This window comes from Mobula hypostoma, chromosome 1 (assembly GCF_963921235.1).
Source record: "Mobula hypostoma chromosome 1, sMobHyp1.1, whole genome shotgun sequence".
NCBI lineage: Eukaryota > Metazoa > Chordata > Chondrichthyes > Myliobatiformes > Myliobatidae > Mobula > Mobula hypostoma.
In genome coordinates, this window is record NC_086097.1 from 10,731,148 (window position 1) to 10,803,236 (window position 72,089).

Consider the following 72,089-nt stretch of genomic DNA (forward strand, 5'->3'; position numbering starts at 1 on the left):
AGATCCTGGTTTACATAGTTCCTTAAGGTTGTTATAGCTGGGGGTGGTAATGGGGATAAGTTTTCACTACCTATTAAATGCTCCCAAAGGCGTGTGTCTCAAATAGCCTCTGACAACCAAGTCCAGATCCCGGCCTTCACACGTGGCTTTACTGCTAGGCCCAGCAGAACCATTTCTACTGACAGAAGAAAGGGCAAAGGTGGGTTACTGGTGCCTTAAAACCAGTCACTTTGAGTAGATGGGGCTTGTCAATCATAGTTGGCAGCTCATCGAGGAGAGGAAAGACTCTGATCTCAAACCTCCACTGCCTTACTGCTATACCCAATCATGGGAAAGACTATGGGAGTAAGCCCAGAGCTGGAGTCCCTAAGGTAGTCCTGTGTTGAGTTCAACATAGACTGGCAACCCCTGCGACTCTGTTGATGCCAAACTGTGTCAGTCTCTGCCATTCCTTTGGGTTCATCAGCTGTGAGGAGAGGGGGAGACTGCAGCATGGTCTCCATATCATACTGTCCTGGCTTGCGTAATGTCTGGTGCATCACGTAGACAGCTAGGATGCAACATCCTTGATCGAACTCAACCAACAAAGGGCCTTCTCCTGGCATCCTCCTCCTCCCTAGTGTATGCAATGATGTTCGTGTGCTTGCTTTCATTCCCACAATCGCTTCCCACCTGCTGCTAATCTTTAGGTGTGTTGATTTTTTTAGTCTGATAAAAATTGAACCTGCAATTAGCTATCTGCCTAGTTGACACTTCAGTGGATGGCTGATACCAGAACCCAGCATCCTTACCCTCCCTCAATGCTCACAACCACTGATGTTCTCAATCCCGTTAATCCACAATACTATTGAGCACTCTAGTGCATTCCTGGCCTTCGACTTGGTTCTAAGGTACAGTGGAAATTCACAGCTATGAAACTATATACAGCACTCACACAGATTCCCCTTAATATCACCATTTTGATGCAGCTGTAGTAGTGTCCCACTAATGGCTACAGCATTCTGGCCCTTGTGATCCATCCAGAAAGTGACAACTGGGTTGTTGGGAGTAGGCAGTAGGTCAATGGAAGCAGACATTTTAAATGGTTTGGCATGGACTAGATGGGCCAATGGGCTTGTTTCTCTGCTGTACTTTTCTATAATTCTATGGGTTCCAACTAAAGTAGCGCCATTTTTTCCTCCAACTCACCTTTCATAGTGCCTCACATTGTTTATATAACTATATATTTATAATAAAACAGCTTTAGTTTTACAACATATTTTAGTCAGAACATTTGTCTCAACCTGAAATAAATCCTTTTTTTTTTATTGTACTCATAAACAGAGAGTCTCCTTTGAGTAGGAAGTGTAAACATTTATTGCTGTGGAGCATTTTAGTGCATTCAGTATGTAATCCCATTGGAGAGTTTGGTCTTTTAAGTACCAAACTTATTTGTAGAATAGCATTTGTATTGTCTATATAGGCTCTGAAAAACTTATAAAAGCTATTACTAGCCAAATGTACAAAAATTCATCTGGGAAATATTACAAAATCAGGACATTTCTCCTTTGGTTCAGTAGTTCTTATGAAATTGCTTTAAGATTATAAATTAAAGATTTATGTTTATTTTCCTCCAGAATCATTGTCTTGGGTAACATTGTGTACATATTCTTTAAGATTACAGATGATTTTGGCAACCTCTGTTATTTTCAGAGGTGATTTCTATAGTTCTGTATTTTCAGAATTTGTCAGAAATATATTAATGTTACAGATAACAAAAAATATGCATTCCTTTGGACATTTTAACATTTACAACATAGGTATTCATGGGATAAATGTACACAGGGTTCTACATCTCTTACTAAACTTTGACAGAAACCTCTTAGGAAAAGACAAATTTTCAACATTTATGCAATTTCTCTGATCTTGTGCTGCAGTCTGGCAAATAATCTGGAGAATCCCCACTGAACTAACAAGCAATCTTATATTCCATTTTAACTGGAACAGCATTTTTGAGGTTGGGAACTTGAAAGGACTCATGAGAAATCTTGAAATTAAACCGTGCGACGTTATTGGTACAACACATTTATGTGAGTTTTTGTACATGCTAATTAAAAATAAGCAAGCCAACATTTCTATTTGAAATTGTTTACAAAGAATTCATCAAAGAATTTATCAAGCATTCATAATAATAGCACTGCAGAGCATTACATTAAGGAATTTACTGCAGTTTACTATTGGGTAAATTCAATATATAGTCAAGATTAAAGTGTCGAGGATCAAAAGTGGAAAATAACCCTGTGTTCATACCACTTCTCCATGCCAGCCAAGATCCCCTACCTGAGCCCATCCTGTCTGCATTTGGCTGGTTTTCCTCCCTTCTCACTACTACCATTGGACGAGAGGTAAAGGAGTCCTGGGTCCAATACCTTCAGTTTCAGGAGCAGCGTAGCCCTGCAGCCAATGGGCTGATGGACCGGATTCACTCGCCTCAGCACCCAACTCTCTCCGCAACCTGTAGACTTACTACTGGGAACTCGGCAGTTCATGTTATAATATATTATTTATTTACATTTTTATTATTTGCACAGTTTGTTCTTTTTGAACATTGGATGTTTGTTATTCTTTGGTGTGTGTGGTTTGTTGTTGATTCCATTGCATTTTTTTGTTTTGTGGCTGCCTGCAAGAAGGTGAATTTCAAGTTTGTATATTGTATAAATATATTGATTATAAATGAACTCTCCAATGAGTTTTAAATTCAATGATATAGTCTTATTTGCACTGTTAATTTCATTGAATTGTTACCATTAGTTCTTAACAAAACTTATACTATTTGGGCTTGTGCTTCATATCATAGATTTAAAACTCAAAGACTAAATTTTATTCTGGTGTAACTTTATATTTACTGTGAATTCTCACAGAATACATGGATGGGATTTTTAACCAACCCCGGCCGGCTAAGCTGTTCGATCAATTAAATATAACGTGTACCCTTATTCTTGATGTGAATCTTGTGTTTATCGGAGTTATGCTACAACTGTGAAAGGATAATTTGGAATGATGATACAAGAAGTGGCCCTAATGCTGTAGATGCCAGTTCACCTGAAACTGATATTAGTATTTCAAATTGATTCCAAATTAAGTCAGTCCAGCAAAGAGGCATTTTCTCTACCTCAGTTTTACCTCAAGCCAGTTTTCAGAGTCGACTGCTTTCAGTCCGTGAAAATTGACTTTATTTCTAACATGTGGAAGTTAAATACCTGTAGCATAATTTTCTCTCATGTCCCAGACCCTTGGAAATACACTCTAACATTCCAATATCCTTTAAATTATTTTCTCTGTGCCTGCCTACTGATTTCTAATCATTCATGAATATGGATCTCTAATTCTTTCTTTCACCTTCCACGCTTCACAGTCTCTCAGCATTTGGAAAGCACTCCCAAGTGAAATACACAAATTCCTTATTGTCCATGAGGTATAGGGGCAAGGAACTTCCCAGATTGAGAAAAAGCACAAAAATTATGCTGAAGTGCTTCTCATTGGAATCAAATATATTCCTAATAAACAAAATTAAGTTCAAATTTATTGTCAATCAACCATACACATGTATACCTCCAAATGAAACATTGTTCCTTCGGACCAAGATGCGCAACAGAGGACATATAACTCATACACGTAACATGAAGTAATATTATCACACTTATGTTAACAAATAATAAGGTGCATTTACCACAGGAGAGCAGCCAACATAATTAAATACCCACATTTCTGTTCTAAAGGGAAGTCCTTCTATCCTGAGGAGGTGCCCACTGATCCTAGACTCTCCCACAATTAGAAACACCTACCCCACACACACTCTATCTAGGCCTTTCAATATTCAGTGGGTTTTAATGAGATCTTCCCCCCCCCCGCCCCCATTCTTCTTAACTCCATCAATTCAGTTCATTCACAAAATAATTATCATAAACCTTCTCTGGCCCCTCTGCAATACCAACACATCCCTATTTAGATAAGGGGCCCAAAGCGGCGCACAATACTCCAAATGTGGTCTGACCAATGCCTTATAAAGTCTCAGCTATTTCATTATCTTTCTCCAATAAAATCTATGTATTCAATAAATTTTCTTGGCTATAGGCTGTATCTTTATTTCATCAGTAATGCAGACCAGTTCCTTGAAGTCACTCAGCTTCAGTTCATAATGTTCTCCAACTTTCTTCTCAAACAATTTAATTATCGTTGTCTTTCTTTTAATCAATTATTGCTGTTTCTTTCCTTGGCAATTTGTGAGTTTCTGCCACACTTATGAAATCAATTTCTTCTTCTATTTGGCCAAGCTTTCATATCCCCTAATCTTTCCCAACTGCCATGGTCTGGTCTTTTAATCAATTTCTCCCATCGTTTTGCAAATAGTAGAGGCAAGGGGTTGTCTAAGAGTATATTGGAAGAGTTATTGCAGTATTTGTCTCAGTTATTGCCATCATATGGGAATAATATTTAATTCATGAGGTTTATAAAAATCATGCAGCATAGAGGGAAGGCAATTAACCTCCCTTGCCTGTATCGACTCTTTGAAAGATCTAACCAATTAATCTCAGTGTCCAGTTCTTGGCTCACAGTTCTGTTAGTTCTTTTTCATTCCAAGACCAATTGTTATTCACCTTGAAAAGTTGCTGTTAAGTTTGTTATCTTGATAGTTTATTGTCAAGATAGCTGAGTTATCTTGACTATATCTCTTCCCACCCCGTCTCCTGTAAAAATTTCTCCTTTTCTCAATTTCTTAGTCTCCATTTCATCTGTTCCCAGTATGAGGCTTTCCTTTCCAGAACATCAGAGATGTCTTCCTTCTTCAAAGAATGAGACGTTCCTTCCTCCACCATTAGTGCTGTGCTCACCCGCATCTCCGCCATTTCCTGGACATCCATGGTCACTCCATCTTTCCGTCACCTTTACATTGATAGAGTTTCTCTTGCCTTACCTACCTCTCCATGAGCCTCTGCATTTTACGCATCATTCTGCACAACTTCTGCCATCTCCAAAGGGATCCTACCACCAAACATATCTTCCCACCTTCCACAGGGATTGCTGTCTCAGTGACTCCCTTATCCAGTCGTCCCTCCCCGCTAATCTCTCTCCTGGCACATCCCTGCAAGCAGCCAAAATGCTACACCTGGCCATTCACCTCCTACTTCACCTCCGTTCAGAGCTCCAAACAGTCCTTCCAGGTGAGATGCACCTGTAAATCTTCTGAGGTCATCTATTGCATATGATGCCCCTGATGCGGCTACCTCTATATTGGTGAGAACAGTTGTAAATTGGGGGAGCCTTTTGTTGAGCATCTCCACTCCATTTGCCAAAAGCGGAACTTCCTTGTGCCTAAACATTTTAATTCCAATTCCTATTTCTGTTCTGAATGTTGGTCCATGGCCTCCTCATGCCCCTCAGGATGGGTAGTGTTTGGGTAGCTCCAATCTTTTGGAATAAATATTGATTTCTCCTTCTGGGAAATTTTTCCCTCCCCCTCCTCTCTTCTGTTCCCCATTCGGACCTTACCTTACCTTTTCTCACCTGCCTATCACCTCTCACCTCTCACTGGGTCCCCTCCTTCTTCCTTTCCTTCTATGGTCTACTCTCCTCTCCTATCAGATTCCTTCCCCTCCAGCCCTTGAACTTTCCCAACCAACTGGCTTCATCTATTCCATTCTTCTTCCCCTCTCTCACCCCCTCCACCTGCTTATTCTGGCATCTTCCCCTCTTGCTTTCCAGTCCTGAAAAAGGGTCTCAGCCCGAAACATCAACTGTTTGTTCATTTCCAGGGATGCGGACTGACCTGCTGAGCTCCTCCAGCATTTTGTGTATGTTGCTGTTGAGATCATTGTTACTTTTAGTTAGTGTATACCACATCTGTCCTAGAGGCTCTTTGACCTCCTGCCATCAGGCAGAAGGTATCACAGCATAGGAACAAGGACTGCTAGGCTGAGTAATGGCTCCTTCCCCCAGGCTGTGAGACTTTTGAACATCCTGCTACCACTAGTACACATTATTTATGACAGTGCCAGTAGCAGCAATACAGTTGTATATTTAACTATATGTTATATATGCACTCTATGTCAAATTGTACACCTACAGATGTTTTAGAAAATTAATTACCCGTTAATGTTATTGTGTTAATATTATTTCTTAAAACCAATTACTTCAGGCGGATGGGGCTCATCAGCTGTGGTTGGCAGCTCATCTAAGAGAAGGAAAACTGTTCTCAAACTTCCGCTGCCTTGTGGTTACACCCACTCATGGAGAGGACTTCAGGAGTAAACTCTGAGGCAAAATCCAGAGCTGGAGTCCCTAAGGCAGTCCTACATTGAGTTCAACGCTGACTGGCAACTCCTGCAATGCCACTGGTTCAAACTGTATCGGTCTCCACTATTCCTTTGGATTCATCAGCTGTGTGGAGCTGTGTGCTACACGGGCAACAGCTTGTGCTCCAGATTGTACTGCCCTGGCGAGTATGGCAAGGATGCAATATCCAAGGTCAACCACGACCAACGGAGGGCCTCAATATTATTTAATTTGCTGTATGTGAGACACGTATTGTGTTTTATACCTTGGTCCCTGAGGAACGCTGTTTCGTCTATCTGTATACATGTGTATAGTTGAATGACAGTAAACTTGAATGTGAACTTGGCTATTTGCTGAGACAGAAAGAGTGGGTTTAGCATCTCATCAGTTTAGCTCGCAATATGCGATAATAGATTGATATAGGTTTTATTTATTGTCCTTTTATTAGGATTTTAAATTCTGTTTGTTTGTCTATTTACTTATTTGAGATACAGCGCAGAATAAGCCCTTTCGGTCCTTTGAGCCACACTGCCCAGCAACCCCCGATTTAACTCTAGCCTAACCACAGTACAATTTACAATGACCAATTAACCTACCAAATGCTACGTCTTTGGACAGTGGGAGGAAACCAGAGCACCTGGAGGAAACCCAACTAGTCACGGGGTGAACTTACAGGTCCCTTACAGACAGATTTGTTCTTTTATTGGATTTCAAATCTCAATCTTCAGATCAAAAATCAAAGGAATTTTTATTCTGAAGAAGGTGGTCATATGTTTATATATTATTGGTTCTGGTGGTACAAGTGGGAAAGGAAGGTGGGGAGATCAATTTGCTGGCTTAAGGAAAAATAAAAAAGAACACTTACTTGATGGAAACGCATTAAAATGAATCATTTTATTACCCAAAGCTAGTGTCTGACATCCAACTAGACTGCAGCCCAATCTCTTGCTAAGGTTTGAGATACGGGCAACTCTGCAGTCAGCAAATATCCATCTTAGACTGGCTTGTTAAAACTTCTCCATAGGACAATTTTAAAGATGGATATTTGCTGACTGCAGAGTTGCCCGTATCTCAAACCTTAGCAAGAGATTGGGCTGCAGTCTAGTTGGATGTCAGACACTAGCTTTGGGTAATAAAACTTTATGGGTATTAGGATGTCAAATACAACTACATCTAAAATATTAATTCAACAAAAATGAAACTAATGAAGAAAACCCCTTTTCTTTATCTAAATTCCAATGGAAGTAACAATTTTGAAAGTAGATGTTGTCATAAGAATAGAAACCAAAAGCAGACAATAAGATCATCGGAACCTGGGTGCCACTGTAATGTAACGGTTAGGGTACCAATATTACAGCTCACCGTGTCAGGGTTCAGAGTTCAATCATGCTGTCCTCTGTAAGGACTTTGTATGTCCTCCCCATGGAACGTGTGGGCTTCCTCCGGGTGCTCTGCTTTCCTTCCGCAGTCCAAAGAAATATTGGTTAGTAGGTGAAGTGGTCATTGTAAATTGTCCCGTGATTAGGTTAACTCGTTGGGTTGGTTGCTGGGTGGCGTGGCTCAAAGTGCCAGAAGAGTATATTCCATGCTGAATCTCTAAAAAATATAAATATTTTCAAATCATGTGAAGAAAACTTAATAAATAAACAACTAGCTTCTCTCTAACATAACCATTCTTGTCTAAGTAATTGAAATACTTTGGTGGATTGGATAATAACTAAGGTTAAAGTACAAAAATAAAATTACAGTCAGAAAAGTCCCACTGCATTTAATTGAATTTTTATTCCTTTCAAGAACATAAAATCCCAGCAGGACTCATCAACTCTACAGCTTTATTAGGAACGGAGATCAAGAAGGTGAATTGAATTAGAGCTATCCTCTAATACCCATGATCTCTATTCCAGTCTGAGCAAGGCTAATCGAAGAATTAGCTCCTTTCTGAGCTATTTGCTTTTAACTCCGGAGTGAGTTAGATCAGCTGGACAATTAAGATAGTTTCTTAATTGACAGCCAGATTTAGAGAAGAGAAAAGGACACATTAAGTAGGATTGGAAAGGTTGAACATGGAGAATATTTTCTGAACTGGGGTAAGAAAGCCATTTGACTTATTGTCAGTTCTTTATTGTTATGAATACAACTCCTTTAAATTAGCACAGCTTCTCAATTTAATGATCAATTCTTACCCTTTCATTTTCACCAGGACCTTTGCTCAAATGGTAGACTGTGCAGACACTAAGTTGCAATTTAAAACTACAGGAGCACAGATCTAACACAAGATGCTGGGGAGCTCAGGAGGCCAGACAGCATCTACGGAAAAAAGTGAACATTCGACATTTCGGGCTGAGACACTTCATCAGGACCGATAAAAGTTCTCAGCCGAAACATCGACTGTACACTCTTTTCCATGGATGCTGCCTGGCCTGTGAGCTCCTCCAGCATTTTCTGTGTGTTGCTTTGGATTTCCAGTACCTGCAGATTTTCTCATGTTTGTGAATAAAGATAAAGATTAGCTTTATTTCTCAGATTTACATCAAAACATACAGTGAAATGTGTCGCTTGTGTCAACTAATGCAGTCTGAGGATGGGCTGGGAGCATTGTGCAATTGTTGCCATGATCCCTGCATCAACACAGCATGTCAGTAACTTATTAACAATAACCTGCACACCTTTGAAATGTGGGAGAAACTGGAGCACCGGGGGAAACCTACATGGCCATGGGGAGAACGCACAAACTCCTTACAGACAGTGGCAGGAATTGAACCCCAATCACTGATCGCTGGCACTGTAATACATTGCTCTAACCACTGTAGTATTACTTAAAATTAACTTCTGGGCTGTGGACTATGCTGGCAAGTGGATCCTGCACCTGCTTTCTTCTGGTGACAAAACTCATTTATTTTCAGAATCAGAATTAGATTTATTATCACTGGTTTAGGTGATGTGAAATTTGTTGTTTTGCTGCAGCAGTATAGTGCAAAGACATAAAATTATGATAATTTACAAACATAAATAAAGCATGCAAAGGAAAAGTACGATGAGATAATGTTCATGGGTTCGACCTTAAGATTGTAAGATGTAGCAGAAGTAGGCCATTTGGCCCATAGAGTCTGGGCCCACCAATTCATCATGGCTGATCCATTTCTCCCTCAGCCCCAATCTCCTGCCTTCATCCCCGTGATGTCCTGACTAATCAAAAATCCAATGACTTGGCCTCCACAAATTCACCAATCTCTGGCTAAAGTAATCCCCCCTCATCTCTGTTCCAAAAGGACGTCTCTCTATTCTGAGGCTGTGTCCTCTGGTCTACAACTCCACCACCATCGGAAACTTCCTCGCCACATCCACTCTATCAAGGCCTTTCAACGTTCAATAGGTTTCAATGAGATCCCTCCTTATTATTCTGAATTTCGGTAAGTACAGGCCTAGAGCCATCAAATGCTCCTCATATGATAAACCTATCAATCCCAGATTCATTTCTGTGAATGTCCTTTGAACCCTCTCCAAACTCTGCACATCCTTTCTCAGAGAAGGGGCCTAAAATTGCTCACAATACTCCAAAGGAGGCCTCACTAGTGTTTTATCAAGCCTCAACATAATAGCCTTGCATTTATATTCTTGTCAATGAACAATTCATGGGCTGTTCTGAAATCTGATGGCAGAGGGAAAGAAGCTGTTCCTGAATCACTAAATTGGGATTATGAGGCTCCTGTACTTGATAGTAATAATATGAGGAATAGTGAGAGTCCATAGTCCCTAATGGTGAAGCAGTGGAAAGGGCCTCCAGTTTCATGTTTTTGGGGATGAACATCACCAAGGAGCTCTCTTGGTCTGTCCATGTAACCTCGATACTAGGGAAAGCACAACAGTTACTATACTACCGGAGGTGCCTAAGGAGAGCTAATCTGCCTCAAAAATTGCTGGCCAGCTTTTAGTGGTGTGCAATAGAATGCATACTGACATACGGAATGACAGTGTGGTACTCTAGCTGCAGCAAGACAGATCACAAAGCATTCCAACGGGTGATTAGGACAGCTCAGCACATCACTGAGACTCAACGACCAGACCTGGAGACAATCTACAACTCTTGATGCCTACTGCACGCTCGTAAAATCATTAAAGATCCATCCCATCTCAGACATTGCCTGTACAATCTCCTGCCATCTGGTAGGAGATGCAGGAACATCTTAGCCAAGAGAGTAAAACTGAAAAAAACAGCTTCTTCCAGAGGGTAGTTGTGCAGCTGAATAATGCTACTCCAGCCTGCTCGTAGCTTTTGAGTGTTAAGAACTATCAAAGTCACTTATTGAATATAAATATGGGAGTTTTTTAAATTAAGCTATTCCACATGCTGTGTAAATATCTGTTTTGCACGGATTGGAATAGCTTCACAATCTCGTTGTCTTGAGCAATCACAATAAAGTTCTAATCTATTCTATTCTAATGGTGATGGTCCTTAGTGGTGGATGCTGCCTTCTTGAGATGCCTTTTGAGGATGGCCTACAATTCTTGAGATGGACTAAACCAGAAATATATAGGTAATTATGTCTACCTCTTCTGTTGCTTCGTTACAGCTTTTCCTGTTTCTGTTTCAGATTACCAGATTTCCTTTTCCATTTTATTGTTTGTCCATGACAAACTGTGCAAAGAATAGAAGATTCTGCTTTTCCTAATTTTATTTGTTATATGTTTATTTAGAGATACAATGGGAATCTGGTCTTCTGGCCCAATGAGCCTCATCACCCAGCGACCCACCTAATTAACCCCAGCTTAATGACAGGACCGTTAGACCATAAGACTATAAGATATGGGAGCAGAAGTAGGCCATTCGGCCCCTTGAGTCTGCTCTGCCATACAATCATGGGATGATCCAATTCCTCTTGTCATACCCACTCTCCTACCTTCTCCCCATACCCTTTGATGCCCTGGCTACTCAAGAACCTATCTATATCTGCCTTAAATGCATCTAATGACTTGGCCTCTAAAGCCTCTCGTGGCAACAAATTCCACAGATTTACCACCCTCTGACTAAAATAATTTCTCCACATCTCTATTCTAAATGGACATCCTTCAATCCTGAAGTCATGCCCTCTTGTCCTAGACTCCCCTACCATGGGAAATAACTTTGCCATATCTAATCTGTTCAGGCCTTTTAACATTCAGAATGTTTCTATTACATCCCCCCTCATTCTCCTGAACTCCAGGGAATACAGACCAAGAGCTGCCAGATGTTCCTCATATGGTAACCCTTTCATTCCTGGAATCGTTCTCCTGAATCTTCACTGAACCCTCTCCAATATCAGTTTATCCTTTCTAAAATAAGGAGCCCAAAACTGCACACAATACTCCGTGTGATCTTACGAGTGCCATATACAGCCTCAACATCACATCCCTCTAGAAATGAATGCCAACATTTAATTCACCTTCTTCACCATCGACTCAACCTGGAAGTTAACTTTTTAGGGTATCCTGCACAAGGACTCCCAAGTCCCTTTGCATCTCTGCATTTTGAATTCTCTCCCCATCTAAATAATAGTCTGCCACTTATTTCTTCCATCAAAGTGCATGACCATACTCTTTCCAACATTATATTTCATTTGCCACTTCTTTGCCCATTCTCCTAAACTATCTAACCTTCTCTGTGTTGTGGATGAAATTACCAGAGAGACAAAGTCACTCACTGGTAGATACAAAGCAGCTTCTTTATTCGACACAACAAGGTACAGCAGGCATCTTAACGGATGGAGACGCTTTTTGCAGAAAGGTCTGCTAGCTAAATGTGGGCTCAATATTTATATGCTAAACACAAAGGCAATCGGTACTTAAAAAGTTACAAACAATGCATAAACAATGCTTCCTATTGAAGCTACATACAAAATGTCACATCATCCTTTCCTCCCGATGCCAACATGTCTGGGTTGGTATCTACAGCCTTTAGGAATGTAAGTTAAGTCTACGATACATTTATTTGGCATTTCCTGTGCTAACATAGAAGACAATTAATGTTTATAATGTATAGGTGATACTGCCTTCGAAACTACAGTATCAGGTCAAACTACCAGAAGTATCTGGTATTCACACCTTTTAGGAAGCCCACTGTGGTGGACTCAATCCACAGTCCTTTGTCAAACAGTTAAAATAGAAGTCTGGTGGCCAAAGTCATTTAAGTGTAAACAAATCATCTTCCCAAAACGAAATCCACTCTAACAGTTCCTCCTCTTGGCCCTCCTGGACAAATTAAATTTGTATCAGGAAAGGCCAACCTAGGAGGATCTGCTCAAATAGGGCAGCAAAAATGCCCTGTCTCGAAATTCCCCCCCAATTTTATGTACCTCGATATCTATCCTAGCATTACCTACCAAATGTTAAGCAGAGAGGCTGTTCCAAGTCTTTATGAATGCAGCTCCTTTCGTGTACCTGCAGGCTGACTGCATCTTAATCACATTCCTTTGTCTTCAGCCCTTTATCCTCTGGTCGCTGAAACTCTCCTTCCAGGAGCGCCCACAGGCCCTCTCATCGATGCAGAGGAAGGGGTTGGGGTGGCCTCTACGTAAACGTCTGCAAGGACCTCTCCCCGGTGGCACCCCCTTCCAAAGTGTTCCGTTGATCACTGACTCAACCGCTGAAAGGGCCCAGCTCCTCAGACTCGGGGTGACTGCTTTCAGATGCCGAGTGCAGTCTGAAATGCCATCGAAGTGGTGGGACTTCCCGTCTCTGCTTTAACTCAAAAATCCCTCCCCATCTATTTCCCAATAATTTTCTATACTATGCTTATAAAATTAATCATCTACCTTCAGCAACCAGCCTTCTTTACAAAGTACCATCATCATCACACTTTAGCAGGTTAGTCATGGTTTTCCAACATGTTGGTAGTGTCTTCTACCACGCTCTCAGCGTTTTCTGCCTTTGCGTTTTCTCCGGGCATGTTTTCATCAGCTGTGGTCAAGTCTGCCATGGCCGGCTGGTTTTCCTCTCTTAGGTTCTCTGTAATTACATGGTTACTGGGTACACTTGGTTCCCCACTCTGTCTGTGAGAGCAACAAGAGGGTGAGTTGTATGCTTTAACACTGGCTGCCTCGCCGAGTCTGTACACAGACACATGTATCATTCGTTAAGAGTACCATCTGTGGTCCTATCCACCTGCGGGCAAACCCTGGCCTTTCTGGCAGCACCCTCACCATAACTTGGTCGCCGGGCTGTGGAAGAACTATCCCCCTTCCCTCTGGCTGTTTCTGATCAGCGATTCGCTGCTGTTGCTTCGCTCGGCCCTTTAATACTTTAAGCTGACAGTAACTTTTCCCCCTGCTACTCTCGCCTCCCCCCAGCCGCTGCCTCACTTCCCCTTTAAAGAAGCGATATCTTTCTTCATTACTGGCGCTTCCGGTAGTTGCCCATGTACCATCCCGCACCCCCTGGGCCATCCTGTCCCACATATTCCTCGGGCAGTTCGCTTTCACTAACACATGTATATCTTTAGGGTGCATCTGGTGAATTTCAACCATTTCCTCGAGTTTGCGCCAGAATTCTGAATTCCCACAGGCGACTTTAAGTGAGGGCAACTCAGACAAAATGCTCTGTTTCTCTCCTGGGGTGAAGGGCTTATGAATAGTCGTAAACAAGGTCAAGGGCTGGCTCGGATCGTCAGTGTTCTCAACTTGACGTTGCCTGACCTCAACAGGTGCCATTCTGGTAGATCAATCTGGGTAAAACCTCTCCCTGAGATATCTCCATATTAATTCCCAAACTACGCAAAATATAAAACCGTAGAGTATGTATTCCACAATCTGCCACTTTTGAGTACCCGAACTCATGATGCCTACTGTATTCCTTTGCATCACACTTGCACACGCATACACTAAAATGCAGCTCCCCGAACGAGTATACACGCCCCTCTGGCGTCCCGAATCGTACCACTGGTTACCACCTTTCGCAACTGGTGGTCCAACTCTCACAAGTTAACATGCATAGATTCCTCACTTACATAAACACACATGCACACGCACACACTACCTTAATATCTACCAGTTCAGCTCTCCTCGTTCGTGGTACCTCATGTTCCCGTGTGTCCACCGACCGAACAGATCCAAGAGTGAGTGTTATTTTAGAAAAACTTAGACTGCTAGGAACGCTGGCCACACGACGGGTCACGAAGGTATCCCACTCCTGACACCAAATGTTGTAGCGTGGATGAAATTACCGGAGAGACAGAGTCACTGGTAGATACAAAGCAGCTTCTTTATTCGACACAACAAGGTACAGCAGGCATCTTAACGGATGGAGACGCTTTCCGCAGAAAGGTCTGCTAGCTAAATGTGGGCTTGATATTTATATGCTAAACACAAAGGCAATCCCTACTTAAAAAGTTACAGACAATGCATAGACAATGCTTCCTATTGAAGCTACATACAAAATCTCACACCATCCTTCCCTCCCGACGCCAACATGTCTGGGTTGGTATCTACAGCCTTTAGGAATCTAAGTTAAGTCTATGATACATTTTATTTGGCATTTCCCGTGCTAACATAGAAGACAATTAATACAATTAATATTTATAATGTATAGGTGAACCTACCTTTGAAACTACAGTATCAGGTCAAACTACCAGAAGTATCTGGTATTCACACCTTTTAGGAAGCCCATTGTGGTGGACTCAATCCACAGTCCTTTGACAAACAGTTAAAATAGATGTCTGATGGCCAAAGTCATTTAAGTGTAAACAAATCATCCACCCCAAAAAAAAATCCACTATAATAATCTGCAGGCTCTCTGTTTCCTTAGCGTTACCTGCTCCTCAACCTATCTTGTATCATCAGCAAATTTAGCCACAGATCCATTAATCCCACAGTCCAAATCATTGATATACATTGTAAAAAGCAGCGGTCCTAACACCAACCCCCGTGGAACTCCACTGGTAACCGGCAGCCAGCCAGGATAGCATCCCTTTATTCCCACTCTCTGTTTTCTGTCGATCAGCCAATACTCTACCTTTGCTAGTAACTTTCCTGTAATTCCATGGGCTCTTACCTTGCTAAGCAGCCTCATGTGTGGCACCTTGTCAAAGGCCTTCTGAAAATCCAAGTACACCACATCTACCGCATCTCCTTTGTCAATCCTCAAAGAATTGCAATAGGTCAGTCAGGCAGAATTTTCCTTTCAGGAAACCATGCTGGCTTTGGCCTACCTTGTCATGTACCTCCAGGTTTTCCGTAATCTGATCCCTAACAATCGATTCCAACAACTTCCCAACCACTGATGTCAGGCCAACAGATCCATAGTTTCCTTTCTGCTGCCTCCCACCCTTCTTAAATAGCGGAGTAACATTGCTAATTTTCCAGTCATCCAGTACAATGCCAGAATCTATTGATTCTTGGAAGATCATAGTTAATGTTTCCGCAGTCTCTTCAGCTACTTCCTTCAGAACCCAAGGGTGCATTTCATCAGGTCCAGGAGAGTTATCCACCCTCAGACCATTAAGCTTCCTGAGCACCTTCTCAGTCGTAATTTTCACTGCACATACTTCACTTCCCTGACACTCTTGAATGTCAGGACAATTTATAATGGCCAACTAACCTACAAACTGCTACTTGTTCAGACTGTAAGAGGAAACTGGAGCATCGAGATCATACAAACTTCTTACAAATAGTACCAGAACTGAACCCCGAACTGCAGAATGCCCCGGGCTGTAAACAGTGTTACCGTGGCCCACTCTGCCGCCTCATTCTCAAGGCTGAGACTCCAGTGCATTCCTGGTTTCTTTGGAAAGAGATATTAAACTACCTTAGGTTGCATGCAGAAGAAGTCACTGATTCAAAGGAAAATTATCCAGCAGGCCGGGTTACTTCTTCAATGTTAGTAGAATAAATTATCTGCACAATATCACCCTTTCCATCTGTAGCGTTTTGATGGAAGTGAGATAATGTGCAGATAATTACAAAATGGGCCACAATTCAAAAAGTACTTCGCTGGCTGTAAAGGGCTTGGTAATATCTTGACGGAAACATGAATGGCACTGTAGTAATATAAGTCTTCATTTCCTTTCATCGGGTGACAGTTAACGTTTAGTCTCAAGCTCACGGTTACTTTTCAGATAAGAGTCTGAGGATTTGTGGTTATTGAATCACAGAAGATGATTCTGGCTCAGCTTTTCCACAGCTGTTCAATCATTATATCTCAAGGGTTGATGAAGAGCGATTGTGAAGGAAGTGGATACTTATTGTCACTAATCTCACAACTGATACTGTCCACAATAGTGACAGATAGTATCTACCTACTTTGTGGACAGCCCCAGCACAACCTTTTGATCAAGGCTTGATCTTTTGAGGCAATGGAGTTCAGTGTTCGTTCTCAGCGTCCACTGTAAGGAGCCTACATGTCCTCCCCAAGGAATGTGTGGGCTTTCTCTGGGTGCTCCAGTTTCTTCCTACAGTCCAAAGGTGTACCAGTTGGTAGGTTAGTTGGTCGTTGTAAATTCTCCTGTGATTAGGTTAGGGTTAAATTGGAGGTTGTCAGCAGTTGCTGGGCAGTGTTGCTCACTGGGCTAGAAGGGCCTGTTCCATGCTGTAAACCAAATAAATAAAATAAAAATAAATAAATTTAGACTCTCATGACTGATGCCATGGCCACACTTGGTTGTAACCTTTAATATTCTTTAGTAGCAAAGGGAAACAGGAATTAGATCAATATGTGAAGATTTATGAAGCCATGAACATGACCTCACTATTGTGCTTTCTTATTGAACTTATTTATTTCTTATCGTCATAAAATATTTTTATGTATTGCACTGTACTGCTATTGCAAAACACAATTTCAGACATATGTCAGTGATAATAAATTTCCACTTCCCATTTCTATTCCAAAATGGCCTTCTCTGTTACCACGGTGAGGCCACTCTCAAGTTGACAAAGCGAGACCCCATATTCAGTCTGGTGGATGGACTCTAACCTAACAGCATGAACACTGATTTCTCTAACTTCTACTAATTTATTTCCCTCACCCTTCTCTCCTTTCCCATTCTCTATTCTGGCTACCCCTTTACCCCTTCTCTTTTCCTCAGCTGACCAACACCTCCCTATGGGAACTTTTTTTCATATTTATTTCTTATCGTCACATAAAATATTTTTATGTATTGCACTGTACTGCTATTGCAAAACACAATTTCAGACATATGTCAGTGATAATAAATTTCCATTTCCCATTTCTATTCCAAAATGGCCTTCTCTGTTACCACGGTGAGGCATCCATATACAACTCTGAGAGTCATCTTCTCCAGTTAGCCAGGAAACAAAGAGAGAACATGAAAGTCATTCAGAGAGAAACATCAAACCCAACCCCCCCACAATACAAAAAAAGAACGGCATCCTGGTCATCAACCCCCAGACCCCGTTCCCCCACACAAAACGGAACAAAACATCGACACCAAATCCCAGTCCCCTCACACAACAAAACAGAAAGAAAAGGGTGAAAAACAGAATATAAAATCCATAAGCCTGAGGAAGTCCACAGTCCATAAATGCAATAGTCCGATCCTCAAAGCAGAACCACGGTAACATCTTCTTTTGTCAATGAAGAGAGGGATATCTCATGAACGCAGAGGCCTACCCACGTGCCACAGCAAGTCCCACAGCGATAGGCTGCTCACATGCTCCTTCTCAACAGCGATCAAAAGGAAGGTAGTCGGCACTGTAGCTCCAGGAAAGAAGCTTCAGAGATGACGTGTAGTCCTGGTGGTGGTGGACTTGTAGTGTCTCCTGATGACAGTTTTGTGAATAGGTGACTGCTAGTGTGGATGGAGTCTCGACACTTTTTCCAAATCGGGACTGCCAAATCAAAGCCAAGCCTTGATCTTACACCTTATTGGCTATCTGTTCAGCATTTTCTCTGAAGATGTTATATTTTATTCTGCACGGTTATGGTTTTATCTTACTCTACCTCAACGCACTGTGTAATGATCTGCTCTGTGTGAGGCAAGCTGTATCTTGGCACTTGTGACAATAATAAATCAATTCCAATTTAAATTTCAATTCCAATCCCTATCCTATGAAGCAACAATTCACAACCTCAACTTTCCTACAGGGCATAGGCTATGAGTTAGTTATGAACACTGCCATGGTTCTGAATGTCTTCTTTTCTGGTTACACAGATCCCTTGGAATGCCCAATGGCCTAATAAGTTCTTAAGACCCTAATACTTAGGAGTATAATTAGGCCATTTGGCCCATCAAGTCTGATCTGCTATTAAATCATGGCTGATTTATTATTCTTCTCAACCCATTTTCCTGCCTTCTCCCCGTGGCCTTGACATCCTTACTAATTAAGAACCTATCAACTTCTGCTTTGTCAGGAAATTAAATGTATAGGAGGTTTGACTCAAAAGCAGAGTAGCTGAGATGATTTAGCAGTAAATGATACTTTACTAATAAACTGCAAGGTAACAAGCCACGAAGGGCCACAAAACAAGAGAAAACAGGAACTAAGCACAACAAGGTTATTGAAGACTGGGGGCAACTGATTGAGGTTGGCTGTTTCAGTGGGTGAACAAAAGGCTGTGGCTGAGATCTACGTTAAAAGAGGCTGCAGGTGATGAACTGGAAGCAAGTGGCGGGCGACTCCTGTTATCTGAGTGGAGACTGGGAGGTGCCTGCCTGTGCAGGACAGGCAGACTTGACCTCCATGACCATCTGTAGCAATGAATTCCACAGATTCTCCACCCTCTGGTTAAAGAAATTCCTTCTTATCTCTGTTCTAAAGGGATATCCTTATATTCTGAGGCTGAGCCCTTTGGTCTCCGACTCTCCTCGCTATAGGAAACATCCTCTCTACTTCCACTCTATCTAGGCCATTCAATATTTGATAATTTTCAGTGAGATCCCCCTAATTCTTCTAAACTTTAGCGAGTACAGGGCCAGAGCCATCAAGAACTCCTCACACATAAACCTTTTTCTTCCTGGGATCATTCATATGAGCCTCCTCTGGACCCGCTCCAATGCTAGCACATATTTTCTTAGCTAATGGGCCTAACACTGCTCACAATATGCAAAGTGTGGTCTGACCAATGCTTTATAAAGCCTTAGCATTACATCTTTGATTTTATATTCTAGTCCTCTCGAAATAAATACTGTCATTGCTTTTGCTTTTCTTACCGCCAACTCAACCTGCAAGATAATCTTTAGGGAATCCTGCATGAGTCCTTTATACCTCAGATTTTTTAATTTTCTCTCCATTTAGATAATATTCCATGCTTTTATTTTTATTCTTCTTCTCCCAAATAGTAATACAAATATGAACTTTGCACACAGAGTGGTTGAGCCAAATTGTGGAGACTAATAAAGTATATGAGGGGAACCTGATTTTCCCAATATTGCATATTAAACTCCCCCATGACTTCAACATTGTCCTTTTTACATGCCTTTTCTATCTCCCATTGCAATATGTACCCTGCATCCTCGCTACTGTTCGAGGGCCTGTATATTTCACCCATTAGGGTCTTTTTACCCTTGTAGTTTCTCCAACCACAAGGATTCTACATCTTCTGGTCCTATGTCACCTCTTTCTAAGGATTTGATTTCATTTTTTTACCAACAAAGCCACCCCACCTCCTCTGTCAACCTGACTGTCCTTTTGATAGAATGTGTACCCTTGGATGTTAAGCTCCCAACTATGATTCTTTCAGCCACAAAGTCAGGGAGCCATTGCTTTCAGGGTGACTTTGACTGAGCTTGAGTTGACTGTAAACTGTTGGAATTAGAATGCATTAGCAGCAGTAATTAACAGGAAAAACTGCACAAGGAGTATTTATTGCGATACTAATTACACAATCATACTCCCAAATGTATGAGTTTTCTGACACTATACTATGCAGTAAGGTTTAGAGCAGACACAAAGATGACGAGGAACAATTAGACTCTGTGTAAATCCCCATGCTAAAACAAATTAAGTCAAAACCTGAATGTAAATGATCCATTGCATTAAGGTAAACGGTTTTACCATGCTGTCTGAATGCCTCATCAGAACAAAACTAGGTGCATTGGAGAATCTCATTAGTTTTTTCCCAAAAGGAAGTTAATAGCATATTCACTTAGTCCGAGCCAGTGGAAGTTAGAATGTGACAGCATTCTTTAATGTATTAATTCGATAATGACCTGCCTTACACGTGCTATGCTTGGTAGGAGGCATTGTCAGCAGAAAGTAGCTAACACATTTCAGCAATGCTCTGTCTCAGGAACACAAAGGGGTAGCTGTACACTTTGCGTGTCAATGTTAGGTGTTTCAGCCACGTGTCATGTAAATGTGGGGCCTTAAGGCCATAAGACCATATGATAAAGGAGCAGAATTAGGTCATTTGGCCCATCACGTCTGCTCTGCCATTTCATCATGGCTGACCCATTTTCCCTCTCAACCCCAATCTCCGGTCTTCTTCCGTATCCCTTCATGCCCTGACTAATCAACCTCTGCCTTAAATATACCGAATGACTTGGCCTCCACAGCCACTTGTGGCAACAAATTCCACAGATTCACCACCCTCTGGCTAAAGAAATTCCTCCTCATCTCTGTTCTAAATGGGCACCCCTCTATTCTAAGACCTCTGGTTTTGTATCTCCACAGAAGCTGCTTGACCCTACAAGTATTTCGAGCTCGTATTTACTTTTTTTTCATGTTTCAGCTCTTCTTGTGTTCTGCCACTCACAGTTCAAGCATAATCCTTTGCTTATTTCTATTGTCACTTTAGCTACCTTTCCCATCTATGAACTGATGGCATTAAAGGCATCCTCTTCACCTTCACTTATTTGTTTATTTCTTTTCGACTTAAAATGCAAAAAAACCATTCAGGCCTCTTGAACCACATTGCTTTCCATCCCACCTACTTAACACTAGCCTAATTATAGGTGGGGTGGCAGGGTGGAGATATATCTCTGCCAAAGGAGATACAAGGCGCTTTTTCCCTCCTCTAGCCTGCAGGTTACCTTTCAGCAAGGTGTAGTGTCTGCTTAGTTTCCATGGGGGGTGGGGGGGGGGACATACAAACTTCCTTACAGAGGATTCTGGGATTGAACTCTGAACTCCAACACCTCAAGCTATAAAAGCATTGCACTGACCGCTAAGATACCGTGGCACCAAACTCCATCCTGCCCATGCATCACCAACTCTGCGAGTCACTTTTTCATATTTCCAACAATGCTTTAATTTTGTTTTAATTCCCACAGGGGACAAGGCCATATTCCAGAGGTGCAGTCGTAGCACACTACATGCCAGACAACAGCTGGTACTCCCTCACAGTTTTACTCATTGTGAAATTTTGTGCCATGAAATAGACTTCCTAAGTTCAACCCCATCTGCGTTGGCAAAAGATCAATGAACGGGATCAAAGCCAGGAATGTTCAAGTTCAGCTTTAATTGTCATTCCACCATATATGAATACCCAAATGACCAAACGAAACACTGTGACTCTGGGCCAGTGTGCCAAACACGTTACCAAAAGTTGGGCATAAAACAAAGCACATATAGCACATTTAAGACAGTTGTAAATTATAGTCACACAAAAAATATATATAGTCCAAGCTCCAGAGTCCATGAATGATGCAGCAGCCTGCAATCAAACACAATACAGCTTTGTATTTTGCCAAGTGAACACAGGAGGGCAGCTCTGATGCCAGCCTCGATGCTGCACCACATCGCCTCCAAAACTGACTCACCTGGACTGCTGCAAACAGGCGATACATACGGCTTCAGGCCTAGTCCTTACTATGGCCCAGGACACGCAGCTCTCCCACCATCTGTCTCTCCAATAAATCAGTGACTTGCAATATACCACATTACCAATGTCCAAAAGGGTCTTGCAGTCACAAGAAAAGCAACTAAGATAATAGCTTCTGTTAGACTGCACAGTGCCTTCGCACACTGATGCCTCTCTGTAGCAGACAACAGCACGTTGGTGTGCAAAGGTAGTTGATCTATAGATGAGATTGGATGAAATCAAATGGGAGCACAAGCTGTGGGATCAGTAGCCTATTTCTGCTCTTGTGCAATAGGTTAGAGTTAGAGCTAGAGTCAGAGAGCACTACAGCACAGAAACAGGCCCTTCAGCTCATCTCATCCATGCTGAACCTGCTAAATCTCACTGCTTTGCACCCAGACTATAGCATTCCATATAGTAAGTGCTTGTTTTAGAAACATAGAAACATAGAAAATAGGTGCAGGAGTAGGCCATTTGGCCCTTCGAGCCTGCACCGCCATTCAGTATGATCATGGCTAATCATCCAACTCTGTACCCTGTACCTGCCTTCCCTCCATACCCCCTGATCCCTTTAGTCACAAGGGCCACATCTAACTCCCTCTTAAATATAGCCAATGAATGTGCCTCAACTGTTTCCTGTGGCAGAGAATTCCACAGATTCACCACTCTCTGTGTGAAGAAGTTTTTCCTAATCTCGGTCCTAAAAGGCTTCCCCTTTATCCTCAAACTGTGACCCCTCGCTCTGGACTTCCCCAACATCGGGAACAATCTTCCTGCATCCAGCCTGTCCAATCTCTTTAGGATTTTATACGTTTCAATAAGATCCCCCCTCAATCTTCTAAATTTCAACGAGTACAAGCCTAGTTGATCCAGTCTTTCATCATATGAAAGTCCTGCCATCCCAGGAATCAATCTGGTGAACCTTCTTTGTACTCCCTCTATGGCAATGATGTCTTTCTTCAGATTAGGGGACCAAAACTGCACACAATACTCCAGGTGTGGTCTCACCAAGGCCTTGTACAACTGCAGCTGTACCTCCCTGCTCCTGTACTCGAACCCTCTTGCTATGAATGCCAGCATACCATTCGCCTTTTTCACCACCTGCTGCACCTGCATGCCCACTTTCAATGACTGGTGTATAATGACACCCAGGTCTCGTTGCACCTCCCCTTTTCCTAATCGGCCACCATTCAGATAATAATCTGTTTTCCTGTTCTTGCCACCAAAGTGGATAACCTCACATTTATCCACATTAAATTGCATCTGCCATGAATATGCCCACTCACCTAACCTATCCAAGTCACCCTGCATCCTCTTAGCATCCTCTTCACAGCTAACACTGCCGCCCAGCTTCGTGTCATCTGCAAACTTGGAGATGCTGCATTTAGTTCCCTCATCTAAGTCATTAATATATATTGTAAACAACTGGGGTCCCAGCACTGAGCCTTGCGGCACCCCACTAGTCACCGCCTGCCATTCTGAAAAGGTCCCGTTTATTCCCACTCTTTGCTTCCTGTCTGCCAACCAATTCTCTATCCACATCAATACCATACCCCCAATACCGTGTGCTTTAAGTTTGCACACTAATCTCCTGTGTGGGACCTTGACAAAAGTCTTTTGAAAATCCAAACATACCACATCCACTGGTTCTCCCCTATCCACTCTACTAGTTACATCCTCAAAAAATTCTATGAGATTCGTCAGACATGATTTTCCTTTCACAAATCCATGCTGACTCTGTCCAATGATTTCACTGCTTTTCAAATGTGAAATTTTCTAAAAGTTGATGTAATCCATCATCTGTTAAATTCCACTATTTTTTTCTTTCTGGACTTCTCATTATTCCCTCAGGCTTGTTCAGCTGTTGGGCTCCATTTTATTTAGAGATAGAATGCAGAACGTGCCTTTCTGGCCCAATGAGTTGCGCCGCCCAGCAACACTAGCCTGATCACCAGGCAGTTTACAATGACTAATTAACCTACTAACTGGTAAGTCTTTGGACTGTGCTAAGAAACTGGAGCATCCAGAGGAAACCCATGCAGTTAATGGGAACGACAGCAACGGAACTGAACTACGAACTTCAATGCCCTGAGCTGTAATAACGTTATGCTAACAGCTATGTTACCATGACTCCTCTATGGTTTACTGTTGTGGATGCTTTCCCCAAAACTCTCTCACAATTAAAGCAAACGGTAATAGCCCATGGATCAACCATAATTTTACCAGGGTCTGCACAAAGGCTGCCACTTTGAACTATTAAAGGCTCATTCTGATTTCTCTGTCTCTTGCTTTCTTCCTCCCTTTCTCTTTCACTCTCTCTCTGTCTCTCTTGCCCTCTCATTCACCTTTTTTCTCTTGAGAGAGAAGAGATAGATAGAGATCGAGACACTTAAAACCCATTAAAATCCACAATTTTCAGCAAGGAGAAGGGTTTTGCAAGCAGTCAACGATTATGTATAATATCTATCTATCTATCTATATATCTGTTGGTTGTCTGTTGATTTCGACAATGACGATAGGAACCTGTGCTAAAATGGGAAAGTCCTTGCACTGGGGCATTTCCACTCTCTCGATCTCCGAAGCCCTATTCCAATGATACAGGAGATCATCAGAACTGGGGACCTTCTTAGTTGCAGATGATGACTGTGACATCTTCTATGCCTTGCCATGCCCTTTGCTTTCCACAAAGCACTGTAGAACTACAGGTGATCTCATCCACCCAGTCCACCAGAGCTGGCTCCGCATGCTAGGACAAGCATGTCACTATCTCACCTGGGTATGAGGCCTACATGCTACCCTCACCTGGTTTAGCCCACCTATTGAAGCAGCGTACTGGCATGGGTCCCCTGTCACATTCAAAGAGCTACTTGGAACCACAGGGGAGAGCTGAGTGTCTGGTGGGGACCAAAGGTGGATGAACTGTCCCAAGGGGGACACAACAAGCTCCTTCACAGAGGTGTTACCCTCCCTGAACACCCCATACACTGGTACACTATAGTACCATGCACAGGCCTTAGAGACATATATGTATGTAGCTAAGGTGCCTAAGGCTTCTGCACACTACTGGATTTGTCAATGAGAAGGGGAGAGTGAGTTTATAAATCTGGCAGGAGCAAATGATGTTGGGAATGTCGAGGGTAGGCGGCATGGGAGGGTGTGGGACAGGTGGCAGCAAAGGAGCGCCAGAGGCAGGGATGGAGGAGGTGGTGCAGGTGTAGACACACACAGTTCTGAAACACCAGGCAAGGATATTTGATTCCAAACAATTGGTTTATTGATCAATACAGAATGTTTCTCTGGTTCTTCCCACTCCCTCCCCTTTCTCTTCCCCTTTTCCCGACCATGATAACTTCTCCCTGTCCCCTTCCCACTCTCAGTCCACAACAAAGACCCATATCAGAATCAGGTTTGTCATCACTCACGTATGTCATGACATTTGCATTTTTTTTGATGTAGCAGTACAGTGCAATACGTAAAATTACTACAGTACTATGCAAAAGTCTTAGGTACTCCAGCTATATACTGTATACGTACCTAAGACTTTAGCAGAGTACTATTAATATGTGTATATATATAAAATGTGTTAAGAAAATAAAACAAAAATCAAAGCTAACGCAGTTACAAATTATTCAAAACATTAACCTGAGCGTTTGGAATTCACTATGGTAAAGCACATGTCAATTAACCAGTTGATAAAAAGCCCATGGAAAATAAAACAGAATGAATGAAGTAGTAGAGTTTAAAAGGAATTTTATTTACTATGTACAGTGAAACAACCCCCATTAAAATCACTGGATTTGTGAATCTGCAACAAGTTGATCCTGGTGCAGGATATGAGAAGTGATGCTACAGCATAAATCATGGCAAATGTCACCAATACTGCACTCAGCATGAGGCCTATGCTTCTCAACATATGCATTGAAGTCTGAGCTACACTGTTGTTTGAAAGACTATAAATATCAGCCGTTCCAGCATCAGCCAGCAAGTTAGTTACTTACTTAAACCCAATTCCCACTGCAGGGGCGGAGGCCACAAACAGTTGCTCACCAGAGTCCTTTATCCTGGGCCAGTCTTTCAAGTTGTCCACAGGCGTAGCCCATCTTCTTGTTGGCAGATCCTTTCTCTCCCAGGGATGAGGTCTTTGGGGCTTCTGTTAGCAGTTCTGTAGCTCTTTAGTTTTTAATGGGATGGGGTTGTTAACCCCATGTCCAGCCCTCCCCCTTTTGCAACTGGGCTTGGGTCCACCCATTGTGGAGTTAATTAGCCAGCAAGAACAGACTCAAAATAATCAGAAGCAGCTGAGGAAATACTTCTGCGTTAATGAATGAAAATATATTTGTAAATTTAATCATGAAATATACATTTTGGAAATAGGAGTAATTTTAACCATACTTCACTGGAGTTAAAGGAGGAATGGTCCAACATTGCTTTTGTTGTCATGACACAATAAAAGATTTGCAGATTTATCTGTGGATTTCCACTTTGTACCATATAGTCTACTGTACAATATAGGACTACTTTATGTTGTAATAATACATCGTATTAAGCATGCACTATTAGGCACATATTGATCTGTACGTGGTCAGTTCGGGTTCTGTAAGTAAAAAGCCCCGTTAAGCTAGCTCCAGTCTCTAGCATTTTTATTTATAGTTTTGTTGTGTAACCCAGCCACATACACAACAAATTGGTGACGAGGTTAATGAACCTGCATCGAATCGGAACGCCGTGTTTTAATTGATAACGGCACTCAGAAGAGGCAGAGTGAGGCCACGAGTTTGAAAAGAAGCAGGAGTTCAGCCGAAGTCGGGAACGTTGGGAGACTAAAAGACACGGTTGGAGCCGCGGCGCGTCCAGGCGAGACCACAGCCGGCGCTGAACCCCAGGGTTGAGGGTCTGCCTGCCTCAGAAGGGAGATTTAAAAAAAGAGCGACACACGCATCTAGCCAGAGTACGCTCGCGATGTTAGCGGAAAAAAAGGTCTTGTGAGTTGAAAAGAAAACAGGGGACCAGGGTTAAATTAATGAGGGACTGGGGCTAAATTAAACAAGGATAAATTAACACAACAAGGATGGGGTTAATAGGAACCATTACAGCATTTGATAGTGGCATTGAAGACTGGGAAAGAATAGAGTTATATTGTGATGCTAACAATGTTAATGAAGAAAAGAAAGCCAGTGTCATACTTACTGTAATGGGCGCGAAAATATACTGCCTGCTACGGAGCTTGTTAGCCCCTGAAAAGCCAGCTGACAAAGTGTTCAAGCAAATAGTAGACCCTCTCCAACAGCATTTAAACCCCAAACCACTGATCATTGCTGAAAGATTTAAATTCTATGATCGGAATCAGAGCAAAAATGAAAGCATTTCTGAATATTGTGCTGAATTGCGCAAATTATCAGAATATTGCCAATTTTTAGCCACAGGGTGGTGAATCTATGGAATTTGTTGCCACGGGCCAAGTCATTGGGTGTATTTAAGACAGAGATTGATAGGTATCTGAGTAGCCAGGGCAGCAAAGGTTATGGTGAGAAGGCGGGGGAGTGGCACAAAATGTGAGAATGGATCAGCTCATGATAAAATGGCAGAGCAGACTCGATGGGCCGAATGGCCGACTTCTGCTCCTTTGTCTTATGGTCTAATTTGGAGCTGGTTTATCAGACGCATTGAGGGATAGGTTAGTGTGTGGCATGCACTGTGAAACCACACAGAAGAAGCTCCTATGTGAAAAAGACCTTGGGTTCGAGGAAGCGCTAAACATCTCAATATCATTAGAAACAGCCCCACCAGGTACTTTAGAGATACAACAAAAATCTCTGGAATATGCTACGAATAAAATATCACTGAGCAGAAATGAAGGAGGGAAATGTTACCGTTTTGGAACAGGTCACATGACCCTGATGGTTGTTGGTTTAATGACAAAGAATGCAGAAACTGTGGCAAACAAGGCCACGCTGGCAGAGTGTGCAAAGCTAGTAAACAGCAGGAAAAGGGCAAAATCCAGGGAAACAATAAACCCCAGGAAGGAAAATACAAGGTACACAAAATGAAAGAAGGCAGTTCTGATGAAAGCAGTTCCAATGAAAATGACTGAGATGAAACTGAGTTGTTTTGTCTGCAACTTTACAGCGTGAAAGAGACAGATGATCGAAGAATAATATGGATCACTCCACAAGTGGCAGGCGTGAGACTGAAAATGGAGTTGGATACAGGCTCAGCTTTAACAGTGATCTCTGTACATGACTACAAACAACTGTTTTCTCACATACCTCTGAAACGAACTAAACTACTGCTAAAGACTTACACAGGACAGAAAGTGCGCCCCGAAGGTAAAATTAAAGTGACAGTGACCTACAGAGACAAAACACAGCAGCTGAACCTCTATATACTGAAAAATGGAGGACCACCATTGCTGGGACGTGAATGGCTCAGGAAAATCCAGTTGGATTGGCACACCATCAAGGCACTAGATGTGTCAACAAAGGAGTGAAGCTCGGCTGGGAAGATATCTGCAGCTCTCCTCTCACCCATTGTCGACTATTGCAATGACGAGGAGGAGCTAGACAGCATTGACAATGAAGCCGAGCACAGTATCCGTGGCCGCGACTCGGATGAGGATTCGGAGGATGCAAGGGAGACAGATATTGCCAATAAGCAGGATGATGAAGACTACCTAGAAGTAAAAGAGCAGATGTACCAGGAGAAATTGACATCTCTGAAAAGACAGCTACAGCAGTTACAGGAAGGCACTTAGCAGGAGGATCAGAGAAGGATGAAGGAACTAAATCAACAGTACAAGGAAGGAATACGAATTGCAGAGCTTTTTCTGCAACTGGAGACAGAAAAAGTGGAAAGGAATTATATTAGAGAGAAGAAAGAAGTGGAGAGAGCACAGGAGCGCCCACCTCAGACCGGCCTGAGCCGCAACCACCTCACGCAGCCCGTCAACAGCATGAGTGAGACCGAGACGGAGCAGCAATCCAAACAGCAGCGGCAGCAACAGCCAGACAAACCCAAACCCCCGGGGAGAAGACAGTCATCGCAGCAAAGGTTCTTGGAACTGTAAAGTGGTTCAACGTATGGAATAGATATGGATTCATCAACAAGAATGATACAAAGGAAGATGTGCTTGTACATCGGACTGCTATAAAAAAGAATAATCCATGGAAATACCTCCGCAGTGTTGGAGACGGTGAAACTGTGGAGTTCGACGTAGCGGAAGGCGAGAAGGGTGCAGAAGCAGCAAACGTAACTGGTCCCGGAGGAGTTCCAGTCCAAGGAAGCCGATATGCTGTGGATAGAAATCATTATCATCATCACAACCCTTGCTGCCCAGGTCCACTACGTAATTACCAACAGGACATTGAAGGTGGAGAGAAAGGAGATAGATCAGAGACAGCAACAGGTGGAGAAAACCAAGATGATCAAAATCAGCAACATCGCCCTGCTTACAGAAGACAGCGTTACTCACCTTACTTTGTTCATCGTCGCTATGGTCGCTGCCCACAATATAGCAACCAGCCTCAGGGAGAAATTACTGAGGGTGGTGAAATAAATGAAAACCAGGTTGCTGGGGAAGAAGGTAAACCTAACAGAGGACAAAATCAATTCCATGCAAACAGAACAGCTTTTGCTCAAGGTAAATTTTGAACCAATCATTTCCACCATTGAGAATCATACACTTAATCCTTTGCCGGAAAGTTCCTTTTGCATGTACATATTTTAAATCCTCAGCCAATGTGTCTTGTTTTTCACAAAGTTGGGAAACAGCATCAAAACAGAGGCGAATTCTGGCAACAAATTGTAAGGTTTCTATTGTTGTATTTTCACACTTGTGCTGAATGTGCACCTGAAGGAATTCTCCCTCTTGAGTCCGACAGATGGCACTGCAGGTGATCCTTAATATCAGCAAAACTGTACTTTAACAGCAGCTTAAGAACAATGGTACGAACAACATGATTTTGATCAACTGTGAAATCAAATGGTGAAGGATTAATGGTAAAGTACTGATCTTTCTGCGAGTCATTGGATTGCCCCGACTTTTAGACAATAGACAATAGGTGCAGGAGTAGGCCATTCAGCCCTTCGAGCCAGCACCACCATTCACTGTGATCATGGCTGATCATCCACAATCAGTACCCTTTTCCTGCCTTTTCCCCATATCCCTTGACTCCGCTATTTTTAAGAGCTGTATCTAACTCTTTCATGAAAGAATCCAGAGAATTGGCCTCCACTGCCTTCTGAGGCAGAGCATTCCACAGAACCACAACCCTATGTGTGAAAAAGTTTTTCCTCAACTCCATTCTAAATGGTCTACCCCTTATTCTTAAACTGTGGCCTCTGGTTCTGGACTCCCCCAATAACTAGCAGAGACTTCAGATCACCAACCACTTCTTTTGTTGGTGACAAGTCACCTTTGAAGTAGACATTTGCAAAGATTCAGCATGTCATCTAAATCTTTAACAAACTTCTATAGATGAGCAGTGTAGAGTTGCAAAATTACCTGGTATGAAAACACCGGAATGGAAAAGCTTACAAAAGGTAAAGGATACAGACCATTCCATCACAGCTAAAGTCTCCCCACTATTGATCATTTCTACACAGAGTGCTGTCGTAGGAAAGCAGCATCCATCATCAAGGATTCCCACCACTCAGGCCATGCTCTCTTCTCACTGCTGCCATCAGGAGGAAAGTATAGAAGTCTCAGGACCCCACCACCAGGTTCTGGAACAGTTATTACCCCTCAACCATCAGCCCCTTGAACCAAAGGAGATAATACTACTCAACTTCACTTGCCCCATCACTGAACTGTTCCCACGTACTATGGATTCACTTTCAAAGACTTCACATCCTATGTTATTGATATTTATTGTTTACTTTTATATTTACTAATCTTATCTTTTTGTACTTGCACATTCGTTGTTTGTTTGTCTCGTGTGTAGTTTTTCATTGATTCTATTGTTTTTCTTTGTATTTACTGAGAGTGCCTGCTAAAAAGAATCTCAGGAGTGTATATAGTAATATAAATGTACTTTGATAATAAATTAACTTTGAACTTTGAACTTTGTTCTGGGGTGGGAGGTCCATATGTGGATGTGAGTGGGTAGAAAGGGGTTTCTTTTGCTGTTATTTTATTTTATTGACGTTGCTGTGTTATTCTGATAAATATTGTGGACATACGACGTTAGCACCAGAATGTGTGGTGACACCTGTGGGCTGCCCCCAGCACATTCTTAAGTTGTGATGCAAACAATACATTTCACTGTTTTGATTAGTCGGAACCTGAATCTGCACAATCAGAGCTGCTCGTTTTGTGTTTGTGCATGTACTAGGCAGTTAAAATAAAAACTAAAGACACTGGAAAAGCTCAACAGGTCAGGCAGCATCTATGGAAAAAGAAACTAAATTAACATTACAAACTTTACAGGACGAAGGCTTTTCACCACTTCAATTTCTCTTCCCTCTGGTGCAACCAGACTTGTTGAGTATTTCGAGTATTTTGTGGTTTTATCTTAAATATCACACATGCCTCTGAGGTAACCTCAGATACTCAGGATGGGTGGAGCTTTTCAGCCTGCCTGGATCTGTGGATGTCGTTAAAGACAAGTCGAAGAAATGCTCTTCATATCACTCAGTTCTTGTAGTCCAAGATATGAGACCTCTCAGCTGTTCTATCATTGCTGCTGTTACATAAATGTTCAATAAAACACACAAAAATTGTGTTGCTCAGATAACAAATGTGTATTCCAGTATATTTCAATGTTCAAAACTCAAACTAAATTCATTAACAAAGGACATATGTCAACAGATACAACCCTGAGATTTATTTTCTTGTGAGCATACTCAACAAATCTATAGAATAATAATAACAGAATTAATAAAAGACCACCCAACTAGTGCGTTCAACCAGAGTGCAGAAGACAACAAACTGTGCAAACTGGAAAAGATTAAACAATAATAATAGATAAATAAACAGTAAATAATGAGAACGTGAGATGAAGAGTCCTTGAAAGTGAGTCCGTTGGTTGTCGGAACTTCTCAATAATGAGGTAAGTAAAGTTATCCCCTTTGGTTCAAGAGTCTGATGGTTGAGGGGTAGTAACCGTTTCTGAACCAATTGCTGTGAGTCCTGAGGCTCCTATATCTTCTTCCTCATGGCAGCAGCATCATTTTGATTGTTGCAAAAGAGCAAATAGTGAAACTTGACATTGAGATCTAAATTTATTCAGCCTTTATTCCAACTCGGTTCTTAAACTGTTATCCAGTTCCCAATAGTATGGTAGACAAAACTACAAAGACCTCCATTAAGGATTAATGACATCTGCCTCAGCAAAGCTAATAGTGTTATGCCCTTTCTTCAGTTTTCATCAATTCATTTTGAACATTTCATTCTAAGCTGCCAAACATCCTTTTTTTTTGATATTGTTGTGGTTGCTGAGCTTGGCAGTTAGCTTGCAGACATTTCATCACCAGTCGAGGTGACATCCTCAGTGCGCAGTCTTTTACTCTGGGAGTGCTCACATCTATTTAGGCCCCTGTTCACTTGCGTCAGTCCTGATTGGCTGCCCCTTCAGTTGACCTTTGAATTCTCTTTGGTCTATGAACTCTTAAGAGCCAAAGAAATGTGTGTCAATGGAATGCAAACGCTGCAACGTCAAACGCCTCAACCCGAGTTACCAATATGCATCATCATCCTTTCTTTAATAATCAGACAAGCAATTGAAGGGACAACTAACCGGCTCATTAGTTCACTGCCAGAGATATCACTGAGGATGTGTTTTACCTCATGAATTAATAAATGATCTTGACCTTGAGTATGAGTGTGCTCACAAGGAAACAGAATTTTGAAAGCGAACAAAAAAACTTTGGAGAATAATGCATATTGAAAGCCCATGTGTTGAGTGGATCAGTATTGTAATGGGTAAGGCCACCAAAGGGAAAAGGCTGTTGCTAATCTGGAGTGAGAACAGCCATGATGGTATTACAGGCTTTTTGCCCAGCTCTTGCTAGTCGTTTACTAAAATATTCCAGAAACCGTTAGCAACACACACAAAATGCTAGAGGAACTCAGCAGGTCCGGCAGCATCCATTCAGGGGAATAACCAGAAAATGTCTCAAGATGAGACCCTCCATCCGGACTGGAAGAGAAGTGGGAAGAAGCCAAAATAAGAAGCTGGGGGGAGCGGAAGGGTAATGAAATGAGAAAAATAGGAGATGACAGTTGGGAGAGTTAAAAGGATAAAGAAGAAAGAATCTGTGAGGAGAGGACAGTGGACCGTGGGAGAAAAGGGAAGGGGAATGGACACCAGGGGGAGGTGATGGACAGGTGAAGAGAAATAAAGGAGTTAGACCATTCACTCTTGATACAGGGATGCTCTCTTCCCTGATGCTCTGGGCTCCCAACCAAAGGTTTGAGCATTCCACTCTCACGACCTCGCAGAGCAAAATGCCTGCTGTGGTTGGCCAAATTTTAAATTCCAGTGAACAGTATATTTTACAAATGTGAGTAGATTTACCTCTGGAGCGAGCGAAAGAGCATGTTCAGACATGAAAATTAGGAACAAGTGCAGGGCAAACTCCGACTCCAGCTTGCTCTATCAGTTGATAAGCCATGATGAAATGGTGGAGTAGACTCGATGAGCCAAATGGCCTAATTCTGCTTCTATGTCTTATGGTCTGATAAGATCATGGCTGATCTGACTGTAAACTCAATGCCAGATTGCTAATTATCTGTGGTAACTTGTAATTTTTCTTATCTACCCACACTTCAAAATTATTCAAAGACTCTGCTTCTACTGTGCTTAAAGAGAATTCTAAAGGCTTGAGATCATCTAAGAGCAATAAGAAATCACCACGCCTATATGTCCTAAATCTAAACCCTCTTGTTTTTAAATGATGACTTCTTAATTCTGCATTCTCCCACTAAAGAAAACATCCTGTCCATATTCACCCTATTAAGACCTTGGAGAGTTTCAATCAAGTTCACTCTCAGGTTTTTGACCCACAGAAGCCCAGCCTCTCTATACTTCAAAATACAAGCTGCCTACTCAGGGTGTCAATCTTCACTGAACTGTTTCCAGTGCATTTCCCTCCTTCCTTGAATAAAGAGCCCAATATTATAGAAAGTACTCCTTGTGGCCTCAACAATACCCTATAGAGCAGGAAAATACTTCTCCACTTCTGTGTTCACTTCCTGCAGCAAAGAAATAATAATATTCTACTATTTCTTTATCTAGCTTCAGCTGAATATCATGAGCCTTGTACACCTCTGCGGCAAGCCATAGAGCATTGGACTTCTAGGTTTCTCAGGCACCTGTATTTACCTATCGTTGTCATTAAGCCCTTGTGCTTGCTGTTTACTCTTGTCCAGTTAATTGTGACTGGCACAGGTTTTCAGTATTTCATGATTATGTAAAGCGGGCACCTGTTTAGCACTCATTGCGGGGTCCTTGTGTTGAGAATAATTTGTCTTGCAGTGTCACTCAGTCATGCCACCAATATTATATTGGAATTCCTATGTATAACCTCTTTTTCCTGTTCCTACATGGGAGTCTGCAGTTCCTCCACATCAGAGTTCAGTTGTTGCCAGCGCTCACCATGACACTGAATGTTTACCTTTCTGAAACATACCCACATTTCTCTATCTAAATAAAATCCAGCATCCTCTCCCCAACCGCTGAGTAACTGAGTCCCAATATGCCCAACAGTTCTTATGAGCTCTAATTTCATGGCAGTTTCTCAAAAAATGTACGAAGAGTCAACCACGTCTGTTGTATGGGGTTCACCCAATATTTGAACATTCAATGCTGAGCAAAGGCTTTACCTGAAAACACTGAAATTATTTGCAAAGTACTCACTTCTGAGTGTGAGAATTAAGCAAGTGAGTGCAAGTAGCAGGCATAATTATCGTCCCTGACGATGCACAGGCTGCTAAGTACCTGCCGCTCTCACAGTGTGTTGTGTACAGTGCAAGGCAGGGAGCTAAATACCTTCTCAACAATCCCCTGAACTGGAAGCTTTCTTCAAGGCTTTGAATGAGAAAACTTCATGAAACTGCAGAAAGATAAGTAAAACACATATTTTCATGATCAGCATTAAACAAGATAAAGCACGCATGCAACGTTCTATAGCTATGCTGTGGAGTGAACTTGTGGTGCAATGATAGCTTAAGAGTGATGAAGGAGGGAAAGATGGCGCAGAGGTTTTTGTGGACCTGGGCGACTTCTTCCAATTCATTTGTGCCACCATTTAAATCTCCTCTTCTCATGTCTTTTTTCCTTCTCAAGGTGGCTGGAGTCCTGTCAGACAGCTGCGCTCAAACTACATTCTTCATGGGTGGTGGTTCTCACTCTCAGAACTTGCTGAACGGCCCGGGGTTTCAGTATCTTTAAGAGCGGCCTGGAAGATGGGTGTCTTTGGCATGCGACCCTGTGAACGACCCAATTCCTCGCTGATGTCACAGCGGATTAAGACATTGGGACAGCAGGCGCACCTGTTGGAGGCCTCTCACGCTGGTGAATGAGAGTCTGCTGGATCTTGAGTCGGGGAACTCAAACAAATGATGCTGCAGATTGTAACATCGAAACAGTCAACTGTTGGCCTCCCCGCTCGCTGTGGTAGAGTGATATCTCTCTGTCCTTCACTAATGAGAGAGAGATTCTAACTGAGATATTGAAGTGTTGGAATGAACAATAATTTCTGATGGGCTCTATATCACGGTCTCTGGGGGCTTTGCTATTGCTGGCATGGTGGGTGGTGGGGTTGAAGAGTTTCCTGGAGCAAGTGGGGGGAGGGGAAGGGGGGAGGATTGATGCTTTTGCAGCTACTTGTGCATGGGAAGGGGAGGGGGCTTTAGGGTTCTAACGTTTTTCTGTCATTCATTATTTGGGTTTTTTTTTCGCTGTTTCATGGATATATGTGAAGAGTAAGAATTTCAGGCTGTATACTATATACATTCTCTGAGAATAAATTGCATCATTGAACCATTAATCCATTGAACAATAAACATAATACTTCCTTCAGAGTACGTCTACTAATTGCTTATCAATGTTAGGAAGGCTTAAGACCCACAGATATTGCTGTTTCAAGGGCAAATAGAGTGGATAGAGATGGATGTGTTTCAACCATGTTTGCTCCAAGTTAAAGTCCAAACTAATCTGTGCAGGAACATAGAACATAGAATAGTACAGCACAGTACAGGCCCTTCGGCCCACATTGTTGTGCCGACCCTCAAACCCTGCCTCCCATATAACCCCCCACCTTAAATTCCTCCATATACCTGTGATGTAATACCTTCCTTATATACCTGTGAGGAAGTGATGTAAAATAGAGTTTATGAACAGGAAATGATGTCTGTACAAAAAGAACTACTACAAAACTAACAGTGTCTTAGTCAGTCACAGTTAACCATGGATATTGCATCCTAGCTGTCTGGATATACAAGCCAGGGCAGTACCACATGGAGAGCTAGTTGTTGCCCATCTGATGAACTCAAAGGAATGACAGAGTTTGGAACAGTTTGGTGCCAGCAGTATTCCAGGAGTTCCCAGTCAGTGTTGAATTCAACTTGGGACTACCTCAGGGACTCCAGCTCTAGATTTTTTTCCCATAGTGTTTTACTCCAGAAAGACCTTGCCATGAGTGGAGAGAGCTGGAAGGCAGCGGAGGGTTGAGGTTCGGTCCTGCCAAAAGGTCTCAGCCTGAAACGTCGACTGTACTCTTTTCCATAGCTGCTGCCTGGCCTGCTGAGTTTCTCCGGAAATTTGTGCGCGTTGGAGGTTTGAGATCAGAGGTTTCCTTCTCCTAGATGAGCTGCCAACCATGGCTGACGAGCCCCATCTGCTCAAAGCGAGTGCTTTTAAAGTGCCAGTAACCTGCATTTGCCCTTCTCCTGTCAGTAGAAATAGTTCTGCTGGGCTTTGTAGCTGAGGCACACGGGAAGGACTAGAGTTAGACTTGTTTGTCAAAAGCTATTTGAGATGCACGCTATTGAGAGTATTTAATAGGTAGTGGGAGTTTGTCTTCATTACCACCCCCAGCTATAACAACCTTACGGATCCATCAGGGATAGACAGCTTATGCACTTCTGATGAAAAGATCAAAACAAAAAGCTGTCACCCAGATTTCAGAACAGGAAGTGAGTATTGTACAAAACAAATTGCATACAGAATGAACAGTGCCTCTAGAGGTAGAACAGAGAATCGCCAGCATTATCAATATACAGTGGAGAACAATGGGAATTCCAGATGAATGAAATTGCACCAAATGCACCCCCTGAGTTATGCCTGCACTCTACATTACAAAACCAATTTAGAATCAGAATCAGGTTAAATATCATTGTGCATGCTGTGAAATAGTCGTGAGTCCCGATGAACGGTTTCAGCCTGAACGTAGATTGTTTATTCATTTCCATAGATGCTGCCTGACCTGCTGTGTTCCTCCAGCATTTTGTGTGTGCTGTCATGAAATTTGTTCATTTGTAGCAGTACAGTGCAATGCATAACAAAAAAGCTATAAATTACAGTAAGAAATATATATAAAAATTAAATGAATGAAGCAGTGCAAAAAGAGATTAAAAAAATAATGAGGGAGTGTACATTGTCCATTCAGAAATCTGATGGCAGAGGGGAAGAAGCTGTTCCTAAAATGTTGAGTGGGTGTCTTCAGGCTCCTTGATGGTAGCAATGAGAAGAGGGCATGCCGTGGGTGAGAGTCCTTAATGATGGATGCCACCTTTTTGAGGCAAATGGATAGCAGATGTTTCAAGTAAATTCCTACATCAGTTTCTTAATTAAATTAAACAAGTGGTGCAAAAAAAGTCAGCAGAAAAAAATTAGCAAGAGGGCATGCCCTGGGTGTTGGGGGTACTTAATGCTGGATGCTGCCTTCTTGAGGTACCGCCTTTTGAAGATGTGTCACATGCAGTCAAAGCTAAAATTTAACCCCTTTTACTGTTCATAGGTATTCTGCTATAGCAGCTCACTTCACTTACTTCCACCAGTAGATTCCCTAATCCTGGCTTCGACATTCAGTTCCCTCCAATTATAGAGATATTGTAGTAATCCTATAGACAATTGTATAATAAATATATCCTACGTGCTAACATCACTGCAACAATTTACAATTTTGCAATTTTCATTTATGTTCATTCTTGGAAGTTCAAGATTAACAATCAGAAATATTCTGTGTATTTCAATTAATTGGTAAGGAGCTACATAATTTTGCATGTTCAACTTTCAATTATTGTAGCAGTGAAACAAATTATTTTTAATTATCTGTCACGGGCACTTGATGCAAAATAATAGCTGGCACTGTGTAGATTCATTTTCACCACTAGGGTTGGCAAGCTGGTTTTCTTTGTGCTATTTTCAGTCAGTAAGGTATGTGCGTTTTTTGAAGCAGGATACATCTGTCACTTCAAGAATCTTTATTTGAGGTGGCATTATGAAATGAAAGCAAAGTTGGAATCAATGTTTCCACTAAAGTTTTTTTTAGAGCTGTGCAGACCAACTGTTGCTCTGAGCAGGAAATTTTTACACAGCCTGAAAATTGCATAGCACTTTAAATATTTGTCTTTCTATTCTAACAGTTTTTTAAATTAAAAGTTCTTACTAGATTATGACATTTTTGAAAGATTACTTAACAAAAAAAATCAGAATATGGATATTTTTCACATCAAACCAACACAAAGATTTTGGAAAGGTGAAAAAATAACAGGGTTGTTATCATGGGTGACTTTAACTTCCCTAATATTGATTGGCACCTGATTAGTTCCAAGGGTTTAGATGGGGCAGAATTTGTTAAGTGTGTCTAGGATGGATTCCTGTCACAGTATGTGGACAGGCCGACCAGGGGGAATGCCATACTAGATCTAGCACTAGGTAATGAACCGGGTCAGGTCACAGATCTCTCAGTGGGTGAGCATCTAGGGGACAGTGACCACTGCTCCCTGGCCTTTATAATTATCATGGAAAAGGATAGGACCAAAGAGGACAGGAAAATTTTTAATTGGGGAAAGGCAAATTATGAGGCTATAAGGCTAGAACTTGCGGGTGTGAATTGGGATGATGTTTTTGCGGGGAAATGTACTATGGACATGTGGTCGATGTTTAGAGATCTCTTGCGGGATATAAGGGATAAATTTGTCCCGGTGAGGAAGATAAAGAATGGTAGGGTGAAGGAACAATGGGTGACAAGTGAGGTGGAAAATCTACTCAGGAGGAAGAAGGCAGCATGCATGAGGTTTAGGAAGCAAGGATCAGATGGGTCTATTGAGGAATATAGGGAAGCAAGAAAGGAGCTTAAGAAGAGGCTGAGAAGAGCAAGAAGGGGGCATGAGAAGGCCTTGGCGAGTAGGGTAAAGGAAAACCCCAAGGCATTCTTCAATTATGTGAAGAAAAAAAGGATGACAGGAGTGAAGGTAGGACCGATTAGAAATAAAGGTGGAAAGATGTGCCTGGAGGCTGTGGAAGTGAGCGAGGTCCTCAATGAATACTTCTCTTCGGTATTCAACAATGAGAGGGAACTTGATGATGGTGAGGACAATATGAGTGAGGTTGATGTTATGGAGCATGTTGATATTAAGGGAGAGGAGGTGTTGGAGTTGTTAAAATACATTAGGACAGATAAGTCCCCGGGGCCTGATGGAATATTCCCCAGGCTGCTCCACGAGGCGAGAGAAGAGATTGCTGAGCCTCTGGCTGGGATCTTTATGTCCTCGTTGTCCACGGGAATGGTACCGGAGGATTGGAGGGAGGTGAATGTTGTTCCCTTGTTCAAAAAAGGTAGTAGGGATAGTCCGGGTAATTATAGACCAGTGAGCCTTATGTCTGTGGTGGGAAAGCTGTTGGAAAAGATTCTTAGAGATAGGATCTATAGGCATTTAGAGAATCATGGTCTGATCAGGGACAGTCAGCATGGCTTTGTGAAGGGCAGATCGTGTCTAACAAGCCTGATAGAGTTCTTTGAGGAGGTGACCAGGCATATAGATGAGGGTAGTGCGGTGGATGTGATCTATATGGATTTTAGTAAGGCATTTGACAAGGTTCCACAGGGTAGGCTTATTCAGAAAGTTAGAAGGCACGGGATCCAGGGAAGTTTGACCAGGTGGATTCAGAATTCACTTGCCTGCAGAAGGCAGAGGGTGGTGGTGGAGGGAGTACATTCAGATTGGAGGATAGTGACTAGTGGTGTCCCACAAGGATCTCTTCTGGGACCTCTACTTTTCGTGATTTTTATTAACGACCTCGATGTGGGGGTAGAAGGGTGGGTTGGCAAGTTTGCAGACGACACAAAGGTTGGTGGTGTTGTAGATAGTGCAGAGGATTGTCAAAGATTGCAGAGAGACATTGGTAGGATGCAGAAGTGGGCTGAGAAGTGGCAGATGGAGTTCAACCCGGAGAAGTGTGAGGTGGTACACTTTGGAAGGACAAACTTCAAGGCAGAGTACAAAGTAAATGGCAGGATACTTAGTAGTGTGGAGGAGCAGAGGGATCTCGGGGTACATGTCCACAGATCCCTGAAAGTTGCCTCACAGGTGGATAGGGTAGTTAAGAAAGCTTATGGGGTGTTAGCTTTCATAAGTCAAGGGATAGATTTTAAGAGTCGCAATGTAATGATGCAGCTCTATAAAACTCTGGTTAGGCCACACTTGGAGTATTGTGTCCAGTTCTGGTCACCTCACTATAGGAAGGATGTGGAAGCATTGGAAAGGGTACAGAGGAGATTTACCAGGATGCTGCCTGGTTTAGAAAGTATGCATTATGATCAGAGATTAAGGGAGCTAGGGCTTTACTCTTTGGAGAGAAGGAGGATGAGAGGAGACATGATAGAGGTGTACAAGATAATAAGAGGAATAGATAGAGTGGATAGCCAGCGCCTCTTCCCCAGGGCACCACTGCTCAATACAAGAGGACATGGCTTTAAGGTAAGGGGTGGGAAGTTCAAGGGGGATATTAGAGGAAGGTTTTTTATTCAGAGAGTGGTTGGTGCGTGGAATGCACTGCCTGAGATAGCGGTGGAGGCAGATACACTAGTGAAGTTTAAGAGACTACTAGACAGGAATATGGAGGAATCTAAGGTGGGGGCTTATATGGGAGGCAGGGTTTGAGGGTCGGCACAACATTGTGGGCCGAAGGGCCTGTACTGTGCTGTACTATTCTATGTTCTATGTTCTATGTTCAAACCACAACTCACTCACAGGTAAACAGTGTCAGGGAGTCAAACAACTGATAGGCACAATTGCAACAGTAAAATGTTATAACTAGATGGCACTGACATTTAGCAGACCAGCGGTATATTTACAATGAACAATCGACTTCCATTCTGTGTTTGCTGTTGCAATTTGTAACAGTATTGTAACTTGAAACATTGACAATGTAAATACATTGAAGCTTTAAAATGTTTCAAAGTAAAGTTTGTGGCAAGTTTGTTATTTGAGAAATTTATGGATTAGATTCCTTAACATAATTAATTTGAGGATATTTCACAATGGTATTCACATAGATTTCAAAATTATTTAGCATTGCATAAAAGAAAATTCCATCTGCACAGCACCAAAGACTATGTGCAGGAGGTGGGGGTCATTTCAGTTACTGAGTCGTCCTGTCTCTGCGCAGCTGAAAAGAAACAGTGGTTCAGCTCATTGTCTTCTGTACTGTGTGCCAATATGAGTAATAAAGATACAATGGAGTATAAAGAATTCAATTCAATGTAGATCAATGTGTCTACCCATGCTGTGACACAGAGATTCTCGGGTTATATAGGATCATTGATACACTACCATGTCTGCATAATATCTGCCATTCAGTTAGTTACCTTAAATAAATCGCCATATCTTATACTTGACACTCAATTAATCACCTTCTACATTGTACTCGTAGCTGAGTAGAAATGACACAGCATCAGAGATTTATTTTTAGCATCAGAGATGTAGATGTTTCCAGGTTCATTCCACTACTTGATGAATTGCTTTATATTGTTTTATCAACATGGCTTGCTTTGGACAAGAAAGAACATGAGGTAAAAAAAACTGAATGTATCTCTTGACATTCACTTCAGAAAACTGACTTTCAAACTGCGATTTGCATGCATATTATGTTGCAAGTTTATCAAACATTGGTTAGAGTGAAACTGGACTCTTACATTTTTTTCTAATTGTCACATTTCAAGAAGTTGCCAGAGGAGATACAGAAGGATTTACTAGAAAGGCTGCAGAGTCTTGGGAATTCAATTGTGAGTCCCAAGCAATGCTTTTCCTCTCCTATTCTCACCACTTTCTAATGAAGCACCATTGAAACTGTCCTGGCCAGCTGGATAGGGAGGACTGCTGAAAGAATCATTGGGGTCTCTCCCCCCTCCAACATCTTCCAGAAGCACTGCAAATGTAGTGCCATCAGTAATGTCAAAGACCCCTCCATTCCTCCCCACAATCTTTTTGACCTCCTGCCATCAAGCAGAAGGTACTGCAGCATTAGAACCAGAACTCTTAGGCTGCATAGCAGCTTTCTCAACCAGGCTATGAGACTTCTTAACACCTGCTGCTATCCAGTATACATGTACATCCTGAACGCCCTGCTACCCCTACTCTCCAACTCGCAGACACACTCTCACCCTTCACAGGACTCATTCCATCTTTTTTTGCTGCCGTTTCACATATTTATATCACTGCTTGTTTTATTATAATAGTGTCAGTAACAATACACTGACTCACAGAAAAATGCACCTCACACTTAGGTCAACCTGTCAATCTTCAGACCATGCCACTAAGGAACTTGTGCTGATTATTATTTTGCGACTCTGTGTGCTGGATAATTTTCTTAAGGTTGTTGTAGCTGGGGTTGGTAATGGGGACAAGCTCCCACGACCTATTAAACGCTCCCATTGGTGGGTGCCTCAAATAGCCTCTGACAAGAAGTCTGGCTTAGCTACCAAACTCAGTGGAAGTGTTTCTACTGACAGGAAAAGGGGCAAATGTGGGTTACTGGCACCTTAAAACCAATTGCTTCAGACATCATCATCATCAGTCGTGGCTGGCAGCTCATTTAGAAGAAGGAAAACTCTGATCTCAAACCTCTGCTGCCGTGCGACTATACTCACTCATGGGGAAGGTTTCGGAAGTAAACCCCGAAGGAAAAATCCGGAAGTGGAGTCCCTAAGGCGTTGAGTTCAACATTGGCTGGCAACTCCTGCAACGCTGCTGGTGCAGAACGGTATCAGTCTCTGCCTTTCCTTTGGGTTCATCAGCTGTGTGGAGAGAGGGAGCTTGCTACATTGGCAACAGCTTGCTCTCCATATTGTACTAACAACCAGGTCCAGTTGCTGGACTTATATATCTGCATATCTAGACAGGCAGGACACAACAACCCTGACCAACAGAGGCTTCATCATGCTCTGGATGCAACTGAGTGTGGTCAGATGTAGTGTGTTTTACACCTTTGCCCCAGAGGAATGATGTTCATACAGCTGTATACAAGTGCATGTTTGAATGGCAATAAATTTGAACTTGAACTTATAAGGTTCATTTGGCTTGTTCTTCTTGGATTAAGAAGGATTGAGGAGAAATGTAAATGATTTTCATGGTTGATGGAGGGAAGCTGTTTCCTGTAGTGTGTGATTCTCTGACCTAGCAACACAGGTGTAAAATGTTTGACAAAATATGGAGGAGAGAAGACATGAGAGAAAATCTTTTTAACTCAAAAACAGTTTGAGTATCCGGAACTCACTGCCTATAAGAGTAATGGACATAATCTTTAGTGTGATAGGAATACTCTTTCCCCACAGAGCTTTGGGTTGGTATAGTGTCTTTAATGTAGAAAACTATTCAGCATTAAACAGCTCCATCATCTTCTGCTCTGGGAATTGCAAAGCATCAGATTGCTAGATCCTGCAATGGATGGTGAGGGAAACAGTCGATGAAGGGTCTTGACCCGAAACGTCAACTGTACCTCTTCCTATAGATGCAGCATGGATAGTGAGAACTGTCTTTGGCAACCTTCTGCTGGAATCTGTTGCTGTGAAAAGTTTCCCTGTCCTCTAACACGAGTAAAATGCCTCATGAGACTACTGCTCTTTATTGCCTGACTAAGTCCATGCTTTTATCTACAATCAGCCCTCCCATTCTCTTTCTCTCACCACAGTATCCATCCATTTGGTCGCAAAACAAGCTCTATTGCTGAATGAGTATTGCTTGTATCATTGTGTGTCTGTTTGAGAGCTGGCAGATTGTACCACAAGAGCTAGGAGCTTCATGATAATGTAGCAGTTAGTACGACACTATTACAGCTCAGGGCATGAGAGCTGAGAGTTCAATTCTGACGTGACCTATCTCCTTCCGGTGTGCATGTGGGTTTCCTCCCACAGTCCAAAGGTGTACTGGTCTGTAGGTTAATTGGTCATTGTAAGTTGTCCTGTGATTAGGCTAGGGTTAATTAAGAGATTTGCTGCCCAGTGTGGCTCATTGGGCTGAAGGGGCTGTCCTGCACCGTATCCTTAAGCCCTTTCTATGCCATGGTCCTTTACCGTTAACCGAGAGGACCATCAACCCCAGGTTGGAAACCACTGGTTTAATTAAATAAACTAGAAGGCATAGGTTTAAGGTGAGGGGGAGAATTTTAATTGAAACATGAGGGGCAATGTTTTCACCTAGACAGTGGTCTAAAGTGGAACAAGCTACCAGAAGACACATTGACAACATTTAAAAGGTACTTGGATAGGAAAGTTTTAGAGCAGGGGTTCCCAAACTGGGGTCCACTGACCCCCCCCTTGGTTAATAGTTGGGCTCCTTGGGCTTAAAAAAGTCGGAGGGATATGGGATTATCTTAGATGGGTATCTCAGTCAATATTAACCAGTTGGGCCATATGGCTTGTTTCTGTCCTGTATAGATCCATAAACCAGAGGGAGACCTTCACTCAGAGGGCGGTGTGAGTATGGAACCAGCTGACATCGGGAGTGGTGGATGTGGGTTTGATTGCAACATTTAAGAGTAGATTGGATGTACATGGATGTGAGGAGCATGGAGGTCTATGGTCCAGGTACGGGTCAACGGGTTTAGGCAGAACGGTTTTGCATGGCTGAAGTGCCGTTTCATTGATCTCATACTCTATGAAAAGCAAACAGCAAATAACCTGGAGACATAGGAACGTATGTTGGAACACATGCTGGACTCTGGAACAACACTAAAAGATTGGAGGATCTCAGTGCTGTTCATCGACTATAGCTCAGCATTTAATACCATCATTCCCACAATCCTGATTGAGAAGTTGCAGGACCTGGGCCTTTGTACCTCCCTCTGCAATTGGATCCTCAACTTCCCAACTGGAAGATCACAATCTGTGCGGATTGGTGATAACATATCCTTTTCGTTGACGATCAACACTGGCGCACCTCAGGGTGTGTGCTTAGCCCACTGCTCTACTCTCTATATACACATGACTGTGTGACTAGGCATAGCTCAAATACCATCTATAAATTTGCTGATGATACAACCAATGTTGGTAGAATCTCAGCTGGTGATGAGAGGGCGTACAGGAGTGAGATATGCCAACCAGTGGAATGGTGCCGCAGCAACAACCTGGCACTCAGTGTCAGTAAGACGAAAGAGCTGATTGTAGACTTCGGGAAGGCTAAGATGAAGGAACACGTACCAATCCTCATAGAAGGATTAAAAGTGGAGAGAGTGAGCAGTTTCAATTTCCTGGTTGTCAAGATTTCTGAGGAACTAACCTGGTCCCAACATATCGATGTAGTCATAAAGAAGGCAAGACAGCGGTTATACTTTATTAAGAGTTTGAAGCAATTTGGCATGTCAACAAATACATTCAAAAACTTCTATAGTTGTACCATGGAGAGCATTCTGACAGGCCGCATCACTGTCTGGCATGGAGGGGCTACTGCACAGGACTGAAAGAAGTTGCAGAAGGTTGTAAATCTAGTCAGCTCCATCTTGGGTACTAGCCTACAAATTATCCAGGACGTCTTTAGGGAGCGGTGTCTCTGAAAGGCAGCGTCCATTATTAAGGACCTCTAGCACCCAGGGCATGCCCTTTTCTCACTGTTACCATCAGGTAGGAGATACAGAAGCCTGAAGGCACACACTCAGCGATTCAGGAACAGCTTCTTCCCCTCTGCCATCCGATTCCTGAATGGACTTTGAAGATTTGGACACTACCGCACTTTTTTAATATACAGTATTTCTGTTTTTGCACATTTTTAATAATCTATTCAATATGTGTAATTTACTTGTTTATTTATTATTATGTTTTATTTTATTTATTATTGCTATTTTTTTTTCTGTCTCTACTAGATTTTGTATCGCATTGAATTGCTGCTGCTAAGTTAACAAATTTTGCGTCACATGCCAGTGATAATAAACCTGATTCTGATTCTCATTCTGAGTCAGGCAGCATCAATGTAGGGAAATGAACAGTTGACGTTCCAGGCCAATTCCCCTCATCTGGACATTTTGGATCCGATCCATATATTCCTAATGTTCCCCTAGGAGTCTTCGGTTGTTCCAGAAACCTTTGAAATGAAAACATGTGCACGTGAAGAACATGTTTGTGCGCACTGGTTACGCAGAATGGAAACTGTTTCACTCAATGTCTTCTGCACTACAGCAGGCCCAATTTATCCATGCAGTCCAGATCAAAGACAATGATCCAAGATGTAATTGTCTATTACCTTCCATAAATGCTGCCTAACCCTCTGATCTCCTCCAGTTCTTTCTGTGTGGTATCAAATAATCTGGATTCCTTTAGTTTCTGCATTGTTTAGCCTGTAGTAGGGTCATGCTAACTGCTATATTATCATGGGGAACCACAGCAGCATAGCCATTAGTGCAATATGATAACAGCTGGCAGTGTAGGAGGTCAAAGTTCAATTCCAGCACCATCTGTGAGGGGTTTCTACTTACTCCTAGTGAATGTGTGGATTTCCTCAGGGTGTTCTGGTTCCCTCCCACATTGCAAAGACGTACCGAGTAGTAAGTTGATTGGTGATTGTAAATTGTCCCGTGATTAGCCCAGAGTTAAATAAGTGGGTTAATGAGCAGTCAGCTCATTGAGCCACAGGACCTGCTGTACACTGTATCTCTAAATAAATAAATATTAGTTAGTCTGGAATAAAGCAAGGGCCAGAAAGGCCTATCCCCCTCTGTATCTCAATCAATCAAACTTCCATCATTAATGCCGGCTTTAAAATAGCGGGACTATCCCTCAAATCGAACATCTCTGAGGATGGGTTATTGGCCATTTTTATTTGTTATGGATGATCCCAGCTACCCCTTCAATTTGACCAGTCAGTCACCAATTAAAGGACAATTGGGAGACATTACAGCCTCTCAAAGCCCAACCCTCCATCCCGGTCATGAGAGGTGGAAAAGAGTGAGGCTGGCCAACAGGGCTCTGGTGTACGTTGTAGAGGCCAATCCCCCATACAGTGGATGTAATGGATTGCTGAAGTGCTGAGGAACTCCAACCATTCTATCGACTTCGGAGGACAATGGAGACGGGAAATTATCAATGGTCTACGCTTCACTGGGAGCTAAGGGCCCAAAGAAAGGAGGAAGAGAATACAAATGCCAGCTCTGCAAGTAATATCCACATCTCACAGAAGACTTTTTCATAAAGCTCCTCAGTACCATGAAAGCTCTGCTTTATTTTCCAACTCCCATCCAAAGAAGACTTTTGTTATTTTACGAAGAGTTTGACAGCAAAAGGAATATAAAGCACACAATAAATTTCATGTATCTTCCCATGACAGTCACATAAAACAGTATTTACACACTACAGAGCTGTAAGCAAGGTTATAAATTATACAGGACATTTCTTATTGGTTTGCATCTCTGCCTTGCTGGTTTTGACATATTTTGTGACCTGGAGCAGAGAAAAATATTGAGAGACTTAAAATCTAATTGCATCTGTAGATGGCCATTTGTAACAGTCAGACTTACTTCCTCTCCAGTTCCTCAGCTATTAATGAGACCAAGGTTTATTCCACATAAATACAGATTGAAACAAGTGAAGCATATGCTGATATCTTTTAACATATTACTTATACAGGTAGATTTAATGGAGAGGTTTACCAGCTTTCATCATCATTATTATGTGCAGTATCGTATGACATGGACGATTGTTCTATGCAAATTTTTCTGCAGAAGTGGTTTGCCATTGCTGCCTTCTGGGCAGTGTCTTTACATGACGGGTGATCCCAGCCATTATCAATTCTCTTCAGAGGTAGTCTGCCAGGCATCAGTGGTCACATAACCAGGACTTGTGATATGCATAAGCTGCTCATATGACCATCCACCATCCGCTCCCATGACTTCACGTGACCCTGATCATGGGGCTAAGCAGGTGCTACAAGGCTAGAGGAGGGAAGGAGCACATTACACCTCTTTTGGTGGAGACATATCTCCACCCCACCACCCAAATACCAGCTTAAACCTCATGAAAACTGCATTGTTTCTAATCTTTAATTCTACAACACACTACATGAATTTTGAAATACATTTTATTAACTTATTTGTGGTAAGAATTTGTTTTGTGTTCTGTACATGATATATGATTTGTGGGTCCAGAAAAACATTGATTAACTTGTTTGTATATATACAAACAAATTAATCTATGTGTGAGGGTCACGTGAGGTTTAGCTGCTAAGCCCAGCGGAACTGTTTCTACTGACAGAAGAACAGAAGAAGGGGCAAAGGTGGATTACTGGCCCCTTAAAACCAGTTGCTTCGGGCAGATTGGGCTTGTCAGACATGGTTCATCCAGGAGAAGGAAAACTCTGACTTCAAACCTTTGCTGCTTTGTGGCTATATCCACTCGTGGGGGAGGCTTCAGGAGTAAACCCTGAGGGAAAATACTGGAGCTGGGGTCCTTAAGGTAATCCTACATTGAACTCAATGCTGACTGGCAACTCCTGCGGTGCTGCTGGTACCCAAATGTATCAGGCTCTGCTATTCCTTTGGGTTCATCAGCTGTGTGGAGAGGGGGAGCTTGCTACATGGGCAACAGCTTGCTCTCCATATTGTACTGCCCAGGCTTGTGTATCTAGACAGTCACGATGCAATATCCATGGTCTCTCTGACTGACGGAGGCCTCAGTTCTCAGTTATATATATGTACAGTCGGATAAGAATAAACTTGAATTTCATCTTGAACTTGAGCATTATTGTGGGCCACACGGTAGCATAATGGTTAGTGCAATCTTGTTAAAGTGCCGGCGATCACTGATCAGGGTTCAATTCCCACTGGGGAGTTTGTACGTTCTCCCTCTGATCACGAGAATTTCCTCTGGCCTCTCCAGTTCCAAGACATAATCCCAAAGGTCTACGAATTGGGGGCATTCTATCTTGGTTACAGAAGCATGGCAGAATTGTAGGCTGTTTTCAGCAACTGCAAAAGATTACACAATCAATGCTTTTCACTGTATGTTTTGACATTTCAACAATATATGATAAATAAAACTAATTTTTATATTTCACTAATTATCAGCCTGGCTCAACCTTATTGGATTGCTTTGGATTGATACTTCTGTGCATTTTTTAACATATTTTCAGTGCTAACGTGCCACTAAAGAAGCTTCCCCCACAACACACACGAGAAATTGTTAGCAGAGGTACCATGGACGTCACTTCTCAGCAGGCAAACTACACTCAGTGGCCACTTTACTAAGTACACCTGTACACCTGCTTGTTAATGCAAATATCTAATCAGCCAGTCATGTGGCACCAACCCAACGCATAAAAGCATGCTGACGTGGTCAAGGGGTTCAGCTGGTGTTCAAACCAAACATCAGAATGGGGAAGAAAGGTGATCTAAGGGACTTTGTCTGTGGAATGATTTCTGGTGTCAGACAGGGTGGTTTGAGTATCTCAGAAATTGCTGATCTCCTGGGCTTATCATGCACAACAGTCTCTTACAGAGAATAGTGTGAGAAACAAAACATCCAGTGAGCAGCAGTTCTGTGGGTGAAAATGCCTCATTACTGAGAGAGGTTAGAGGAGAATGGCTAGACTGGTTCAAGCTGACAGGAAGCTGACAGTAACTCAAATAACCATGCATTGCAACAGTGGCGTGCAGAACAGCATCTTTGAACACACAACACATTGAAGCTTGAAGTAGATAGGCTACAATGGCAGAAGACTACACTGGGGTCTACTCCTGTACTTAATAAAGTAACCACTGAGAGCATGTTTCAAGAAATACTGAGGGCATCTATTGTACATCATTGCAAGGAAGAGTCGTTGGTTGTTCCATGAAAAATTGAAATGCCACATATGTGTTGTAACAAAGGTTTCAAAGGTACATTTAAAGTCAGAGAAATGTATACAATATACATCCTGAAATGCTTTTTCTTCGCAACCATCACATCCACGAAAACAGAGGAGTGCTCCCAAACAATGAATAACAGCTGAATGTTAGAACCCCAAAGTCCCCCCCAGTTCCCCTCCCTCCCATGCGTGAGCGGCCGCAAGCAACGATCCCCCCTCCCCCCACCTGCAAAAAAAAGCATCAGCACCCGCCACCGAGCACTCAAATGTGAGCAAAGCAACAGCAAAGACACAGACTTGCAGTACCCCAAAGACTACGCGTTCACCCGGTATACAACATACCACAGGCTCTCTCTCTCCCTAATAAGGGAGAAAGAGGTGTTTTCGCTTCACAGTGAGAGAGGAGACATAACAAACAACTCGCTGATTTATGATGTTAAAAGTCTGTTGCATCGCTTTTTCCGAGCTCTGTGCCCAAAGATCTCGGATCTCTGGGCACACAGCCTTAGATCTTCCATCTTCCACAACACACCAATCTCCTGCCCAGACACTGACCTCCAATCCCCCCATCTCCAAAGCCACGAAATTTCAAAACTCTGAAGGCAAACAAAGCTCTTAGGCTGCGATTTTGGAGTGCCGAATAACAACCAGTCATGAAACCCCGAGATCGGGCCCTTTCCCGCAAAGAACCATAGTCAGCGTGTAACTCCAGGTCCGGGTCTTCAAAAGAACGCTGAAAGGGAAAAATAGAGATATTAAAGACAGAAATAGAGCTGTTTCTGAAGATGCAGGCAAAGGAGTTGCTGTTAGGTGCCATTGTCTCCTCCTAAGCTAAGCTCCCCCTCCTTCCATTGTAACATCTAGTTACAATGATGCTTTAGAACCAAGTGGAAGGAAAATAAGAGAACTCTCATTTAAAATAAGGGAGGGGGGGGGAATAGAGGCATGCTATGGTGATAGGGGATTTGTTAGTCAGGGGAATGGACAGAAAGTTTTTCATGGGCAAAAATGAGATCCCTGGATGGTGTGTTGCTTCCTGGGTGTCTGGGTCTGGGATATCTCAGAGTGAGTCCTCAGCATTCTTAAACGGGATGGTGAACAACCAGAAGTTGTGGTCCATGTAGGTACCAATGTCATGGGTATGACGAGTGACCAGGTTCTGCGTAAGGAGTTCAGGGAGTTAGGTGCTGTGTTAAAGGGCAGGACCTCCAGGTTTGTGATCTCAGGATTGCTACCCATTCTAAGTACGTCCGAGGCATTGGGTTAATTAATCACATTGGCATAATTGAATGGCACACTCATTGGCCCGAATGGGCCCGTGTCCACGTTATCTCTCTAAATAAACAAATCTCTTGGATTGAAAATGATAGAATATTCTATTAATTGTTCGCCACAGTGGCGAAACAGCTAGTGTAACACTATTACAGATTGAGGTGTCAGAGGTCCAAGTTCAATTCCAGCATCCTCTGTAAGAAAGTTTGCATGTTCTTTTCGTGAGCATGTGGGTTTCCTCCAGTTTCCTCCCATAGTCCAAAGACATACTGGTTAGTAGATTAATTGTCCATTATAAATTGTCCTGTGATTAGGCTAATGATAAATAGGTGGGTTGCTGGATGGCCCGGCTCTTTGGCCAGAAGGGCCTGTTCCACTCTGTATCTCTAAATATAAATAAAATGATATTGGTGGTACATGCTTTTCATCACTTCCAACACAACACAAAGACCTGAAATGTAACTCGCTTTCCTCTTCATGAATGCCCCTGGCCTTTTTTCAGATCTCCACCCTTTTCTGGTTAATATCAGATTTCCAGAATCACACGTATTTTCCTTCTGTAATATAGTCACGTGAGTGATGGTGTGGAGATACGTCTCTACCAAAGGAGGTGTAAGGCACTCCTTCCCTCTGCTAACCTCCAGGTCACCCTTGGGCAAGGAGTAGCACCTGCGTAGCCCCCGATCAGGGTCACATGAGCTATGGGACCAGGTGGTGGATGATCGTATAAGTAGTTGGTACACATCACAAGTCCTGGTCATGTGTCCAGGCAGACAATCTCTGACGAATATTGGTAATGGCTGGGGTCACCTGTCTTGTAAAACCACTGCCCAGAAGAAGGCAATGTCAAACCACCTCTGTAGAATCTGCCAAGAATAAGTATGACCCTGGAAAGACCATGATCACCCATGTCATATGACATTGCACATAACGAATTATCAAACTCCTTATAGACTCTTCTATTATACAATGAGATTTGTGTACACACAAATGGTGGCCCAGTAAAGCAGCCATCAAAGACCGCAGCCACCCTGGACCTCCTCTTTTTGCCCATCTCTCATTGGGCAAATGTTACAGAATCCTGAAATTGTATACCACCAGGCTCAAGGATATTCACACAGCATTGTTATAAGATTTTTGAATGGTTCCCGAATTTTAGAATGATCACCTAGCCTCACTATCAACCACACTATGCTCTTGCATCTGATTGTTAAAGTTTAAAGTCTCCTTACCTGCAGCCACAACTCAAAGAAACACAATGGAACCCATAAAAAAAATATGGCATATAATGAATGAATGAATATATTCAGTTTTGTCTCATTTAAAATTGCTTTCATATATGCTTTCATCAATTATCCTGGCAGCATATTCCAGGCACAAACCATAGGGTTATACAGCACTGAATCAGGCTCTTCTGCCCAACTGATACATGTTGAATAAGATGTCCCAAAACCATTCCAGACCAGATACCACACTTTTAGTCAAATACTTGGCTCATAAATCTCCTTTCTACTTTCTTCCTCTCACCTTAAAGCTCTGCCCTCTAGTAATTAAAATTTCCACCTCAGGAAAAAAGACTCTGACTATGCACCCTTCTTATGTCTCATGCCATTCACGTATTTTTACATATATCCTGTAATAAATTATACAAATAAAAAAGTATGCTTAATCATAAGACCATAAGATATAGGAGCAGAAGTAGGCCATTCGGCCCTATGAGTCTGCTCCGCCATTCAATCCTATTCTTCCAGTCATCCCCACTCCCCTGCTTGTCTCAGGTACCCCCTCAGCCTCCAACACTTCAGAGAAAACAATCCAAATTGATGCTTTCCAGTACTTTCTGAAGTTACTTCAAATTTCCAGCAGCTGCAATATTTGAATTTTTTAACTTGGTGCCTCCAGGCCAATGACCTATATGTCAGAATATAATATTTGTTTCTGTCAATTTTGAAAAATTTGCATTAGATCTTGAAAATTACTCATAAATCTCCACTTCCTCACAAGGCACTGTGTCGCTCCACACTGCCCCCAACACAATCAGTAAAATATCAGACGTCACCTCTCTCTTGACAGCTCACGTTGATCACATAGCTCTGCCAATGTCCCCCAGTTGCAGGCTATTTACACTGATGTTTGATCAATTCCATTGGGAGACAAACAAGGAGTAACAGAAGGTGGAGAGTGTTATGTTTTATAAATCCAGAGCATAAAACTAATTGTAAGAAAAGCATGGAACTGGGAGATATGTGCGCTTAGTGTCATTTTACTTTTAGCAAGTCATGCACAGAGGATAGAAACATAGAAACATAGAAAATAGGTGCAGGAGTAGGCCATTCGGCCCTTCGAGCCTGCACCGCCATTTATTATGATCATGGCTGATCATCCAACTCAGAACCCTGCACCAGCCTTCCCTCCATACCCCCTGATCCCCTGTAGCCACAAGGGCCATATCTAACTTCCTTTTAAACATAGCTAATGAACTGGCCTCAACTGTTTCCTGTGGCAGAGAATTCCACAGATTCACCACTCTCTGTGTGAAGAAGTTTTTCCTAACCTCGGTCCTAAGAGGCTTCCCCTTTATCCTCAAACTGTGACCCCTCGTTCTAGACCTCCCCAACATCGGGAACAATCTTCCCGCATCCAGCCTGTCCAATCCCTTTAGGATCTTATACGTTTCAATCAGATCCCCCCTCAATCTTCTAAATTCCAACGAGTACAAGCCCAGTTCATCCAGTCTTTCTTCATATGAAAGTCCTGCCATCCCAGGAATCAGGATGTGGTGGCATGATGACATATGCCATTCATGTACCTTTACATATATCCTGTAATAAATTATATAAACAACAAAGTATGCTTAATCATAAGACCATAAGCCCATAAGATATAGGAGCAGAAGTAGGCCATTCAGCCCATCGAGTCTGCTCCGCCATTCAATCCTGGGCTGACCCAATTCTTCCAGTCATCCCTACTCCCCTGCCTTCACCCCATAACTCTCGGTTAACCCTGGTTAATCAAGAACCTTTCTATCTCTGCCTTAAATGCACCCAGCGACTTGGCCTCCACAGCAATCCGTGGCAAGAAATTCCACAGATTTACCACGCTCTGACTAAAGTAATTTCTCCACATATCAGTTCTAAAAGGACGTCCATCAATCCTGAAGTTGTGCCCTCTTGTTCTAGACTCCCCTACCACAGGAAAAAACTTTGCCATATCTAATCTATTCAGGCCTTTTAACATTTGGAATGTTTCTAAGAGAACCCCTTCATTCGAGGGGGGAATCTGATTGAAACGTATAAGATCCTAAAGGGATTGGACAGGCTAGATGCAGGAAGATTGTTCCCGATGTTGGGGAAGTCTGGAACGAGGGGTCACAGTTTGAGGATAGAGGGGAAGCCTTTTAGGACCGAGATTAGGGAAAACTTCTTCACACAGAGAGTGGTGAATCTGTGGAATTCTCTGCCACAGCAAACTGTTGAGGCCAGTTCATTGGCTATGTTTAAGAGGGAGTTAGATATGGCCCTTGTGGCTATGGGGGTCAGGGGGTATGGAGGGAAGGCTGGGGCGGGGTTCTGAGTTGGATGATCAGCCATGATCATAATAAATGGCGGTGCAGGCTCGAAGGGCCGAATGGCCTACTCCTGCACCTATTTTCTATGTTTCTATGTCTATTCTCTGGAACTCCAGGGAATACAGCACAAGAACTGCCAGACTTTCCTCATACAGTAACCTTATATTCCTGGAATCATTCTTGTGAATATTCTCTGAACCCTCTTCAAAGTCAGTATATCCTTCCTAAAATAAGGACCCCAAAACTGCACACAATACTCGAAGTGCCTGTGAAAAAGGAGGGTTCGCCACCAGAGGACTCATCCAGAATCACGGGGGTGGGAAAAGACCACTTGCCTACTATTCTACGGCCCTCCCCACAGTGGTATTGGGAATGCCTGCTTGTCTCCGCGCAGTGGCAGCAACAGCCATTATGGTTGAGAAGTCTTTACTGCTGGTTCTCAACTATCCTTGCAAAGTACGGGTACCTCACACTGTCATGTTGCTCTTGAACTCAGCTGCGACACAACATTTCACTGCCTCCTGACGTACAGGATACGAGGTGATTCCGTTGTCACACCCCAACTATACTTACCGCCGATCACCCGTAGTCAATCCTGCCACTTTCATCCCAGAGCCAATGGAGGAGGACGAACATGACTGCGTGGCAGTCGTACAGCACTCCACTCCTCCCCGAGTGGATCTGCGAACGAACCCTTTGCCGAATCCTCTTTACAGATGGGTCCTCACATAAGCCAAGAGATGACCTACTCCTGGCCGGCTATGCTGCAGTAGATCCGCACCAGGCAGTAGAGGCCTATGCACAGGCAGCCGAACTTTCGCACTTACTCGAGCCTGTACACTGGCCAAGAATCAGACGGCCAATATATACACCGACTCTTGTTACGCCTTTGGAGTGGTCCATGACTTTGGCCAAATATGGAAGAATAGGGACACATTACATCCACGGAAAAATCCCTCAAACATTCCCAGCTAGTGTTAAACCTGCTCGAGGCAATTCAGCTGCCCAAGCAACTAGCAATTGTTAAGTGTGAAGCACATACCAGTGCAACAGATGAAATCTCCCAGGGGAATGCCAGCACTGACTAGGAAGCCAAAAGGGTGCCCATCGCACAGAAGCCAGTTCTGCAAGCTCTCTGTGCCTCAAATGACCCTCCCCTCCCTGTTTTAGAGCGTTCTGAATACAGGCAGCACAGCAAAACTCTAGTCCACAGGAAAACGGACATGGGAGAAGGCACAATGCCACTATAAGGATGGATTTTGGTTTCACCCAGTTGGGTGGGTGGTACGTCCGAGAAACCTGTTTTTGCCCCTGTGTCGTCTAGTGCATGCACAGGCACACGGGGGCAAAGGAGGGTGCAACACGCAATTGATCAACAATGGTATGCACCCGGCATAACCCGAACCATACAGAAAATCACTTGTTCCTGTCTGATTTGTCAGCAAAACAACCAAGGACCGGGGGCAGCCAAGTATGATCACCTTCCAATGCCCCAAATGCCCTTAAAAATTTGCAAATTGATTTTGTACATACGCCCCCAGCCTCGGGGTATTATATGTTGTTAATTGTAGACATGTTCACCCGATGGGTGGAAACCTACCCCAGACGAAAAGATGATGTTCAGACGGTGGTAAAAATATTGTGGAAGGAAATAATAACTAGGTATGGAATACCCTTGGGAATAAACATTCTTCCGGTAAAGTACTCACTTTACCGGCAGGATAGTGAAAGATTTAGTGCAGGCCATGGGGTTTCAATGGAAATTGCATATCCCCTACCAGTCTCAGTCCTCAGGTATGGTGGAAAGGGGAAATAAAAGCAGCTTTGACAAAAGTTTGTCAGCAAAACAATCTCGGACGGCCAGAGGCAATGCCCTTAGTAATGTACACTCTCTGAGATCAGAAGAATTGAAACACAGGATTTACCCCTCATGAAATTTTGATAGGGTGGCCGATGACAACAGGAACTAAGCCTCCATGACTCCAGAAAAGCAACACCTCATATACCGTCTAGGTAGTCTCCAGCCCCTTGGTATGAACATAGAATTCTCCAACTTCCGATAATTCCCTCCCCCTCCCTTCCTCTATCCCTATGTCACTCTGCCCCCTCCCCCAGCCGCCTACCACCTCCCTCTTGGTTCCACCTCCTTCTACTACCCATTGTATTCCTGCCTATCACCACCCTGCTTCCCCTCCCCCACCCCTTTGTCTTTCAAATTACTGGTTTTTCAACTGGACCTACCAGCCTTCTCCTTCCCACCCTCCCCCACCTTCCTTATAGGGCCTCTGCCCCTTCCCTCTTCAGTCCTGACGAAGGGTTCCGGCCCGAAATGTCGACTCATCGTTTCAACGGATGCTGCCCGACCTGCTGAGTTCCTCCAGCGTGTTGTGAGTGTTACTTCGATCCCAGCATCTGCAGATTATTTTGTGTTCCCAGTAAAGGTAGTGCTAATATAGAATGATGAGAAGAGACGCACAAGCATTGTGTCAGGAGGCAGGGAAATTGTATGAGAGGGTCCAGCAAGCCCAGGCACCTTTAACTGAAGGTAACATGCATCCGTTAAGCTGGCAGATAGAATAAATGTGAGATCAACGAATAAAGATTCTTTCTCTCCCAGGCCGTTAAGGTGAACAAGAAACCTGATTGAATACATGCCAGCAGGCGCAAGTTGCACCACCACGAGGACGAAATAAAACACTGAACAAGTGACATCTTCCCCGAGAGAGAGAGGAATGGCACTGAGAACCAAGAACGAAGTGTTACGGAGAGACAGGAGCATAAATCTATTTTAACCTGCGCCTCATGTTATATACATAGTGACTGATTATTAACAAAGTATATACTCAATAGAGGACAGACATGAAGGAAGTAGTGGTAATAATCATATTGGGGTGGGATTGATTGATTACCTAACAGCGTCAGAGGAAAGTGGAGAAGAAGTATTAGCCTCAGAAGGAAGGGTCTGTGCGTTATTAGGGAGAGAATGTGGCACCTACATATCCGATGCTTCAGAAAATATGACCCATGTGTTAGAACATGTGACCCAGATGCAAGATGAAATACACAGACTGAACTCTCAAGTCCCTCCAGAAGGCTGGGATTTCTTTAAGTGGGTTAAATCAGTGTTAGAAGGAGTATTTTCCTGGCTACAGCCCCTCTTTTACAGCCTCATTGCCCTGGTCTGATTAGCGGTGGTAGTTCATTGTGTCACACAACTATGCATTTGCTGGGCCTGCGCCCGTACAAAGTCAAAGTCAGGGGAGACGGTAGCATTACTCTATGCGCAATCTCACAATCACGGGAGGGAAAAGATTGAGGAAGATAGGGAAACAGTTTAAGAATTTTGATTCAGGAACAGAATGGTGGGAAATAATAGAGGGATGGTTTTCCAGCTCGGGAAGCTGGATCACGCATGGGATTATAATAGTGGCCATGATATGTGTTCTGGGGTGTTATGTATGTGGATCATTGTGGTTGTGCTGTTATCAATTACAGAAACGAGACTTGTCTGGCCCTGAAGGTATCCCTAATCTATGATACCCCAAATGATGAAAGATAAACCTGGCAAGGAACACTGGTGGGGCGAAGAGGTGTACCCAAAGAAAGAAAGACCCTTCCCCTATGGCTATGTACCCTGTTATGAGGAGGTAGAAGAAATACCCCAGTGAAAAATGTTAATCTAGAAGATTAACAAGGAGGGAACTGTGGAAGAAAAATACTAAGACCTTCTGACAGATGTTAAGAGGTTAATGATTTTTAAGAGTGTGAATTCAAAAGCTATAATCATTTATCTGACTAATGTACACTGCGTGACTAAAATGTGCTCTGTAGACGGGATGTAGAAATAACTATATCTGTGCTTTTTTATTCTAAGAATTATCACATGTCTGTGGTTGAACAAGCCTGATATACTTTCCTGGGAACCAACACTCAGGTAAATGTATAACCTCTCAAGGACACATTGTGCAACTTCGCTATTCTGTAGAATTGTAGTTTAGGTTCCTCCTTATAGCTTTGAGTGCTTCTTGTCAAGTACATTCGGGGTATAAATAAGAGTGTACTCTATTGTTAAGCAGAGTTCCAAGACCCTGCTTTTAGGAGCTTGGACTCTCTATGATATCATGTGACAAATAAAGGTTTTTCTACCACACTCTCCCTCCGGATCCGAGCACTCTTTTCCGCCTCGGAAGCATAAGTCACATGTATCAGTATTGCAATGGAATAAAGAGAATTACAGAGGCATGAGAGAGGAGCTTGCCCAGGTAGACTGGAAGAGGATACCGGCGGGGATGAAGGCAGAGCAGAGATTGCTGAAGTTTCTGGGAATAGTTCACAGGGAGCAGGATAGTTATGTCCCCCAAAAGACGAAGTTCTGAAAGGCCAGGGTCGGCAACTGTGGTTGACAAGGACTGCATAAAACCCAAGGAAAAGGCACATAAGGTAGCAAAAGTGAGTGGGAAGTTGGATGATTGGGAAGCTTTTAAAATCCAACAAAAGGCAAATGAAAAAGCTATAAGAAAGGAATAGATGAAATATGAGGAAAAACTAGCCACTAATATAAAGCAGGATACCTAAAGACTTTTCAGTTATATAAAGAATAAAAAGGAGGTGAGTGTTGATATTGTACCACTGGAAAATGATGCTGGTGAGGTAGTAAAGGGGGACAAAGAAATGGCAGATGAACTTAATGGGCACTTTGTATCTGTCTTCACTGTGGAAGACTCTAGCAGTATGCCAGATGTCCATGAGTGCCAGGGAGCAGGAGTGAGTGCCATTGCAATTACAAATGTTTGTACAAAGGAAAAAATGCTGGGCAAACTGAAAGGTCTTAAGGTAGATAAGTCACCTGGGCCAGATGGATGACATCCAGAGTCCTGAGAGGTTGCTGAAGAGAGAACAGATGCATAGGTCATGATCTTTGAAGAATCACGTGATGCTGGAATGGTCCCAGAGGACTGGAAGATTGAACATGTCACTCCACTCTTTAAGAAGGGAGGAAGGAAAAAGATAAGAAATTGTAGGCCAGTTAGCCTAACCTCAGTGGTTGGGAAGATGTTGGAGTCAATTGTAATAGATGAAGTTATGGAGTACTTGGAGCCTAATGATAAAATAAGTCAAAGTCTGCATGGTTTCTGCAAAGGGAAATCTTGTCTGAAAAATCTGTTAGAGTTGTTTGAGGAAGTAACAAGCAGAGTGGGACAAGGAGAGGCAGTGGATGTCATTTACTTGGATCTTCAGAAGGCATTTGAAAAGGTTGGCTACCTGTGACTAGTGGTGTTCCTCAGGGGTCAGTATTAGGACCACTAATTTTCGTATTGTTTGTCAGTGATTTGGATAGTGGAATTGAATGCTTTGTGGCAAAGTTTGCAGATGATATGAAGATAGGTGGAGGGGTTGGTAGTGCCAAGGAAGAATTGCAATTGCAGCAGGACTTAGACAAATTGGAAGAATGAGCAAAAACAGTGGCAGTTGGAATACAGTGTTGGGAAATGTATGATATTGTATTTTGGTAAAGGGAACAATAGTGCGGACTATTATCTAAACAGGGAGAAGGTTCAAATATCAAAGGTGCAGAGGGACTTGGGAGTCCTCGTGCAAGAGTCCCAGGAGGTCAATTTACAGACTGAGTCTGAGATAAAGAAGGCAAATGCAACGTTAGCATTTATTTCAAGGGGAATAGAATAGAAAAGCAAGGAGATAATGCTGAGGCTACATAAGACACTGGTCAGGTAGCACTTGGAGTACTCTGAGCCCCATATCTCAGAAAGGATGTGTTGTCATTGGAGAGAGTCCAGAGGAGGTTCACAAGGATGATCCCATGAGTGAGGAGCATTTGGCAGCTTTGGGCCTGTACTCACTGGAATTTAGAATGTGGGGAATCTCATTGAATCCTACCAAATGTTGAAAGGGGTAGGGTGGATGTGGAGAGGATGTTTCCTATGGTGGGGGTATTTAGAACTAGAAGGCACAGCCTCAAAATTTTCGGGTGACCTTTTAGAACAGAGGTGTGGAGGAATTTTTTTAGCCAGAGTAGTGAATCTGTGAAGTGAATTGCCACAGGCTACGGTGGAAGCCAAGTCTGTGTGTATATTTAAGACGGAAGTTGATAATTTCCTGATCAGTCAGGGCATCAAATGAGGAGGCAGGTGTGTGGGGTTGAGAGGGATCTGGAATCAGCTGTGATAGAGTAGCAGAGAATGCTGAATAGCTGAATTCTGCTCCTATGTCTTACGGTCTTATGCCCTAACCAATCAACCTCTGTCTTAAATATACATAATGACTTGGCCTCCACAGATGTCTGTGGCAGCAAATTCTGCAGATTCATCACTCGCTGGCTAAAGAGATTCCTCCTCATCTCCATTCTAAAATGACACCCCTCTCTTCTGAGGCTGTGTCCTCTTGCCTTAGACTTTCCAAGATAGGAAACTTTCTCTCCACATCCACTCTAACAAGGTCATTAGCCATTTGATAGGTTTTAATGAGGTCATCCCTCATTCTTCTGAATTCCAGTGACTATATGCCTGGAGCCATCAAACACTCTTCATGTGACAAATTGTTTATTCTGGAATAACTTTTATGAACCTCCTTCGAACTCTTTCCAGTTTAACCACATCCTTTCGAAGATAAAGGGCCCAAAAATTCTCATAATACTCCAGGTGAGGCCTCACCAGTGCTTTATAAAGTCTCAACATTACATCCTTGCTTTTATATTCTATTCCTCATGAAATGAATCAATAGACAATAGACAATAGGTGTAGGAGTAGGCCATTCGGCCCTTTGAGCCAGCACCACCATTCACTGTGATCATGTCTGATCATCCACAATCATACCCCTTTCCTGCTTTCTTCCCATATCCCTTCACTCTGCTATCTTTAAGAGCTCTATCTAACTCTATTTGAAAGAATCCAGAGCATTGGCCTCCACTGCCTTCTGAGGCAGAGCATTCCACAGAACCACAACTCTCTGTGTGAAAAAGGTTTTCCTCAACTCCGTTGTAAAATGGTCTACCCCTTATTCTTAAACTGTGGCCTCTGGTTCTGAATGAATCCTAACATTGCATTTGCCTTCCTCACCACAGAATCAACCTGAAAATTTACCCTTAAGGAAACCTGCACAAGGAATCCGAAATCCCTTTGCACCTCAGATTTTAGTTATTTCTTCTCCCTTTAGAAAACAGTCAATCCTTTCATTTCTTCCATACACTTCCCGACATGATATTCCACCCTCCGTTTCTTTGTCCATTCTCCTAACTTGCCTGAGTCCTTCTGTAGACTCCTGTTTCCTCAAAACTACCTGACCCCCACCTATCTTCATATTATCTGCAAACTTTGCAACAAAATCATCAATTTCCATTATCCAAATCAATGATATATAACATAAAAAGCCCTCTATGCCTGCTTTGAAGGGGAGAACACAACTACAGCTGTAAAGATCCCTGCTGCACCTGATAACCCTGTGATCTCCATCTCAGAGGCCGATGTTAGGCTGTCTCTAAAGAGAGTGAACCCTTGCAAGGCAGAAGGTCCCCATCGAGTACTTTCTAAGTCTCTGAAAACCTGTGCCAACCAACTAGCAGAAATACTCAAGGACATTTTTAACCTCTCACTGCTACAGGTGGAAGTTCCCACTCGCTTCAAAAAAGCAACAATTATACTAGTGCCTAGGAAGAATAATGTGGACTGCCTTAATGACTATCACCTGATAGCTCTCACATCGACAGTGATGAAATGCTTTGAGAGGTTGGTCATGACTAGAATGAACTCCTGCCTCAGCAAGGTCCTGGACCCATTGCAATTTGACTATCGCCACAATAGGGCAATGACAGATGCAATTTCAGTGGCACTCCACAAAGTTTTAGACCACCTGGACAACACAAACACCTATGTCAGGATGCTGTTCATCGACTATAGCTCAGCATTTAATACCATTATTCCCACAATCCTGATTGAGAAGTTGCAGAACCTGGGCCTCTGTACCTCCCTCTGCAATTGGATCCTCGACTTCCTAACTGGAAGATCACAATCTGTGCGGATTGGTGATAACATATCCTCCTCGCTGACAATCAACACTGGCGCACCTCAGGGGTGTGTGCTTAGCCCACTGCTCTACTCTCTATATACATATGACTGTGTGGCTAGGCATAGCTTAAATACTATCTCTAAATTTGCTGACGATACAACCATTGTTAGTAGAATCTCAGGTGGTGACGAGAGGGCATACAGGAGTGAGATATGCCAACCAGTGGAGTGGTGTCGCAGCAACAACCTGGCACTCAATGTCAGTAAGATGAAAGAGCTGATTGTGGACTTCAGGAAGGGTAAGACAAAGGAACACATACCAATCATCATAAAGGGATCAGAAGTGGAGAGAGTGAGCAGTTTCAAGTTCCTGGATGTCAAGATCTCTGAGGATCTAATTTGGTCCCAACAGATCGATGTAGTTATAAAGAAGGCAAGACAGCGGCTGTACTTCATTAGGAGTTTGAAGAGATTTGGCATGTCAACAAATACACTCAAAAACTTCTATAGTTGTACCGTGGAGAGCATTCTGACAGGCTGCATCACTGTCTGGTATGGAGAGGCTACTGCACAGGACCGAAAAAAACTGCAGGGGGTTGTAAATCTAGTCAGCTCCATCTTGGGTACAAGCCTACAAAGTACCCAGGACATCTTCAGGGAGCAGTGTCTCTCTGAAAGGCAGCGTCCATTATATAGGACCTCCAGCACCCAGGGCATGACTTTTTCTCATTGTTACTATCAGGTAGGAGATACAGAAGCCTGAAGGCACACACTCAGCGATTCAGGAACAGCTTCTTCCCCTCTGCCATCTGATTCCTAAATAAACATTGAACCCTCGGACACTACCTCACTTTCTTTAACATACACTATTTGTGTTTTTTTTTGCACGTTTGTTTAATCTATTCAATATACATATACTGTAATTGATTTACTTGTTTATTTTTTTTTAATCTTCTATATTATGTATTGCATTGAACTGCTGCTGCTAAGTTAACAAATTTCACGTCACATGCCGGTGATAATAAACCTGATTCTGATTCTGAAAAAGAATCGGTCCCAACACAGACCCATGTGGAACAGAAGTGAGTGCCGTTACCAATACAAGGGAGAAGATACTCAAAATTTGAAAGAGCTAAGGGCACATAAGTTACCTGAACCAGAGGAACTGCACCCTCAGGTTCTGAAAGAGGTAGCAGACGAGATTGGGAAGGTATTAGTAATGTTCTTTCAAGAATCCTTGGATTCTGGACTGGTGCCAGAGGACTGGAAAATTGCAAATGTCACTCCACTCTTTCAAAAAGGAGGAAGGCAGCAGAAAGGCAATTATAGACCTGTTAGCCTGACCTCAGTGGCTGCCCCTCAGCTGTCAGGCTTTTAAACAAAAGAGGACAACTACACTCATTCTATTTCTGGTGTTCCCACAACCGAAGGCCTCACTTAAATGGAGTCTTTATCTTGAAATCTTGTGCTCTCATTATTTATTGCTATTTATTGATATTTGCATTTGCAGAGTTTGTTGTTCATCAATCCTGTTTACAGTTACTGTTCTACATATTTACTAAGTATGCCCCCAGGAAAAGAATCTCAGGGTCATATATGGTACAAAGATAATAAATTTTACTTTCAACTTTTGAACTTTGAACTTTGATATTGAAAAACGGCTGGTTGGTGAACCCCAGAATGGTGACTAGTGGGGTACCGCAAGGCTCAGTGCTGGGACCCCAGTTGTTTACAATATATATTAATGACTTGGATGAGGGAATTAAATGCAGCATCTCCAAGTTTGCGGATGACACGAAGCTGGGTGGCAGTGTTAGCAGTGAGGAGGATGCAAAGAGGATGCAGGGTGACTTGGATAGGTTGGGTGAGTGGGCAAACTCATGGCAGATGCAATTTAATGTGGATAAATGTGAAGTTATCCACTTTGGTGGCAAAAATAGGAAAACAGATTATTATCTGAATGGTGGCCGATTAGGAAAAGGGGAGGTGCAACGAGACCTGGGTGTCATTATACACCAGTCATTGAAAGTGGGCATGCAGGTACAGCAGGCGGTGAAAAAGGCGAACGGTATGCTGGCATTTATAGCGAGAGGATTCGAGTACAGGAGCAGGGAGGTACTACTGCAGTTGTACAAGGCCTTGGTGAGACCACACCTGGAGTATTGTGTGCAGTTTTGGTCCCCTAATCTGAGGAAAGACATCTTTGCCATAGAGGGAGTACAAAGAAGGTTCACCAGATTGTTTCCTGGGATGGCAGGTCTTTCATATGAAGAAAGACTGGATGAACTGGGCTTGTACTCGTTGGAATTTAGAAGATTGAGGGGGGATCTGATTGAAACGTATAAGATCCTAAAGGGATTGGACAGGCTAGATGCGGGAAGATTGTTCCCGATGTTGGGGAGGTCCAGAACGAGGGGTCACAGTTTGAGGATAGAGGGGAAGCCTTTTAGGACCGAGATTAGGAAAAACTTCTTCACACAGAGAGTGGTGAATCTGTGGAATTCTCTGCCACAGCAAACTGTTGAGGCCAGTTCATTAGCTATGTTTAAAAGGAAGTTAGATATGGCCCTTGTGGCTACAGGGGTCAGGGGGTATGGAGGGAATGCTGGGTTCTGTGTTGGATGATCAGCCATGATCATAATAAATGGCGGTGCAGGCTCGAAGGGCCGAATGGCCTACTCCTGCACCTATTTTCTATGTTTCTATGTTTCTATGTAAGGAACTGCAGTTTGAGTGCAGCTGTAGATCATGGACTCCAACAGATCCCCATCCACCTTGAAAAGGTGAAAAAGAGATAGTAAAGGGAATAAATTAAGCTGTTTTCATAGATGAGCTCAAAGAATCCACCCTCTGGTGTCATTTTATTTATTTATTTAGAGATACAGCATGGCAACAGGCCCTTTTGGCCCATTAGGTCTGTGTCCCCACATGTGACCAATTAACCTACCAATCCATGGGAGGAAACCAGAGCATCCAGATAAAACCATGCCGTCGCAAAGAGAACGCACGAAGTCCATATCGGCAGCAGTGGGAACTGAACCTGTGTCTCTAACGCTGTAAATCGTTACGCTAACAGCTATGCTACCGTTCTGGGCAAACTTCAAAACATTGCCTCTGCAGCAAGGGTTTCTAATAAGTGCAACAGTCTGAAAGTTTAATATTATACAGTATTCATTTATTTTCAGAAGAATTATTTAAGTATAGTTTATGCAAAAACATTACCTTTAAACACTGCCAACAATTAATATATATAATTCAAAAATCACATGTTCCCAAGGAATTTTGGCTGGGTGATATCTACTGCAGTGACATTCCACTGGATTTTTATTTAATTAGCTGAGCTTAAGTAGCTCACTTGCTTGTGCTGGATTTGAACCCTTTTTTTCTGAATCTTTCAGCACGGGAACACTGCTAATCCAGTAAATTAACAATGTTGCCATTGTAACCGTGGTCACTGATATCTTGGAAAATTCTACCCAGTTTCTGTGATATTTGGTGCATAATACTGCAGGTAAAATCTTGTACTTTTAAAAATAATACCCTCACTGTTTCAGGAGCGATCTCTTTCTCCCTTGCTGGTGAGAGAGAGTCTGTTTGACATACCAGAGAGCTGGGTTATGGACTATGATTTTTGATCGACTCCAGATCGAAGTCTCTTTGGGGGGCATTTGCTATTGTTTGCATGGTGAGGGGTAGGGGAGTGTCCGTGCTTCGGCTAGCACAAGTGGGGGGGGGGAGGGTGATGCTTTTGCTGTTGCTTGTGCGTGGGAGGGGGAGGGAAGGTTTTGAGGTTCCGATGTAACCATCATTCATTCCATGGGGTTTCATGTTTCGTGGATGTCAGTGAAGAGTAAGAATTCCAGGTTGTATACTGTATATATTTTCTGATATTAAATTGAACCATTTGAATTTGTTCCAGTTGTTGTAGGTGTTATATTAACTCTGAGAGAAATGCAGCAAGGAGCACCAAACAATATACTGTAGGTACTCGGTCTTTTTCAACACTGCCAAAACTTTTCATTCAGTCAGCTGGATAGAACTGGAGAGCGCTCTGCTCATATTCAACCTCCCACAGCAATCCATCACCATCGTATATTTGTTTGTTGATGACATGTAAGCCTTGTTGCTAATGATTGGGTCTAAAATAGAGCCAATCTCACTGAAGACAAGTGTCAAGCCTGTTACTGTCTGATGTTTTATACAATCTTTCTCACAGCATACTTACCTTCCCTCACCAACAACCTACAGTACAGTGACTATATATCAGAAACAAGGTTACCATAAGACCACAAGACATAGGGGCAGAATTAGGCCATTCAGCCCATTGAGTCTGCTACACCATTCCATCAGGCTGATTTATTTTCACCCTCAACTTCATTCTCCTGCCTTCTCCCCGTAACCTGTGCTGTCCTAACTAATCAAAAAACCTATCAACCTCTGTCTTAAATATACCCAGTGACTTGGCCTTTGCAGCCATCTGTGACAACAAATTCCTCAGATTCACCACCCTTGTATTTGCACAGCTTTTTGTCTTTTGCACACTGGTTGAAAGCCCAGGTTAGTGCAGTCTTAGTGATATCATTTCTGTTAAATAGGGGCCGTGGACAATTCTGATTTGATGGAGACAGACGTGAAAGCACAGAGGAACATCTGGAGAAATTTCTGAAACGCCGGTTCGCTGCCGCTGTTACTGGGCGATCAGGAATCTTCTGGAGGGAAGGCCCCAAAATCCCCGGCTTTGCCTGCTGCTGGCGACCAAGGCTGAGGTCGAATCATTCAGATAGAGATGGTGCTCAGTACTCGGTGTCAGAGGGCTGATCGGAGGCTCGAAGTTTTCGGATGACTCAGGGTCGGACTGTGGTCGGGCATGGCAGGGAGAGTTTTTCTTCCTCCTCCCGTCTGTGTGAGATGTGGGACATAAGCGAGACTATGAAATTTTTTACTGTGCCATGGCCTGTTCTTCATCAAGTTATGGTATTGTTGCACTGTTGTAACTATATGTTATAATTATGTGGTTTTTGTTAGTTTTTCAGTCTTTGTCTGTCCTGTGTTTTGTGATATCACACCGGAGGAAATATTCTATCATTTCTTAATGCGTGAATTACTAAATGACAATAAAAGAGGACTGCGTGTTTTCATAATCTAACCTAATCTAACCTTTCATCGATTCTATTTCAGCTATTATCCGATTAGGGACTTACTGAGTATGCCCGCAAGAAAATGAATCTCAGAGTTGTATTAGGTGTACTTGCTATGTATTTTGATAAGAAATTTACTTTGAACATTGAACTCTGGCTAAAGAAATTCCTCCTTGTCTCTGTTCTAAATGGATGTCGCTCTATTCTGAGCCTGTACCCTCTGATCCTAGACTCCCGGACAATAGGAAACATCCTCTCCACACCCACTCTATCTAGGCCTTTCAATATTCAACAGTTTTCAAGGAAATCCCCCCTCCTTCTTCTAAACTCCAGTGAGTGCAGACCTAGAGCCTTCAAACATTCAAAGAAATCAAAGTGAGACCTCAGAAAACATGAATGACTTTCCACCTCTTTGAAATCGACTTCAGCGATGGCAGGAGCCAGCGATGAAATTTAACATCACTTACAATGTCCAGCATTGGAGGAAAATGTGTGGGAAGATCAAGGCCTGAGACCTGCCATGAAAGTCACTATCTATTGGGCAGCAGGGAGCAGTGATCTTCAGGACTCACACTGCCAGTTTGAGTAACAGTCATTACCCCTCAACTGTCAGGCTCTTCAACCAAAGGGGATAACTTCACTCAACTTCACTCACCCCACCACTGAAATGTTCCCACAACCTATGGACACACTTTCAATGACTTCTAAAGGCATCCGTTAGTCTTGCAAGGCCATAGATCTGCACCTGGAAGGTCTTCACTCTTCAGGGTGCAGGCCTGGGAAGGTTGTATGGAAGACCAGCAGTTGTCCATGCTGCAAGTCTCCCCTCTCCATGACACCAGTGTTGTCCAAGGGAAGGGCATTAGGACCCATACAGCTTGGCACCAGTGTCGTTGCAGAGCAATGTGTGGTTAAGTGTCTTGCTCAAGGACGCAACACGTTCCCTCGGCTGGGGCTCAAACTCACGACCTTCAGGTAGCTAGTCCAATGCCTTAACCACTTAGCCACGTGCTCAATGACTTATCATCTCATATTCTTGATATTTATTGCTTATTTATTTTTTATTATTATTTCATATTTTTTCTCTTGTATTTGCATGGTTTGTTATCTTTTGCACGTTAGTTGCCAGCACTGGTTGTGCAGTCTTTCATAGACTCTATTATAGTTATTGGGTTTATGCAGTATGCCTGCAAGAAAATGATTCTCAGAGTGGTTATATGATGGCATATATGTACTTTGTTAATAAATTTACTTTGAACTTTTGAACTTTTAACTGTCTTTCTCTGTGCTCCTGAGACCTGGTCTACTTTCAGTAGGTATCTCAAGGCTCTGGAAAAAGCCAACCAACATTACCTCTGCAAAATTTTCCACAGTCACTGTAAATATAATATCCAGCATTACTGTTATCCCACAGGCCAACATCCCAGCATTGAAGGCCTAGTTACATTTATCCTGGGAAAGGTATCTATTCGCATACCCAATACCAGAATCCCAAAACAGGCACTTTATTGTGAGATTTAACTTGGGAAAAGATGAGGAGGAAGTTAATGTGTAAAAGAGAGGTAACACCCTAGGAAAAGTTTCACTGCTAACGTAATGGTCTTTCTGTAGAAGCAGTGTTTGGGTTATGGTTGGAGATAACGGGTGGTTTGGAACGAGAGCTGTCCAATGAAGGGATTGTGGTTTTCCTGTTGTGTGCCTGACACTGGTGTGAGCGGGGTCTTTGGTTCGGTGGGAGATGAAGGGAGAAGGCACCGGAGAGAAGAGGTCGTAGGACTCGACCCGGAGCAAGGCCATGATTTGACAAAGCCCAGGGAAATCGAAGGAGGATTGGCGAAGGGGAAACTATGAGCTCCAACTTGTGCACGTTAGACTGTTTCATTAAAATGGACTCTTTTCCTTACTAACCTTTTAGTCAAATTAAGATTTATAAAGCTAAATCATTTAATTGTATGTGGTGTACTGTCCGTTATTTCATGGTATTTATTTTTAACGGGGCAATGAACCATGCAGCATCCACACAAACAGGGGGTTCTGATGCGCTTTGGCTTCAATCTCCCACGTTTGGCAGGGCCAGAGATTGTCTTGCTGAGACTTACGTAACTGATGGAACCAGAGTGTTACAGAGAGGCAAGAGTAGATATTGGACCACTGTAAAATGATGCTGGAGAGGTAGTAATGGGGGACAAGGAAATGGCAGATGAACTGAATAAGTATTTTGCATCAGTCTTCACAGTCGAAGACACAAGCAGAGAGGTGGAAGCTCCAGATTGTCAGGGGTCAGAAGTGTGTGAAGTTGTCATTACTAATTAGAAAGTTGTTGGGAAACTGAAAGGTCTGAAGGTAGATAACTCAACTGGACTTCTCAAAGAGGTGGCTGAAGAGATTATGGAGGCATTAGTAATGATCTTTCAAGAATCACCAGATTCTGGAGTAGTTCTGGAGACTGGAAAATTGCAAATGTTACTCCACTCTTCAAGAAGGGAGACAGGCAGAAGAAAAGAAATTATCGGCCAGTTAGTCTGAATTCAGTGTTTGGGAAGATGTTGGATGTTAAGGATGGGGTTTCGGGATTCTTGGAGGCACATGATAAAATAGGCAGTAGTCAGTATGGCTTTCTCAAGGAAAAATCTTGCCTGACAAATCTGTTGGAATTCTTTGAAGAAATAACAAGCAGGATACACAAAGGAGAATTGGTTGATATTCTGTACTTGGATTTTCAGAAGGCCTTTGACAAGATGCCACACATGAAGCTTTTTAACAAGTTACGGGAAAGATGGATAAGGCAAGAGGCAAAAAGTGGGAACAAAAGGTTTTTCTAGTTGGCTGCTGGTGACTTGTTCTACAGATATCTGTGTTGGAAGCAATTCTTTTTAGATTATATGTCAAATGATTTGGATGATGGAATTGATGGCTTTTTTTTGCAAAGTTTGCAAATAATATGAAGATAGGTGGAAGGGCAGGTAGTATTGAGCAAGTAGAGAGGCTACAGAAGGACTTAGACTGATTAGGATAATGGGCAAAGAAGTGGCAAATGGAATACTGTGTCAGGAATTGTATGGCCATGCAGTTTGATTGAAGAAATAAATGGGTAGACTATTTTCTAAATGGAGAGAGAATTCAAAACTCCAAGGTGCAAAGGGACTTGGGAGTCCTTGTGCAGGATTTCCTAACGGACTAATTTGCAGATTGAGTCTGTGGTGAGGAAGGCAAATGGGATGTACTGTAAGCATTCATATCAAAAGGACTAGAATATAAAAACAAGGATGTAATGCTGAGACTTTCTAAAGCACTGATGAGGTCCCATTTGGTGTATCGGGAGCTGAAACTGGAGTGGGTTCAAAGGAGGTTTACAAAAATTATTCTGGTATTGAATGGCTTATCATATGAAGAGTTTTTCTTGTTCTGGACCTGTATTCACTAGAATACAGAAGATTGAGGGGTGACCTGATTGAAACACATGGAATGCTGAAAAGTCTTGATAGAGTGGATGTGGAGAGGATGGTGGAAAAGTCTAGGACCAGAGGACACAGACTCAGAACAGAGGGGTGTCCTTTTAGAAGGGAAATGAGAGGGAATCTCTTTAGCTAGAGAGTGGTGAATCCATAGAATTCTTTGCCACAGGCAGATGTGGAGGCCAAGCCTTTACGAATATTTAAGACAGACGTTGACAAGTTCATGATTGGTCAGAGCATGAAGGGATACAAGGAAAAGGCAGGAGATTGGGGCTGAGAGGAAAGATGGATCAACCACGATGAAACGGCAAAGCAGACTCAATGGTCAAC

The 72,089-nt window shown here is 42.7% G+C and overlaps 1 pseudogene; it reads left to right on the forward strand.

Annotated features, from left to right (window-relative positions):
* The first annotated feature begins 28,972 nt into the window (after nucleotides 1-28,972).
* Nucleotides 28,973-29,931, forward strand: LOC134356750 (Y-box-binding protein 1-like; annotated as a pseudogene).
* The last annotated feature ends 42,158 nt before the right edge of the window (nucleotides 29,932-72,089 follow it).